This window comes from Bos grunniens, chromosome 8, assembly GCF_055505025.1.
Source record: "Bos grunniens cultivar Pamir isolate PY7600 chromosome 8, Bosgru_T2T1.0, whole genome shotgun sequence".
Taxonomy (NCBI): domain Eukaryota; kingdom Metazoa; phylum Chordata; class Mammalia; order Artiodactyla; family Bovidae; genus Bos; species Bos grunniens.
Genome location: NC_141172.1, coordinates 80083929 through 80156017, shown reverse-complemented (window position 1 = coordinate 80156017; position 72089 = coordinate 80083929). Strand labels below are relative to the sequence as shown.

The following is a 72089-nucleotide window of genomic DNA, read 5'->3' as shown; positions in this document are numbered from 1 at the left end:
TAAGTCTGTTCTTTTTTTTTTTTTTTTTTAAGTTTTTAATTTTTTTTAAATTTTATTTTATTTTTAAACTTTACATAATTGTATTAGTTTTGCCAAATATCAAAATGAATCTGCCACAGGTATACATGTGTTTGCCATCCTGAACCCTCCTCCCTCCTCCCTCCCCATACCATCCCTCTGGGTCGTCCCAGTGCACTAGCCCCAAGCATCCAGTATCGTGCATCGAACCTGGACTGGCAAATGTCTATGAATCTGTTTCTATTTTGTAGATAGGTTCATTTGTGCTACATTTTGATTTCACATACAAGTGATATCATATGGCATTTGTCTTTATGTTTCTAGCATTTCACTTGAAGTGAAGTCACTCAATTGTGTCCAACTCTTTGCAACCCCATGGACTGTAGCCTATCAGGCTCCTCAGTTCATGGAATTTTCCAGGCAGGAGTACTGGAGTGGGTTGCCATTTCCTTCTTCACGGGATCTTTCAGACCCAGGGATCGAACCCTGGTCTCCCACACTGCAGGCAGACGCTTTACCGTCTGAGCCACCAGGGAAGGAGGTGGTGGACATTTCACTTAGTATAATGATAATCACCTCTGGTTGCATTTTTGTTGCTGCAAATGGCATTGGAATGAAAGTGTTAGTCACTCAGTCATGTCCAACTCTTTGCGACCCATGGACTGTAGCCTGTCTGGCTCCTTAGTCCATGGAATTGTCCAGGCAAGAATACTGGACTGAGTTGCCATTCCCTTCTCCAGAGGATCTTCCCGACCCAGGAATCAAGCCTGCATCTCCTGCACTGCAGGTAGATTCTTTACCATCTGAGCCACCTAGTAAAAGCTAATGGCATTATTTCATTCTTTTTTTTTTTATGACTGACTGATATTCCATTGTATATCTATATATATGCAATAAGAAGCTGTTGTATAATGGATAAAGGATATGCTACTGCTAAGTCACTTTAGTCGTGTCTGACTCTGTGCGACCCTATAGACGGCAGCCCACAAGGCTCCCCCGTCCCTGGGATTCTCCAGGCAAGAACACTGGAGTGGGTTGCCATTTCCTTCTCCAATGCATGAAAGTGAAAAGTGAAAGTCAAGTCGCTCGGTCGTATCTGACTCTTAGCGACCCCATGGACTGCAGCCTACCAGGCTTCTCCGTCCATAGGATTTTCCAGGCAAAAGTACTGCAGTGGGGTGCCATTGCCTTCTCTGGATAAAGGATATAGGTGCTTCTTTATCCATTTATCTGTTGATAGACATTTTGGTTGTTTGTTTCTATGATTTGGCTATTATAAATAGTGCTGCTTTGAACATTAGGGTGCATGTATCTTTTTGAACTATAATTTTGTCAAGGTAGATGCCTAGGAGTGGGATTGCTGGATCATATGGTGATTCTATTTTTAGTTTCTTTGAGGAATCTCCATACTGTTTTCCACAGTGGCTATATCAATTTTCATGCCCATCAACAGTGTAGAAAGGTTCCGTTTCCTCTACACCCTCTCCAGAATTTATTATTTGTAGACTTTTTGATGTTGGCCATTCTGACCAGCGTGAGGTGGTACCTCATTGTACTTTTGATTTGCATTTCTCCAATAATTAGTGATGATGAGCATCTTTTCATGTGCCTATTGGCCAGGATGCACCTTTCTAACTCTTGGGGTCTTTGACCCACATGGCAGAAGAAGGGGAAAAATAAAAATTGTGCTTTGAATGTGCTATTTGAGCTGGAGCTAAATTTGAGTAAAACTTTGTCTGTGAGTTTACAAACATACAATTAAGGCTCTTACAGTTATCTAAATCCACTTTCTTGCCTTATAATTTTATGGTTAGAAGCATTACAGTTGTTTTTAGATTTTCATTATAACTTCAGTGGCCACAGACTGAACCAAATAGTGTTTATTTGTGTAACAAATTATGCCCCTCAGCTAACTTTACTGTGTAATTTGCACTGGGTGTGCATTTCGCAAAAAAAAAAAAAAAAGTATACATTGGTCTGAGGCTCCCCTCCTCCTTTTCTCTCTTCTTCCCCAAAGCAGCACTGACAACAGAAGTTGGGAAATAAATTACACATCTGAGCATTTCACTATAGACGTGTGTGTACACACACAGGCTTGTGTGTACTACACACAGGCCTCCAGATACACAAACTCGTAGAAAGAAAATTATATAAAGATATCCAAACTCAAATTCTGTTAACATTGGTGCTGGGTAACCTTGGGGAAGTCAGCTTACTTCACTGAGTTTTTATTCACTTTTAGCTCCAGCCCCAAAGCACATTTGATAAATAACAGAGATTTTGTGTATAACCAGAATAATTCTCTGAGTTGCTATTGAGTTTGAAGAAGGAAGTTTCTGAAATTCCATTGCACATTGTGAGGTGCTTTCTAAATATATGATAGAGGCGACTAGAATGATAGAGAATGAGCACTTTCCATCACTGCAGGTTGAATTTGTTTCAAGGTAAATTTTTAAAAATTTGCACATATGAAATTTGGTTCTCAGAATGAACAGGATCAGCTTCTTTCCATTTGTCCATTTGAGGTAGTTTATATGTGCCAGGACTGCTGTCCACCTGCTGATCGCATATAGGGTCCAGACTAACAAAACTGGGGAGACTCGTGATGGAGGTATGTCCCTTTTTGCATTTTTTTCAGGTTATTCTTAGCAATCAATAAATGTCTTTGGAGACCTCATTGCCTGTGGGCATCTAGTGATTTTTGTTCACAGGTGATTTTATCCTTAGATGTTACTTTTCCTTTGGTTTTACTTGTGACAAATGGTGAAACTGGGTGAGTGTTAAAGCTGAACTTATTAAAAAGGAATAGAAAACCCATGATATATTTAAGGAATTTGAATCAATTAGGCACTTGGATGAGGGTCATGTTTCAGTTCAAAACAACACAGAAGGTCTAAATAAATTATTAGTTCCTTATAATAAGCTCAGTCTATTATGGATTCTTGTTGAGATAAAATAATCACAGACTTATAACTAAAGAATAATATAAATATGTTATATCAAAATACTCTTTATAGTTTATATAACACTTTCAGACAAATCATATGCTGAGAGATCTTCTCTCTGCTAGAGATCAGCTGATGACCTTGGCAATGACTTCTTAGTTCAGGGTCTTTAATTTCCCCTCTTGGAGGGTGGGAGGGTAGCCTGGGGTCACACTTTTAGCAAAGCTCCTTCTGGCTCAAAAGATCTCTGGTTCTGGCAACTTCAACTTTTATTCTCTCTGCTTTGTAGATAAGAAATGAGAGGACTCATGAGTCTCTTGTGATTGGATAGAAAGACTTATTTTAAAAGTTTAAGAGAAAAATATTAATTTCTTCCTTCTTTCATTCTACACACATTGCTTAGATTCTTACTATGTGTTAGACATCCCCCACCTTTTTTTCCCCTAAAGCTGAAGATACAGAAGTGACTAGGTTGGACATTGCCCAGACCTTCCAGTGAAGGAAGGATGCCTCCCTGACCTGGCTTTCCTGATAAAACTGGGAAGGTCCTGGGCAAACTGAGATCAGTGGGTCACACCAAGTGGAAGAAGCTGAGCATAAAGGAGTTAAAGAATAGGCAAAGGAGGTGATTTCAGAGAGTGACAAGTTTTATGTAGCATTTCCTCAGGATGATGCATTTGGGGGTGGGAGTGTTAGGCTTCAGTGTGGGTGGTCTTCAGGAGGTCTCAGAGGAGATCGCACTTACACTCAGTGAGGATGGATGAGAAGGATGCAGACATGTGGGAGCTGGGGCTCGTGTTCCAGGCAGTGGGGACAGCAAAAGCAGGGATCATGGGAGGGAAAAGATCTTAGCCTGATTGAGAAATAGAAAGACCAGGATGGAAAATTCTGGAGAAAGGAGGGGAAGGATAAAGGCTTTGTGTGTGTTGGTAAGGAACTCAGAAGATAATAATAATAATGATAATAATAATAGCTGATGTTATATTCTGGGCACTCAGTTGTTCCATTGCATCAATTTTCACAGTCACCCATTTTACAGATAAGGATACTGAGGCACAGGGATTTGAATAAGCAGAGCATCCCAAGTCACACAGCTTGCCATGTTGGAGCCAAGATCCAAACCCCAACAGATATGCAGCACTTTTACTTGGTACTACACTTAATGGAGGTAAGGTCATTGGGAAGGTGTGTCCCTCCTTCCAAACTCTCCATGTCCACTGGTACCCAAAATCACCAGAGAGTAAGGACAGTCTTGTCATTTCAACACCCCTTCCCCCAGACAGCTGCAGTTTTTATTTGGCCAGTAGCAGACTCAGGAGGGAGCCTATACAGCTTTTGTGGATTTGATCCAGCACTGAACAGGGGCAGTTATGAGACGGCTTAGAAATCATCTCTCTGTGTGTAATCAGGTCACTTCACTGAGAAAACATTTTTGTTTCTGCTTCCTTCCTTCCCTGGGTCTTATCCAGGGAACAGTGTCTGTGACCTTCTAAGTCACAAAGGCCAGAGATAATGGGGCACAGCAGGTCAACACAGTCAAAAGAGGAGGAGAGTCTGTGGTTAGGACACACACACACACACACACACGGAAACTGTTAGAATCACTAGCCAGGGAATTACACTGCAAATAAGCTTAGAAAAATATGCCTGCAAGATAGACAAAAACTCTCCTAGTCTGTAACTCTGTCTTACAAAGTTCTCTCTTCTGCTCAGAGCAGGGAGAAGGAAGAACCCAATCTGCTCTGAGCAAGCGCAAAGCATCACGGAACACCTTCCTCTCCTTGGGTCCTTGGCTCACATTCAGCTTGGCCTCTGCGGTTTGGATTTACTCTGATGGCCTCACCAGATGTGCAGACAGCATCAAGAGATGGGGTTTCACACTTTCTTTCCAGACTGCTTAAGTATGAGAGAGACCTTTTCCAACAGAGGAAAAATCATGCCTTCTAATTAGTTAGAACCAGAGATGAAGAATAAAAGCTACTTGGAAAATTCAAAGCATTAGGGAGTTTTTCATTTTAATTAATTTGTAATGTTTAATGGGGCGTCCCCGGTGGCACTAGTGGTAAAGAACCTGCCCGCCAATGCACAAGACTTAAGAGACGAGAGTTCGATCTCCGGGTTGGGAAGATCCCCTGGAGAAGGAAATGGCAACCCACGCCAGTTTTCTTGCCTGGAGAATCCCATGGACAGAAGAACTTTGAGAGTTATCGTCCATGGGATTGCATATCATTTCTCATATGACTTCACACACAGAGAGATTTAACAAATTATTCAGGCCCCTAAACAATGGCCCTGAAAAATATTTTTCAGCATCATCTTTTTTTTTTCTTTGTCGCAGTACACACAATGGCAGCTTCAGATCTGGGAAACAGGCAAAATATGCAGAATGTCATATTTTGTTTTAAAACTTTCTCTACTATTGTTTGGTTTTGACGTTCAAATCTTTTTTCTTCTTGAATTCCTAACTTCTGTCTGGCTTAATGTCTGTTCTTTGACATTTACAATCCTGTTTAATTATAGCATGGCTCATGTGTCCTGAAGTGTTATGTTAATGACTAAAATGCTGTTGGTTAGTTCCCAAAGATAGATTTTGAGAAGAAAGGGAAGAGAGGATTTGGGGTTCAGGTGGGAAAGCTACACTTCTTTCCTTGGCCTTTTCACTGCCACAGGTGTACATCTCCCCAAGTTACTGTGGACAAGGATGCCTCCCTCACCCAGCAATGCAGAGGTTACAGGAGGCTGAGCAAGCTCTCTCCTTCTGCTAACATCTTCGCTTCCTTCCTGTCCCTCCTGGACACTCCTGTTAGTGTCCCAGTCCATGCTGAGGTGCTGGTCCTTGCCATTCTGAGGAGTACCAACTCGGGGAGCTGATCTGTGTTCTGGTTCCCTCTTTGATCAGCTATGTGACCTTGGTCAAGTTACATAACCTCTCTGGGCTTCAGTAGTCTTATAAAAAAAGGATATAATGACAGCCTCATAGAGTTGTTAGAATTAGCTCAAATATTATATGTAATGCACGTTCTATCCCTGGGTCAGGAAAATCCCCTGGAGGAGGGCATGGCAATCCACTCCAGTATTTTTGCCTGGGGAATTCCGTGGACAGAGGAGCCTGGTGGGCTATAGTCCATGGCGTCATAGAGCTGGACATGACTGAGGCAACTTAGCACAACACATGTATGCTAAAGGCAAGCATTTGATGTTTTTGATTATTGTTATCATTTTAAATCTAGAGCTTTGGGTCAAAATCATATATCAAGGAAACCAAGGCACCAGGGCATGTGACTGGGACTTACTGGGTATGGGATGTTGCTGGTTGTGCCAGTGGGGATGAGTGTGAGCTGGCTCCACTGGGCACTCCCCTCCTTCACTCTGTGTTGGCATGTGTCAGCTGTGCTCCCAATAAAACAGTATTAGGCTTTTTGGTCTCCTGTCAAAGAACACATCTATTTCTGGTGTATGTTCAGCCTGAGGCAAGTCTTGAAACTAGTCTGAAACATCCCTGGTACAAGGTCACTGGACTCCGAAGTGAAAGAAAGGGACTCTAGTCCCTCTCACTGGGTCCCCTTGGGTGAGGCATTTCAGAACTCAGGATCCTTGGATATAAAGTTTACATCCTCCATGATATCTCACATGGTTTCAGAAAGTGAAAGTGAAAGTCGCTTAGTTGTGTCCGACTCTGCGAACCCATGGACTATACACTCCATGGAATTCTCCAGCCCAGAATACTGGAGTGAGTAGCCTTTCCCTTCTCCAAGGGATCTTCCCAACCCAGGGATCAAACCCAGGTCTCCTACATTGCAGGTGGATTCTTTACCAGCTGAGCCACAAGAGAAGCCCAAGAATACTGGAGTGGGTAGCCTGTCCATTCTCCAGTGAATCTTCCCGACTCAGGAACTGAACTGGGGTCTCCTGCCTTGCAGGCGGATTTTTTACCAACTGAGCTATCAGGGAAGCCCCACATGGTTTCAGAGGGGAAATTAAATAAGATAATGTGTGTATGAAACACTTTGCCTAGTCTAATAGTAACAGTTATAATAATGATAGTTTCTTTTTCTTCCCATCACCTACTGCTCTTTTTTTTAGGTTAATATCCTTTATTTTTTGTTTCTTGACTTTATTTTAGCATTTTGTTGTTCTTGTTTGTTTATTTAACCCAGATGCTTTGATCAAATGTCAGTCATCCCACCAAATTATCTGTGTACCTTGAGCAAATAACTTTCCTTCATCCTTAAATTTTGTACTGTGGGATAAGGATAAACAGTTATGTCTTTTATTAAGATAATTGTGATGATTAACTGAATAAATTTATTATCAACATCCTATGTTGTGATATATTTGTTACAAATTAGTGAGTCAATATTGATATATCCTCACTAGTTAAAATCCATACTTTATTCAGATTTCCTTTTAGTTTTTTTTCCAAAGGGCCAATGCCCAGCATTCTGATGTCCATTTGCTACCTTCTCAGAATGAGGTCACAAACAGTCAGACATGACTGACCAACTAAGCATAGCACAGAATCTTCTCTTAAATGCTTTGCTTAAACTTATTAAATATTCAATTTTCCCTTCCTTAGACTCCATATCTAATTTATGCATACAAACTGCACACACACACACACACACACATACACTCATTGGATTTGTCCCATAATCTTTAGGCAAGAGCTCCTTATAGTTATCCTAAAGACTAAGTAGCCTAACAAAGTTTTCAGAGCAGTTGTTGGGTTAGTGTAACATAAAACTGCTTTTGGTAGAATAGCAGACCTGGGGTCAGCCAACTTTTTCTGTAAAAGACCAGTTGGCAAATATTTTCAGCTTTATGGACCGTCAATGTTTGTTACAATAGCAACTCTATCGTCAACGGTCGGGAAAAGATACAGAAATAAGCAGGTGTGGCTGTGTTCCAGTAAAACTTCATGGGCAAAAACATTTGATGGGCTTGATTTGGTCTGTGAGTATAGTTCATTTGACCTCTGCAACAGACAAAAGAACGACAGTAATCGTGGCAAACCCAGATGTTGTGGCAAGTTATTAGGAAAGAGCTTGGAGCAGATGAGGGCTTGGGCCGCCTTCCCTTCCACCCTTTCCTGCCTGAATGTCCCGACCTGAGATGTGAGTAGTGAGAGATGGGTAAAGGCTTGCACTCTGGAGCCCCAGAGCCAGCTGAGCCGTTGACTGGCCTGGGGGTGTTTGGAGGATGGAAATTTACAAGTCGGCTGAGCTAAGTCTCTCTGCCAAGGTCTGATTCAGGGTTCAGGGATTAAGCCTCTGGCGTGGGGATTAAATTGGAATTTCACATGCACAGAACCTAGCAGCACCAGAGGCTGGGCTGAGTCTGGTACAGCATGTGCTGTTGGCTCCGAGAAGGTCCTCAACCCTATTGTAGACATAAAAGTAAAGGAAGAAATGAGAGGTCCCAGTTTTCTGCTTTCAGCCTTGAGTTTTTAAAAAATTGTTCTACTGAATCTGAAGTGAGAACATACTTTGGAAACAGCCAAGGAGCATGAAGGAATTTATTCCGGAAGCCAAGAGTGACTAAACTGCTGAGTGTTAAGTTCTCAGTAGGGATGCAGAGAAGCGTGGGCACGAAACTCACATTTCATCCCGGCAGCTTTGTTCTCCTGGCTCCATCGTGCTGCTTCCTGTGGGTATGGAAAATGACTCCCCCCCCACCCCAAGGAGCTCAACGTGCTTGTGTCGGCTGACAGGGTCTATTTCAAAAGGCATGGTTTGTTACCCACGGTCATTTTGGTACCTCCTGTTGTTGTCAGTTATCCGGTAAACAGTGCCCTTGGGACAGCCTGTGAATGCAGAGGCTGAGGAAGGTGCCTCAGAGCCAGCGCACCCTTTTGTTTTTCATATGGGGAACTTGAGACCCAGAAAGGGAGTGAATGCTCAGAGTCACACAGATAATATGAATCCAGTCCTCTGGGATCCTGGCCCAGTGGTCCACTCCCAAGGGAGAACTGCACTGCCGTTCTGTGATGACAGGGTTACGGGGTCACAGGCACCATCAGTCCATTGCAAGCTGTATTCCAGAACCAAAGACTGTCCTTGACAGTAAAGAAGTTTTTGCCTCATTCTGTGGCCCTAACCTCATGAAATCACATAAAACAACTTTTGTTTACTCTCATGAAGCTTATTCCTGTGCATTCCTGTATCAGTCCAGACAGACTGAGTCATGTCGTGATAAAAAGTGACATCCCCAATTAAGTGACTTACGAAACCAAAATTGTTTTCCTCACTCAGGCTACCTGCTTGTTGTAAATTGCTTTGTTTCTGCTCCCTCTCATCTTTTTTCCAAGGACTGAGGCCAACCAAGCTGTGTCTAATTTTAGGGTTGGGAAACTGTGGGTTGTGGGCCAAATGCAGCCTGATCTCTGTAAATAAAATTTTATTGAAACCTAGACATGGTCACAACCTTATTTATGTGCTACAGCAATAGATTTGAGTAGTTGTAAAGGGAGACTATAAAGCCCACAAGGCCCCAAATCCTCACTTTCTAGCCCTTGACAGAAGAAGTCGGCTGGGCCCTGGCCTCTCTGAAACATCAGTTGTTTGTCCGCTCTGACAGAAGAAAAGACAGAGCGAACTATAGGCTGGCCCTTGAAACTTCTTCCCAGAACTGACACGTGGTTATTTCTGCTCACATTTCCTGTGCTCAAGCAAGACATATGACCACTCTTGAGTTTAACCAGGAAGGATAGAAAATCGATCTATTCCAATCTGATTTGTATTTTATTTGCACACAAGTGGCCTCTCTTTAACTTAACTGGGAGAAGGATTTATGTGAAGGTAACCACACAATAGAGGGGAAGGCTGATGAGCAGGGCCCACGAGGGTAAGAGGAAGCAAGGCCACGATCCCACTCCACGCAGGGCCCCTGTGAGCTGTGCCCCTGGCATCTCCACACTCCTGGACCCTGTGCCACCACCCACTTCCCTGAAACCACTGCCAGTGACTTTCATTGGGCCTTAGCCCGAGTGTTACTCCCTCTGGATTCAAAGGGCTGGATAGGTGCCACTAACTGACCACATGTAAGCCATGTGGCCATGTCCTCGCTGTTGAGAGGGCTGGGAAAGTGGATATTAAGGTTTTTTCCATCTTTGGAAGGGGCAGGGGTCCTTATTACAGAGACTTTCAAAGGGAGGAATTTCATCAACATAGGAAATGGTGCTAGGATATGATTGCTATCCATGCACTCTGATATTCCAGAGCAGGTAGCTGGAGGCTGTATGGAGAGTCTGACAAAGTCTGACACTGCTTTGGGTTCACCTTCTTAATTGACATTTTTGTAGCCTCATCTTTCAGGATGTCTTCAGCAGGCAGCCGAGAAGGATCAGAGAGAGGTGGGGCACCTGCTTCTCTCCTGGTTGTTCAGAAGCCAGAAGGACCTTCCTTACCTGGACTTTTTCTAGTCTCTTCCTCATCACCCATCTTTCCATCCCCACAAAAATCTTGCATTATTTTGGAAAAAATAAGTTAGTAATCCTGTCTTGGCCAGCAGCAGAGAGAGGAGGGAAATGCATATGGAAACCAAATTAGTACATTCTATGTTATTGTTTCTATTGGGTGTTTCTACTGGTTTGGATCATTGGGATTGGATTATGTCTAAGTACCTTCAACCTCAGGGGTGCAGGGCAAGGGTGGTTTGACTAGCTGGAGTAGAGCTGGTATGGAGAAAGAATCCACCTTCAGGAGATGGGGGAGAGGGGTAAATTAGAAGAATGGGATTAACAGATATAAACCACTATACATAAAATAGATAAGCAGTCAGGATTTATTGTATAGCACAGGGAGCTATATTCAATATTCTGTAACAAACCTATAATGGAAAGTAATCTGAAAAAAAAAATATAACTGAATCACTTTGCTGTACACCTGAAACTAACACAATATTGTAAGACAACTATACTTAAAAAACAAACAGACAAACCTGCTTTTGGGTGGAAGCCAGGGAGCTCAATCCAATCAGTGCTCAATTTTGCAAAGGGTCTTGGATTTGAACCCTTGACTTCATATCTAAATGAAATCATATATAGTTTAAAGGATTGAATGAGAATGACTTAAAACTTTGGATCTCATTCTCAGACTTAGCTTTCTACAAACTTTTATAATGAATCTCCTGTATTGTGAGTACTACAATTATATCCCAAATATATTGCATCATAGTTTTTGCATTAAACATGTTAACATGTTTGATTCAAATATTTAACCTTAAATTCAATTTTGGCATTCCTTCATTTTCTTTTAAAATGAACCTGGAGCCTCGGGGTATGGATGTGGCCTGGAAAATTGTTGACTTTTAATGCTTCCCTATCTGAGGTGACTGAAATGGGCAGATCTAGATTCTCTAAAAAGATAATGAAACCCCTAAGTGGGGAAAACTGGTGTGAAAATCCAGAATAACTTAGAATTTGGAGACACTGATAAGGACTTAGAGCAGTCAAAACTGAACATACATCCTGAATGATTACCTTGGAGTTGATTAAGGATAGAGCTTCCTTCAAGTGTGAAATACATGTGGGATGACTCATCACCGCCCTCCTTTGGAAACACCTAATAGAAATTGTCTATAAAGTAAGTTCAAGTCTTTATTGGTGATGTCAAATATGTTTTTAAAAATGACAAAAAAAGTATGTCTGGAGTTGGGATCTTTTCCAGATCTGTAGTTTTTGCTCAAGCGTTGGTTGGGGCCAGAGGCAGGGCCATATTCCAAGGATCAACAAGGATGTGGTAACCTTCCCCTGGCTCTGTATTGTGCAATGAACCAGATGACAGTAAGGATTAAGCTCAGGCCAATTAGCTCAGTTTTCCAGGGGATGCAGGACAGCAAACAGTTAATCAAGTCAAGTATCCAAACTCGATGGAAGAGGAGTGCTTAGGAGCAGGTTGGAGAGAGAGGCAGGGCAGATTTTTCTTTCCTTATTAACATCTGATACCACCTTCCCATTCTGGAACCCATCCTTCTTGGAAGCTTGATTCACCACCGGGCCTTGCCCCATCTTCCACTGGACAGTAAACTGGGTTTCAGAGTTAGCGATCCAGTTTCTTACAGGGACCAGGACCCTGACATCATGGCTAGATTCCTTGAATCCTCGACCCTACCCTCATATCTTCAGCACCAGGCTTCCTGGGCCTGAGAGATTTTTTTCCTAGAACCTTCAGCTGCCAGGGCCAAGCTGACTTCTTTTACATCTGTCATCTTCTCCAGCTTCACCTGCAAAATCAGCTCTCCTATGTGTGCGTGTGTTGGGGGGGGGGCGGAGGGGGTGGTGGGGAGGGGAGGAGGGGGCAGGTACAAAATTAAACTCAGATCTCTGTTCCTGTAACTAGGTATCTGTACTGAGCTGCAGAGGAGCTGAACCAAGGTAGGGGACTAGGGACTGCTTTTATCATCAAATATCTCCCCTGGGTCTGCCTCAGGGATCCCCAGTGTGGTGGCTGTGCCAGAAAGCTCTCTCAACTTACCTGGAGATGGCATGGGGCAAGGTGGAGCTCAGCCAGGCCTTTCGTCACAGAAGATGACACTGTTCTTCTCCATTTTCATGTCTGCTGTGCTTGCTGCTGGGAGTGGTTTCAGCCTCTGGAGTCAAATTTGCCTTTTATAAGAATGCTTTTAAACAATGCTCAGCTCCCCACTGCCAACCATCTTAATCCCTATTCCATGTATTATACATGATTAAAGATTTCCCCCTTTATTTCCACTATAAATGCGATTATTTTTATTGATAACAAATGTGAGATTTTGGTTTCTCATCTGCTTCACAAAAAATAGAACATTACTAGTCAAATTTAAATCGGCAATTTTATTTAAGTGTGTGTGTGAGTGTATGTACTCATCGATTAGTCATGTTCAACTCTTTGTCACCTCATGGGCTGTAGCCCACCAGGCTCCGCTGCCCATGGAATTCTCCAGGCAAGAATACTGGAATGGGTTGCCATTCCCTTCTGCAGGGGATCTTCCCCATTCAGGGATCAAACCCAGATCTCCTGCATTGCAGGCAGATTCTTTACTGTCTGAGCCAGCAGATGACCCATATTTAATAAATAGAATAATAGGATTTCAACATAGTATTTCAACTACAGTATTTCAGTAGCTTAAGGACCATCTGGTCTAAGGCCTGATTTTACAAATGGGGGGACTGAGGCATGGAGAGGAAAACAACTTTTTCAGAATCATCCCAAAGTGCAAAGTATCCTTTACTGAATACTGTTTCCTCCTTTTTGGTCAAGCACTTTTTTTTTTTTTTTTCCATGCAGGCTATGCTTCCCTTGGTGATTGGTCAGTTCCCTTTTGTGGGCTGCTTTTGGCTAAGAGATTATCTAACAGTAGCCGATGTAATGGACATGATCTTGAGCAAACTCCGGGAGATGGTGAGGGACTGGAAAGCCTGGTGTGCTGCAGCCCATGAGGTCGAGAAGAGTTGGACATGTCTTGGTGACTGAACAAAAACAACAGTATTTTTTAAAGGCTAAATAAGCAAGTCCAGATTGTGCAAGTTGAAGTGTGAGCTAGAGAGCAGATCAGGATGTAGGCTTCAGAAGGCTGAGTGAAACTTCTGCCTCTTTGCTTCTGCACCTTCAAGTGAGAAGATCCAGGGCCAGGATGAGGGAATGGTGAGAGACCCAAGGGAGGTGATGGAGTAAGAGCCACCTTGGGTGTGCTGGCCAGGAGGACGACAGAGCTGTGGGGAGCCCAAGCAGGGATCGGGCCAGGGAACTACCCGGGATGCAGTTTAAACAAACAGTGCTTTTCCAATTGGCACTGACCAATTCATAGTTGTGGATGTTTGGGGGCAGCTCAAGAAAATGTTTTCACAGCCCTTGGGGACTGTGTAATGAGAATCACGTGTAAACTGAACGTTGAAGGAGCCGCACCTGGGACACATTTGAGCCATGGTGTACCCTCGTTTGGGAAACTGTGCTCGTACCTGGCTTGTTCTATGAAAAGATGCCTGTCAGAACCAACATGAATGCACAACAAAGCAACAACAGCACACACCACGGAGTCAGAGATTCAGGCAGAGTTTTCTGAGTTTTCTGAACAAAAAGGACTCATCAACATTGAAGCTCAGAAGGAGAGCCAGTGAGGGAAAATGCCAGAGTCTGAAGGAAAAGGCTGTTTCACTTCTGCCTCTTGTGCATCTCCCGCAGGGACTATCGAGTTACCTTCCTAATGAGAAGCAGGCACTTTAAAAATGACTTCATACCAAATGAAAAATGAGTCTAAGCTGAGTATGCCTTGTTGGGGAGTGAGTGTGGACTTGGAGGGGATATTTGTGGCTCCTCTCATCTCTTGGGCCCATGTTTACCAGGAGAGTCGAGATAAGGGAAAAAATACAGCTGATTTGAACAAAAATGCCAAGTCAAGGAGTGTCTCCAGACTCTGCCTTCATCGTATATGTTGGGTTTATTATTATTATTATTTTTTTGCTACTAGAATGCAAAAAAGCAAAAACATGCCTACTTGATCTCGATTCAAGAAGTTCAGAGTTCTAGATTTTATTTTGTAGCAAATGGGGAGCCTCTAAAGGCTTCCCCGACAGTAAAGAATCCACCTGCAATGAAGGAAACCTGGGTTCGATCCCTGGGTTGGGAAGATTCCCTAGAGGAGGGCATGGCAACCCAGTGCAGTATTCTTGCCTGGAGAATCCCCGCAGACAAGAGGAGACTGGGGTCACAAAGAGTCAGACATGACTGAACAACTAAACAGCACACACACAAAGGCTCCCAGACAAATGGTGTCCTTGGCTTGTCAGAAGGAGCCCATTAAGCACAGTGTCTGCTTCTTCTTGCATGGTTTCCCATTCTTGTACCTAAACTCACTTATCAAATCCAGTTCACTAAATGCCTGAGAGTTTTTCATACCATGGTTCCTTTGCCAATGTTACTCTTTCTTCTTGAGATGGCTGCACTCTGCCTCATTAGTGGGCTTATGCCTGCTCAAAAGTCACTTTTTTGTCCTGAGTCTTTTCCTCCATTTCTTAGCCTGGGGCAGGCACCCTAGTCATGGTCACATACTTAGCTCTGTAATGGCATTAATCCCATTGTATTATAGTCTTGGGGAGCATTGTCTGCTTTGATCATGGACTCCAAGTTCCTTGGGTGAAGGAAATGTGCTCATTCATCTTTAAATTTCCAGCACCTAGTAACTAGTAAAGCATCTGATTTAATGCATGTTCAATAAATAGCATTGGTGGAGTAAATCAGAGTCTCAAGCTCATGAGGTTATAAAGTTGAGGTTGAGGTTATAAACATTATCCAAAGTTGACTGGCCAACTTTGGATAAAGACATTGAAAAAGTGGCTCATAAATGAACCAGTAAAAGTAATGGAATTTAAGGAAGAGAATTCTTGGTTCTTTTTATATGATATTTGGTGTCTCTGAAGTTGCTGGAAACAAAAGACTTGTCAAACTAAAGAAATAAATTCCCCTTTAGCTTTGTCTCTACCATCCTATCCATTCATAGCTCATTCAAGCCTCACACATTCAAGAATTTTCATTACCTTCTAGGGTCTGAGTTACTGTTCTTCATAGAACTCCAAGGGACATCACATAAAAGGAGAGCTGTAGATGATGAAACTTCATGGTGGACTTTTCTGCTGTTGTTCAATATGATTTTGTGTTCTATCCCTGGAGGCTTAAAATTGAATTGTGAGTATTACCAAGTAAATGAAAATGATAGTTATCAAATGACAAAGCACTCTTGGGCTGATGGTTGATAGCCCATTTGCCATTTTACAGCTCTATTTCCTGCATTAATGCAAGGGAACAAGCAACATGAAACTTTAGGCACTGTGACAAGATCTGTGGGTAATCTAGGACTTTCTTGGTTATGAATAGAAAAAAGAACCTTAATAGGCTTAAGAAGAGACAAAGCAATTTATTTACTCAAGGAGCTGAAAAATCCAGAGGAAATCTGGCTTCAAACGTGATTCAGGAGCTCAGGAGAAATCATCAGGACAATATTTCCTGGGATTGAGGTCGGTCTTTCCCTGTATTTGCTTCATTTTCGGGTGCCATCTTGTGACCACTATAGCCTCAAGGTCACTCTCCCCAGTCCATATTCAGTGTAAAAGAAGAGACTGTTTTCCTTTTGGAGTCACCTGCTCTAGTCCTGCGATTCATTCTGATTGGACCAACTTGAGCCAGGTGCTGCCTCTTCACCCATCCCTGCGGTTCAGGCTGACACTTGTTGCATTTTGGAAACTAAGGGTGGGGTAGGGTCCCACCCAAGTCACACTTCCAGAGAAGGGAGAAGGTGTCAGATCACCTGAACAAGAGAAGGTGGATATTGGTGGCCAAAAATCAACCAGTTTCCATTCCATGGAAGTACAGCTAGACTATGCCCAGAGCCTATGGAGGCACAGATGCCATGTGCTGAACACGTCCTGTTATACGGGGAAGAATAAATCCTTGACTGGATTAAAGGGAGAGGGTACTTCCCACACACATGTGAGATACCTTCTTTTTGAGCATCCTGTATAACTCCTGACTATAGTCATACAAAGAGGATGTGTTCTAATGACTGCTTCTTTGTAAATTTCTTGGTTGGAAGCCAAGCAAGGAAACAGGAGAAAGGCTAAGCCAGGGGCTCTGCAGCCCTAGGTGAGAGTAGGAGGCCTTCTGATTTGGAATGAGCTGGGTTGAAAGGACAGACAGGTCTCGCTTTCTCAGTGGCCTCTGCAGTTGCATCCAAGAGAAGCATCTGTGGGAGGGTCATTCACTCATTCATTCATTCATCAATATTTCCTGAGCACCCCTCAAGTACGAGAAATACATTAAGAGTACCCAGTTCATAGCATATTTCCCATAAATGTTTATTAAATAAATAAAACCTGGGGAAATGGCCTTTCATTTTCCAATTAGACATGTAAGGTCAAAGATGAAGATACATCACTGATGTACATATCAGTGTCAATGAACTTCTGTCCTGGTGGAAGTTCCAGTTGATAGATCCTTTCTGATTAGAATGGTGAGATAAGAGTGGTCAATAAAAAGAATATTGTTCACAGTTAGCACTGGAGTTTCTTAGGTGCTTCCCATGCTAATTTCACTTGCATTCATTAAGCATTTAATCTTCTACAACAACTCTACGATGCTTACCATTCAATATCCTCTTTTTACAGAAGAGGGGATAAAGGCAAAGAGAAGTTCACCCACCTGCCCTCATCATGCAGATAACATTAAGGGAGATACAGTTTTCCAAGAGATCTGTCTGCTTTCAGAGCGCAGTACTAGAGGGGCTGGCTATGCCAGGAGGGAGCCTGGAACAGAAGGACAGATATTTCAAATGTATTAACGTTGCCTATCAGAAAATTTGTTTACATACAGTGAAATCAGGCAGCTCTCAGTGAGGGCTTTTGTGATCTCTGTCTCTGTCTTTTTTTTGTTACGTATCCACCCTGAACACACAAGGGTATCACTATGTTTTAAACTCTTGTGACTTTCAAGGGAGTTGGAGCCAGGTGGACACCAAGCAGAAGAGACTTGAGGCTGGAAGGCCAGGAGGAGATAATAAGTGAAAAGTGAGAATCCCCTTGCTTCTCCTCTTGTCAGTCTGTGTTTCCTCTGCTCTCTGGTGGAGACTGGAAATCCGGGGCAGATATTTATTTTTAAACCTTGCACTCAGTGGAGTGAGATGGTGAGTGGGACCTCTTGAGTTTGATCATGTGCTTCACTAATGTGGGCAAGGGACTAAAGAATCAAGCTGAGACTTTGGAGAACAGCCCTTATCAAAATGTTTCGACATCTGTGTATCTGAACAGAAAGCTTTGTGATGGCAATTTCTTCTTTCTGCTATTTCTGTGCTGTGACACTAAAGAGGTATCTGCCAGAATGACGTTAAGAGAAAATTCACACTGAATGTAGTGTGAGAACTCTGGCTCTTTCGCTGTTTATTTAAAATAAAATCTGTAAGAGAGTTCTGGTCTGGAGGCAAGTTTTGTTTGTGGTTCTCACAGTTATACTGTTGTCAATATAGCCCCAGATCCGCTGGAGGCTTGACCTCACCTAATTGTTTTTGAAAATGACAAGCTTCTGCCACAAGCACTTGGTCATCCCTGGGAAGTAGGCTGAGGAGTTGCCATGTGCTGTTAGATTGGCTTTTCCTGGAACTGTTAGGTTTTTATGTGAACCAAAAGAAATCTGTAGCTTTTCACTGCTGGGTGGTGAAATGGGTAGAAATGACCCTAAAGGTTCCCGGTGCTGGGCTGATGATTGAGCCAGACCTAGAATCAGGGCCTCCTCTCAGGAGGGAGGCTGGGGCTTGGCCCTTCCGCCAAGCTCCATCCTTTTGAGAGAAGGGCATTTTGCTGGATGGAGGTCCTGGCCCATTGCCGTGATCCTCACACAGCTCCAACCAAAGGATCCCCTCTGTACAACCTGAACACTCGATGGATGTTGTCTTACCTGGACTCCTAACCACTCATAGGCACCCTGATGTTAGAGGGCATGCAGCTGGTCTTCATCACAGACCTTATTAGAACTGGATAAGAACCCTCACAGGGACAAGTGACCACGGCTCAACACCTGAGCCTTCTGTTGCTCTTGAAGTTCTTATTTATTTATTTACCTTAACTAAAATCTTATTAAGAGAAGCATTGATGTGCTATATAAAGGGAAATAGCTCTGGATTCTAATTGCCTGTGTGTGAACCCAAGCTCAGCTCCCTACCAGCTGTTTGACCCTGGGCAAGTTACTGAGTCTCTCTCTGCCACTACTTTAAAGAAGTGTACAAAATGAGATAAACACCACATATAAGTACCTGGATCTGTACTATGTGCATATTTAATTTACATTATTATTATAGACATTAAATAGAATATACTATACATATGAATACTGGTGTTTGAATCTTTTTCTAACATGAACTGGGCTATTTCTTTGACTGTATATATTTATCTAGATTTTTAAAAAATGAATAAGTGCTCGGCCTTTGAAGCTTTGTTATAATTAAAATTTATTCATTCATTGATTCACACAATGCATGTGCTCTGTGGCAGGCACAACACTAAGCCTTGAGAATCTGGGAAGGAGCAAGGTATTAATAATGTTTCTGGCACTTTGACTTCACAGTGCAAAGGGGCAGGTATCTAGCAAGCACTCAGATAATTCCTATAGAGGAGCGCAAGGAATCATGACAGAGGTGAGGTCTTCAGACCCATGCAGCCTAGGGGTCTGGACAAGCTCTGGGGGCTGGCTTTTCACTATATTCTCTTGTGGGTGAGATTGGAGAAGTATAGTATTTATCCACTGACCAGTCAGCAGTGGCCATGTCTGGGACTGGCTAGCTTTGAAGGAGTTTGGGAGGGAGTTTAAATCAGAGAAAGTTTCCTTCCAAGGATGAGAATTCATGAATGCACCATCAGTCCATATTAACTGAGCTTTTACCAGAGCAAAGCAGTATGCTGGGATGTGCAATTGGCAGTGTGGGATCTGGAGGTGTAAGTATTAGTCACTCAATTGTGTCCAACTCTTTGAGATCCCATGGACTGTAGCCCACCAGGCTCCTCTGTCCATGAAATCCTGCAGGCAAGAATACTGGAGTGGATTGCCATTTCAGTCTCCGGGGCTCCTATAGGGGAAATTAGACTTGGACTCCTCAGGTCCAAGGGAGGCCCCCTGCTTCACTTTCCCCCTCCTGCCATGCATGTTCATTATCATCAGAGTGTTCCTCTCCTTTGTAAAGTGCTTCTACTGCCAGATTGTTTAATTGTGAGCCATTCAGGTATCATTGCTCTTCTGATCTTAGCATATCTAATATGCACCCCAAAGATCTTTCCTTGGGGATAGATGAAATATTTCCCATTCTTACAAGCTTTATAACACCAAAACAAAAAAGATGCAGAAATTTTTCAATAAAAATGACATAAACAGGTTCCAGCATTGATGCATACAGACGATCCAATTCCCTGATAGGGTAAATACACTTACCCTATTAAACAAATGAACTAATTCCAACTAGGCTATCCTCCCACACAAGAACTAGCTACCAAATGAACCAGTTACAATTGGACCCATTCTCAATCAGGTAAATAAATTTACCCTCAGTTCAGTTCAGTTCAGTCACTCAGTTGTGTCTGACTTTTGCGATCCCATGAATTGAAGCACGCCAGGCCTCCCTGTCCATCACCAACTCTTGGAATTTACCCAAACTCATGTCCATTGAGTCGGTGATGCCATCCAGCCATCTCATCCTCTGTCGTCCCCTTCTCCTCCTGCCCCCAATCTCTCCCAGCATCAGAGTCTTTTCCAATGAGTCAACTCTTCGCATGAGGTGGCCAAAGTATTGGAGTTCAGCATCAGCATCAATCCTTCCAATGAACACCCAGGACTGATCTTTAGGATGAACTGGTTGGATCTCCTTGCAGTCCAAGGGACTCTCAAGAGTCTTCTCCAACACCGCTGTTCAAAAGCATCAATTCTTCAGCACTCAGCTTTCTTCACAGTCCAACTCTCATATCCATACATGACCACTGGAAAAACCATAGCCTTGACTAGACGGACCTTTGTTGGCAAAGTAATGTCTCTGCTTTTGAATATGCTATCTAGGTTGGTCATAACTTTCCTTCCAAGGAGTAAGCATCTTTTAAGTTCATGGCTACAATCACCATCTGCAGTGATTTTAGAGCCCAGAAAAATAAAGTCAGCCACTATTTCCACTGTTTCCCCATCTATTTCCACTGTTTCCCCATCTATTTCCCATGAAGTGATGGGACCAGATGCCATGATCTTCGTTTTCTGAATGTTGAACTTTAAGCCAACTTTTTCACTCTCCACTTCCACTTTCATCAAGAGGCTTTTTAGTTCTTCTTCACTTTCTGCCATAAGGGTGGTGTCATCTGCATATCTGAGGTTATTGATATTTCTCCTGGCAATCTTGATTCCAGCTTGTGCTTCTTCCAGCCCAGTGTTTCTCATGATGTACTCTGCATATAAGTTAAATGAACAGGGTGACAATATACAGCCTTGACGTACTCCTTTTCCTATTTGGAACCAGTCTGTTGTTCCATGTCCAGTTCTAACTGTTGCTTCCTGACCTGCATATAGGTTTCTCAAGAGGCAGGTCAGGTGGTCTGGTATTCCCATCTCTTTCAGAATTTTCCACAGTTTATTGTGAGCCACACAGTCAAAGGCTTTGGCATAGTCAATAAAACAGAAATAGATGTTTTTCTGGAACTCTCTTGATTTTTCAATGATCCAGCGGATGTTGGCAATTTGATCTCTGGTTCCTCTGCCTTTTCTAAAACCAGCTTGAACATCAGGAACTTCACGGTTCACGTATTGCTGAAGCCTGGCTTGGAGAATTTTGAGCATTGCTTTGCTAGCTTGTGAGACGAGTGCAATTGTGCGGTCGTTTGTGCATTCTTTGGCTTTGCCTTTCTTAGGGATTGGAATGAAAACTGACCTTTTCCAGTCCTGTGGTCACTGCTGGGTTTTCCAAATTTGATGGCATATTGAGTGCAGCAATTTAATTGCATCATCTTTCAGGATTCCACTAGCTTTGTTCGTAGTGATGCTTTCTAAGGCCCACTTGACTTCACATTCCAGGATGTTTGGCCCTAGGTGAGTGATCACACCATCGTGATTATCTGGGTCATGAAGATCTTTTTTGTACAGTTCTTCTGTGTATTCTTGCTGCCTCTTCTTAATATCTTCTGCTTCTGTCAGGTCCATACCATTTCTGTTTTTTATCGAGCCCATCTTTGCATGAAATATTCCCTTGGTATCTCTAATTTTCTTGAAGAGATCTCTAGTCTTTCCCATTCTGTTGTTTTCCTCTATTTCTTTGCGTTGATCACTGAGGAAGGCTTTCTTAACTCTCCCTGCTATTCCATGGAACTCTGCATTCAGATGCTTATATCTTTCCTTTTCTCCGTTGCTTTTTGCTTCTCTTCTTTTCACAGCTATTTGTAAGGCCTCCTCAACAGCCATTTTGCTTTTTTGCATTTCTTTTTCTTCGGGATGGTCTTGATCCCTGCTTCCTGTAGTGTCATGAACCTCCTTCCATAGTTCTTCAGGCACTCTGTCTATCAGATTTAATTCCTTGAATCTATTTGTCACTTTGACTGTATAATTGTAAGGAATTTGATTTAGCTCATACCTGAATGGTCTAGTGGTTTTCCCTACTTTCTTCAATTTAAGTCTGAATTTGACAATAAGGAGTTCATGATCTGAGCCACAGTCAGCTCCTGGTCTTGTTTTTGCTGACTGTATAGAGCTTCTCCATCTTTGGCTGCAAAGAATATAATCAATCTGATTTCGGTGTTGACCATCTGGTGATGTCCATGTGGAGAGTCTTCTCTCATGTTGTTGGAAGAGGGGGTTTGCTATGACCAGTGAGTTCTCTTGGCAAAACTCTATTAGCCTTTGCCCTGCTTCATTCTGTATTCCAAGGCCAAATTTGCTTGTTACTCTACCATGGTAAGAGAAACTCAAGTAAATTTACCCTACAAATGAGCTAATTCCAACTAGGGTGGTCTTGCTCCACGAGAACTAGTTCCCAATGAACCAGTTCAGGGTACAGTCCAACAACATCTCTCGTCTACAAATGGGTACCCAACCAAATTGACTTGTCCCATAGAGGAAGAACTCAGACTGAGGGGGAAAAAATGCTCCCGATGTGCACACTGGTGCGATTTACCCTCCAAAACTGAGCCTGCTGATTTTGCCACAAAAGGGCACATGAAACAAGTAAACCAGCTGAACAGGGTGTCAAATTGGTCAGACTTACCTGACAAACGAAATTGAGTCCATCGACTCTCGAAGTTTGCCAGTTCTTTGTCTCCACTGTCAAGTGTGGGAGCAGCTGGTGCCACTTCAGGGAATCTGAAAGGAAAATCTTGAAATACAATCTTGGGATCTGGAGGTAGAAAGTAAGAAAGTAAAGGGAACACCTGCTCTCAAGGAACTTGCAATCTTCTGTTCAGAAGGCACAAAGTACATACAAAGGAGGAGACAATGGAAACTTTCCCTGAACCTTATACCTGTCCCTTTCATTAGGAAAGCCTCATTATAGGATTTAACAGCCTAGGAACATGCGTTCCCTCTGAGGCATCTAGACATGCCAGCTCCTCCTGCTGGGATGTGAAATACCTTCTTGAAAAGGATGCTGCTGCTGCTAAGTCGCTTCAGTCGTGTCTGACTCTGTGCGACCCCATAGACGGCAGCCCACCAGGCTCCCCCATCCCTGGGATTCTCCAGGTAAGAACACTGAAGTGGGTTGCCATTTCCTTCTCCAATGCAGGAAAGTGAAAAGTGAAAGTGAAGTCACTCAGTTGTCTCCAACTCTTAGCGACCCCATGGACTGCAGCCTACCAGGCTCCTCCATCCATGGGATTTTCCAGGCAAGAGTACTGGAGTGGGGTGCCATCGCCTTCTCTGTGAAAAGGATGAACGACCTTAAATTTTCTCCATGGCCATGCCCACTCAGGCAGCTTTGATGGTCCTCTCCCACCTCCCAAGGCTTTTCTTTTTTGACTCTGGCCTGGTTGAATGAACTGTGGCCTGGCTGTGTGCCCATAGTAGGTTGTATAGACCTAACACCTCTATCAGAGCATTTTCTACGCAATCTGGGAGTGGTTTCTGGGTCTCTGATAGTTTGCACTATGGATTTGGTTGTGTCTTATGATTCAATTATCTAATGCTGCTTCACAAACCACTCCAGGACTTAATGGCCTAAAATGGCAATCTGGTCACTATTTTAAGGTTAGGAATTTGGATGAGGGTGGTGGATATGGCTCACCTTTGGTGGCTCAGCTGGAGCTGGAATATCCCCACAATCACCCCACTTCACAGCCTCACCATGTCTAGGGCCTTGGCCTTTGCTGTTAACTGGGCATCTCATTCTCCTCCCTTGGCTTCTCTCTGTCCAGCTGCCTGTCAGCATTCAGTAGTCTAGCTGGAGCCTTGTCACATGATAGCTGGCTTCCAGGAGGGCACAAATGGAAAGTTCAAGGTCTCTTAAGGCCTTGCCTGGAAGTCATACAGTGACACTTGAGCTAAACTAAGACACAAGAGTGCCCTGATTCAAGGGGAGCAGTATTTTTGTGATGGCAGAAATGGCAAAGCCAAGCTGCAGAAAAGCATGGGGATGGTGGGATTGATGTGGCCACCTCTGGTAACATTTATTCTCAGCACTAACACATGCCTGGAACATAGTAATTGCTTACTAATAAGATCTGGCATTTAATGAGCTTCATTTATTCTGAGTAGTTACATGTGTCGTCTTGTTTAATCCTTCATGACTCTTTCAGCTGTTACTATCCCCATTTTGCTGAGCAAATTGAGGGTTGGAGACTTAGATAAATTGCTCCAGATTATTAAGTTAGTAAAATGTGGAACTAGAAATCAGAATCAGCAGCCTGGCTTTAGAAGATAAGCATCGGACGCTCTGCTAAAAGACTGAATGATGAGAGTTTTTGTGTTTTACTCTCCCCCGGGATTTGTGTGATTTGTCACCATCACAGCATGTAGCTTCTTTGATCATTATCATGTTCAGAGTTGGAGGAGGTAGCTGGCACCTGATGGGTGGAATCCCTTTGAAATCAGAAGGGACATGAGCAGGCCACCTGGACTGGGCTCTAGCTTTGAACCTAGTTCCGACTTCTGTTCCTCTCTTCCGGAGGGAAACACTTTTGGCACCCTATACCCTGCAACAATTGATTTCTTTTTTTTTTTATTCCTTTGTTTCTCATGTGTTCCCCATCCTGAACCCTCCTCCCTCCTCCCTCCCCATACCATCCCTCTGGGTCGTCCCAGTGCACCAGCCCCAAGCATCCAGCATCGTGCATTGAACCTGGACTGGCATCTCGTTTCATACATGACATTTCACATGTTTCAATGCCATTCTCCCAAATCTTCCCACCCTCTCCCTCTCCCACAGAGTCCATAAGCCTGTTCTATACATCAGTGTCTCTTTTGCTATCTCGTATACAGGGTTATCGTTACCATCTTTCTAAATTCCATATATATGCGTTAGTATACTGTATTGGTGTTTTTCCTTCTGGCTTACTTCACTCTGTATAATAGGCTCCAGTTTCATCCACCTCATTAGAACTGATTCAAATGTATTCTTTTTAATGGCTGAGTAATACTCCATTGTGTATTGATTTCTGAAAGCAAAGCTTCCCTGTGATGTGATGTCACTTGGTGGTAGGATATTCACATTTTTTCATAAAATTTGTGTATATCCACTTTGGAAGTTATGAGATCATGTCCCTCTTTTTTGAAATTAATATTTCATATTAAGAAATGGTAATAAGATTGCTGATGATGTGTGCTGTTGCTGCTGCTGTTTAGTCGCTAAGTTGTATTTGACTTTTTGCGACCCTGTGGACTGTAGCCCACCAGGTTCCTCGGTCCATGGGACTCCCCAGGCAAGAATACTGGAGTGGGTTGTCATTTCCTTCTCCAGGGGATCTTCTTAACCCAGGGATCGAACTTGCCTTGCCTACATTGGCAGGTGGATTCTTTAGCACTGAACTACCTGGGAAGCCTTGAGTGAAGATTCAGTTCAGCTCAGTCGCTCAGTCATGTCCGACTCTTTGTGACCCCATAGACTGCAGCACACCAGGCCTCCCTGTGCATCAGCAACTCCCAGAGTTTACTTAAACTCATGTCCATTGAGTCAGTGATGTCATCCAGCCATCTCATCCTCTGATGTCACCTTCTCCTCCTGCCCCCAATCCCTCCCAGCATCAGAGTCTTTTCCAGTGAGTCAGCTCTTCGCATGAGGTAGCCAAAGTATTGGAGTTTCAGCTTCAGCATCAGTCCTTCCAATGAATATTCAGGACTGATTTCATTTAGGATTGACTGGTTGGATCTCCTTGCAGTCCAAGTGACTCCCAAGAGTCTTCTCCAACACCATAGTTCAAAAGCATCAATTCTTTGGGGCTCAGCTTTCTTTATAGTCCAAATGAAGATACTTGGTAACAAAAATTAAGAGCAGGGGCAGCTCCTACTACTTATTTTAGGATGTTGAGAATTTCACATTTTCTTTCTTGGAAATGTTTCTTACCCTTGCTATTGTATCAACAAAGTGGATTAGGGATTAGGGATTTTTGTGATAATTTGATAGCATTCCTAGTAGAAAATACTTCCTTCAAAGAAGGTTGGGCATACGGTAATGCACAATAGTGTGAGGGAGTGTTATTACTATCAATCCCTGTGGGATTCCTGTTCTCAATAATAATTGGCTTTCTTGTAACTATTTCCCCTTAACTTGCCCTGGCCAGCTGGTATTCTCAGACCAGCTCCATGAGACAGAGATGTGGAGGCAGAGAAACACTAGTGACTAGCTGAAAGCCCTATAGATTCCTGAAACAAAATCAAGTTGTCAGAAGAAAAGGTCTTTTGTCCTCCATTCCTCAATCCTGAAAAATTATCTCTTGGTTCTCAAGAGTCCTGGCTAAAAGATTTGAATTGCAGCCAAATGCCACTCTTAAATGAGATAAGAGAACAAGAATACCTTATCAGAAAGAATTTTAAGATTCTGAACATAGCGTCTAATGGAGGAGGTTCTGGGAAGCTGACCATGAGTGAGCACTTCTGATGCCCTCCTGTCTACTCAAGATCACCTAATGGCTGTCTCAGGCGCACAGCTCCTGGACTTGCAAGTGAGCAAGACAGGAAAGCTGTGATCCTCGGGCTCTGCCAGGGGTCAGAGGAGGCTGAGCAAGTACAGGACTTTGCAGCCTGGGTAGGATCCTGGATGTCTGAGTGAGGGTGTAGAATTCCATGGCCCCCAGAGGTCTGAGTTGTGCCTCCCTTGCATGTAATCCTATGAGGACCTCTGGGCTTCTGGAACTGCGGGAATGCAGTCCAGCACAGATGCCTCATGTGCTGCCTTCTTGTCTTCCCATGAGGCTGGGTAAAGGCAGCTCTCTCTCTGCTGAACATACTCTGGGGAATAGAGGCTTTTTTTTTTTTTTTTCTGGTGCCTCACACAAGCTGGCCACCTCATCAGCGGGAATCTGCACCTGCCTGAGGTCACAACTGCTCAAGGTTTCCCATTAATCTGACGTGAGTCCAGAGACTGTCATACAGAATGAAGTAGGTTAGAAGAGAAAAACAAATATTGTATATTAATGCATATATGTGGAATTAGAAAAATGGTACAAATGAACCTCTGTGCCTAGCAGAAATAGAGACACAAATGTAGAGAACAAATGTCTGGACATCAAGTGGGGAAAAGGGAGGTGAGATGAATTGGGAGATTGGGATTGACATATATACACTGCTTTGTATGAAATAGATAACTGATGAGAACCTGCTATGAGTACAGGGAAGGCTACTCAGTGCTTTGTGGTGACCTAAATGGAAAGGAAATCGAAGAGATAAGGGATATATATGTATGTATAGATGATTCGGTTTGCTGTACAGCAAAAACTAACACAATATTGTAAATCATCTATGTTGTTGCTTAGTTGCTAAGTCGTTTCTGACTCTTTTGGAACCTCATAGAGTGTAGCCCACCAGGCTCCTTTGTCTCTGGGATTTCCCAGGCAAGAATACCAGAGTGGGTTGCCATTTCCTTTTTCAGGAGATCTTCCTGACTCAGAGATGGAACCCTCGTGTCCTGCATTGCAGATGGATTCTTTATGGCTGAGCCCCTGGGGAAGCTCAAAGTACTCCAATAAGATTTGTTTTAAAAAATAAAGAAAATCTATAAGGGACACCAGAGAGGGGGCAATAAACTGAACTCTGAGAATAGGCAGCTGAAGGAGGCAAATCAATCACGATTTGGACAGAAAAAAAAAATACAAAACCAGACGTTTTGGAATGATAAATCAAAGTTTTTTATATAAAAATTCAGTAGCTCCATGAAAGAAGGGCATTGTTGTTAAGAATAAAAAATACTGGCCCAGAAGATCAAATGGAAGAAAGACTTCAAAACAAAGAGCAAAGCCAAAAACTCATCTTAATAAAGGAGAGGTGGTTGATAAATTAGTAATAAAAGTGTAACTGATCATTAGTGTAGAGAAAATAATGCTTTATTAGGCCCGAGTTGATGGGGTGCTGGGTGAGAGGTAGGTGGCTCAGCTGACTTCCCAAGAATGCTGAAGATATTGTTGTCCTGGCTGTAGCTCAGATGTCACAGATAAAGAATGTGTCCATCACTCCACACCAGAAAAGCCAGGAGACAGGTATGCAAAGGCATTAATTCTTTCTCATGTTTGATCTTGCTGTTCTTTTTATTGGCATGGCAGCCCATGCCCGCTGACAGACATGAACAAAATGGTTTGGCTTGATGCCAGAAAGAGGGATCCATTGGCTAGGTATTAAAGAACCTTTTAAGTAAGAGAAGTTGAAAACTAGAAAGTATCATCTGAGGTACTGGTTGAGGTGCCATCCTTTTCAACGTTCAAAGGAAGACTTGCAAACAGTATTAAGAGTAGTCATTGGCTTCAGAATGCCAGCTGACACAGAGATGAGCAACCCTGCTTGGAAAATAAACTCTTGTGATCTGCCTTTGGCAGTTTTCTGAATATTTTAGTGGGATCACTGCAAAGTTTATTGGCTTATTATTAGATGCTTGATTTGGGCATGGATTTTTAAGAATTTAACCTTTAAAGTAGTTGTTATCACAGGTGGCACTCTGTGGGGATTCTGTGTGATCTGTGCATGCACATGGTTATAGCAGAGGAGACTACTAGCTGTCCACCAACACTGTTTTCTTCCCACCTTTATCCCAGATGCACTAGAGCTCCATCACCCTTGTATTTAGGTGTGAATGAAAACTCTCCATGCAGTGGGAGCAGAATACATGTGCCATGTCTAAGCTTGGCTCATAAAATCTTTTCATTTCTGCCCTTTTGAGCCCTTTCCCATGCTAATGACTCTAAGGCCTTAAAGGAAGGCAGAGCTGTGAGACAGAAGAAGCTTGTGTCTTGAACCCCAGGTAAAGGAGAATGGCTTATTTACCACGATCACCTGCATTGCCTCTATATCTGCAAAAATAAACTTTTGTCACATCAAGTAATTGAAATGGTAGTGCTTGTTTGTTACAGCAGGTAATATACTAAGTCATGGGCTGTGGAACCGGCCATTGTATGTGCTCAATGGAAATGTGGCCTTGAAATATTTGAAAGGATTATCTAAAGAACTGTATCAATTATTTATTGTCTAAAAGTATGCTGTGCTTTCCCCCCAACTCCTGTCCTCTCCCAAGACTTCATAGAATCAAAAAACAGTTGAAAAAAAGGCTTGGGCATACTTCATTTAACCAGAGGTGTTTGGTTACCAGCCACATACTGGGGCCTCTGCTGAACTGTGGGTCACTGATGCAGTGCCTGTTCTCTGGTTGCTTGCCGTTAGCCTCCAACTCAACATTTTCCTGATACATAAATCCAAGTAAGCATCAGCATTGAATACCTTCCATGACAGAGGACTCTGTTCTTTCAGTAGTCACACATTTGATTGAATATAACTAAAATAATTAAGGATGTCTTCCTAATATTGAATAGTAATCTGTCTGTAATTAATATCTGCTAACTGGATCCAGCTCTAAAAGCCATCTAAAAGCTGGCGACACTTTTTTCCCCTAGGAGAATTCCTCTTCTTCAGCTTAAATGTACTGAGATCTACCTCTCATTCCTAATCTGACTTGGCTTGGAAGGCCTCCATCTACTGGAGGAACATCACAGGATGGCCTTGCCTATTGTATTAGTGTAACCAATCATTTTAGGGCATTAGTGCCCCAGAATGCCAGGTGACAGTCTCCACCGAGGTGTTTCCTGTGTTCTCGCCCTCACCTCTCAATCCTGGGTCACTACTGGCATCATCTAGATGCTTTATTTATTTATTTTTAAATGTTCCCTGTTCCTTTAGTTTTGTCTTTTCAAGTTAGTCACTCCTTTTTCTCTGATAAACTAAATTTATCAAAAGTCCTGATTTCATGGTCTAAAGCCAATGAATAATTTATCCATGTGTTGATTTCAACAGGCAACTTCCATGCATGTGACTTTCAGCAGCCTTTTCTTCTCTACAACTTTAAGTCTGAATTCTACTGTCTGGTTTTCCAGTGTCCCTAGAATACCATGAGGAAGGGCGTGGTCCTGAAGGGCTAGTCAAGTCAGAGAAGGAGCTTGGACTTTGTTCCACTGGCCTGTGCTTCCTACAGAGGAAGAGTCCTGGTCTCTCTTTCTGGGAAAGAGAAGTCTGGAAAGCAGGGTTTCAGGGAGTGAACATCCACACAGGGTCTGCAGCATGCAGCTTCTCAGAGCGTCAGATTGTACTTGGAAATATAGAAAAGTAACGTCCCTTTAAAATCTTAATGTATTGATTGCTTAATACAATATTCTGTAATATTTCACACAATTAAATATATAATTATTCACAGTTATATAGTCATTCTTTTATGTTTTTGGACGTTTGAAAGCTGTGGTACAGTGTTTTTTAAACTCTGGGTCATGATCCATGTGTGGATTATAAAGTCAATTAGGTTTTGACTAGATTTTAGAAAACAAACAAAAGAGTAGAATAGAATAGAATAAAGGAAATGAAACAGAACAGAGTAGAGAAGCTCAGGTAACCAGAAGTCCAGAGGCATGTGGGGTTCAGAGTTATTTGACTAGGTGGCTTAGCAAAGTTGTCAGAGATCTGGGTTCTATCAATCATTCAGTATCAATGCCATCCTAAGGCTAGTTCCCTCTGGTTTTCTTAACATGCTACATACCCGCTTATTCTGTCCAATTAGAGAGAAATCTTGGCCTTTTGATTTTAAGAATAAGGAGACTATTTGGGGACTTTATTTACTAGAATTTTGTTTCAATCAGTTTTACTACCCTTGAGCTGGGATAAATGCCCTTGATAGGAGATGGAAGGGTTGGATACTGGGGAATCACACTTACTGTCTGATACAATCAGCCTGACTGTGATATGCAGTATGGATGGAAGGAAGCAAGGCTGGAGCATAGGAAACCACTTAAAATGTCACAAATGTTTCCCTACCAGGCTTGTTCCTTCTCCACACCATGTGTCTACATCCTTTCTTTTTTATTTTACTTTTTAAGACTTGGCTTACGATCTACTTTCTCAGTAAAATCTTGTCATACAATTTCAGCTTCAGTTCAGTTCAGTTCAGTCACTCAGTCGTGTCCGACTCTTTGTGACCCCATGAATCAAAGCACGCCAGGCCTCCCTGTCCATCACCAACTCCCGGAGTTCACTCAGACTCAGGTCCATAGAGTCCGTGATGCCATCCAGCCATCTCATCCTCTGTCACCCCCTTTTCCTCCTGCCCCCAATCCCTCCCAGCATCAGAGTCTTTTCCAATGAGTCAACTCTTCACATGAGGTGGCCAAAGTACTGGAGTTTCAGCTTTAGCATCATTCCTTCCAAAGAACACCCAGGATTGATCTCCTTTAGAATGGACTGGTTGGATCAACTTGCAGTCCAAGGGACTCTCAAGAGTCTTCTCCACCACAGTTCAAAAGCATCAATTCTTTGGCACTCAGCTTTCTTCACAGTCCAACTCTCACATCCATACGTGACCACTGGAAAAACCATAGCCTTGACTAGATGGACCTTTGTTGGCAAAGTAATGTCTTTGCTTTTGAATATGCTATCTAGGTTGGTCATAACTTTCCTTCCAAGGAGTAAGTGTCTTTTAATTTCATGGCTGCAATTTTCACCATCTGCAGTGATTTTGGAGCCCAGAAAAATAAAGTCTGACACTGTTTCCACTGTTTCCCCATCTATTTGCCATGAAGTGATGGGACCAGATGCCATGATCTTCGTTTTCTGAATGTTGAGCTTTAAGCCAACTTTTTCACTCTCCTCTTTCACTTTCATCAAGAGGCTTTTGAGTTCCTCTTCCCTTTCTGCCATAAGGGTGGTGTCATCTGCATATCTGAGGTTACTGATATTTCTCCCGGCAATCTTGATTTCAGCTTGTGTTTCTTCCACTCCAGCATTTCTCATGATGTACTCTGCATATAAGTTAAATAAGCAGGGTGACAATATACAGCCTTGACGTACTCCTTTTCCTATTCGGAACCAGTCTGTTGTTTCTTCTTTTCTGGAATTGTGCTATTAGTTATCTGAGTCATGCCATTTGAGCATATTTTGGTCCTGGCCTTTTAAAATTTACATGATGGCAGAAATTATGCCAAATACTTCCCTGTACCTCTCACAGGCCTGGCCCAGGCTTTCTTAATGTTCTGATTGATTCTGGTGAATTGTCTTTTGAAACTGGCAGAATATTAGAAACTTTACATACTTGAAATGTTCTTGAAGACTGGGGAGGACTATGGAAAACTTAGCTCCTTCAGGGAGTTCATGAGATAGACATCATTGTGAGTAAGTTCTTCCTGGAGTTTTAACAACATAGTCTCCTCTCCTCCCACAATTGTGTGTGTGTGTGTGTGTGTGTGTGTGTGTGTGTGTGTGTGTGTGTGTGTGTATTTGCTTGCTTGCTACTGTTGCTACTTTCCCTCTTGTTGTAAAAGAAGATTATTTCATCTAATCCATTTGACATGGATAATGGATGAAGAACAATGTGGTATTCATTTGGGATGCACAATTATGGATACTACCAATTAAGAATTTGGAAGGAATTGTAGGAACCATGCATATACTGAACTTTTTTTCTATGAGATAGTAGGTCTGTGCAATAGTCTTTAGTGGGACCTGAAATCTCAATATGAATACTCTACTTAAAGTAATACTTAACACTGAATCTACCAGGAAAAATTTCTACTAAGATGCATTTTGGATTTTCTAGTCATTCAAGTTGAGTTAGAATGGATGTACAAGGATATATAGCAGATGACACTGGGTCATCTACTTCAATCTGTTGGAATTCTACCTGAGTAAAGAAACATGGTATTCCAGGATTTAATTGTTTCCCCCTTGAAGACTTATAATTTGGGGATCTTATCTTTGTGCTCATGTGTGAACTAAGGTCCCACATTCCCTCCATCCCACCCCAAATCCTTTATAAACTTTGCATTGATAAAAATACACTTAAATGAGTTTCAAAAAGAAGTTCTGTAGGAAGGAAAAAAAAAACTCAAAACCTTAATTGCTTATCATTTATAAGGGAAGGTCTATTAACCCAGGGTCAGGTTTGAGGCTATTTTATTTCTTAACCACTTAAAGGGGAAACACTTTAATGAAAAAAAAAAAAAAAAGGTGCTAGATGTAGGCAGACAGTTGACTTAATTGGTATTTTTTTTTTTTTTGTAAAGACATTATATATATATAATACATAGATCAGCCCTGGGATTTCTTTGGAAGGAATGATGCTAAAGCTGAAACTCCAGTACTTTGGCCACCTCATGTGAAGAGTTGACTCATTGGAAAAGACTCTGATGCTGGGAGGGATTGGGGGCAGGAGGAGAAGGGGATGACAGAGGATGAGATGGCTGGATGGCATCACTGACTCGATGGAGGTGAGTCTGAGTGAACTCCGGGAGTTGGTGATGGACAGGGAGGCCTGGCGTGCTTTGATTCATGGGGTCGCAAAGAGTCGGACACGACTAAGCAACTGATCTGATCTGATCTGATATATAATATAAATATAATATATACACATTATTATATATATATATTTTTTTCTCTCAAAGTCAAAGATTAAAGGGTTTTGCTAACTGATTAGTTAATGAAGAGAACAAATGAAATGGTGCATAAAATTTTTTTTTTACATTTTGTGTTCCATAGTTCTCTGACAGTTTTCTTTTTTTGAGACAGGGAGAGTGATTGATTGATGAGTTGATTCAGTGAGCCATGTGACATAAACTCAATGCCATTTCTGTCAACCAGAAAGATGAAGAAGACAGGGAACATCTTAAAAAATAACAATTGCTAACATTTAATGAACACACAGTCTGTGCTAAGCACCTACTTGCACAGTTGATGCTCACCAGAACTCTTAAGCGCTGTCCACGTCAGGGTATTTGGAATATTCCACAACAAATATGTGCCTTAATTTACTTAATCATTGCCACTAATGGTAAACATTTCAGTATTTTCCAAATTTCATTATTACACACTAGACTGTCATAAACATCCTTGTTCAATTCTACAGGAATTATTCTAGTATAGATATTGATAAAGGGAATTGCTTCATCACAGGACATGCAGTTTTAAATACTTCAATACATATGGAAAAATCACATTCTTCATCACATCACTGTCTAAATTTTCCTCAATTATGTTTAACATTTTCAAACTTAAAATTTTTTTTTCATCCAAATAAGTGCATAAATTGCTACCTCATCATTATTCCTAGAAATATGGTGACTTAGAATTTTGGAGAAACTCCTCTCAAAGCAATAAACTTTAAATACTGGATAAAATATCACAAACAAATAAAACGAAAACCTCTTTTAATGCATGGCTGAGTGGAAAGAAAATCAAAGAATTCTTCAGAGACCAGAAAAAAAAAAAAGAAAATGTGAACCCACGGGGTAAGTGAGGTTGTGTGTTCTTGGGTTGTATTTACCGGTTGTATGTAGTCTCTTTGTTGTTCAGTTGCTCAGTTGTTTCTGCCTCTGTGACCCCATGGACTGCAGCACTCCAGGCCTCCCTCTAGCAAGGGTTTTAATAAGCCACATGTGCAGGGAAAAGGCAAAAACAAAACAAAACAAAACAGAGACAGTGACCCTCTATCAGTCAGAAGCCACTAAAGGACTACCTCCTTTTGTGATAACTAGAAAAAAAAAAATCCAACCTGGCAGAGGGAGATGATAGGCTAACTTCCCACTTTGGCTTTGACTGTAGGTGGAGCAGGTAAAAAAAAGAGATGTTCACAGTTAAAATGACTAAGATTCTAAAGATGTTAAAAGAATACAACAAAGAACACTAGATGCCTAAGTAATTTAGATGGAATGGGCCAAGTCTTCAAAAATCACCAACTGCCAAAACTTACTCAAGATAAAATAGATGATTGAATTCATAGTTAAAACCTCCCCCCAAAAGAGAAATCTTCAAAACCAGATGGTTTCACTGGTGATTTCTTCCAAACATTAAAGGAGTAACACCAAATTTATAATTTCTTCCAGAAAATAAAAGAAAAAGACTTTATTCTAATCCATTTTTTTTTTTTCTGGATTTACTAGCTTTACTGTCATACCAAAAGTAGACAAAGATAGTACAGAGAAAGAACACTATAGACTAATGTCCTTCAGGAACATAATATTAGAAAACTGAATTTAGCAATTTATGAAGAAAATAAGCTACCACAGCCAAGTGAGGCTTATTCCAGGAATGTAAGGTTGGTTCAATACTTAAAAATCAATGTAATTCATCATGTTAACATTGAAAAAGAGAAAAACCATAAGGTCATATAAATTAACATGGAAAAAGCATTCAACAAATTTCAGCATATATTTATGATTAAAAACTATCAGTATACTAAGAACAGAAAAAGAGGTAGGAGATGCAATAAGGAATGCTGTAAAGAAAGCAAGAAAAATGTTAAAAATATGGATGCTGCTGCTGCTGCTGCTAAGTCGCTTCAGTCATGTCCAACTCTGTTCGACCCCATAGACAGCAGCCCACCAGGCTCCGCCATCCCCAGGATTCTCCAGGCATGAACACTGGAGTGGGTTGCCATTTCCTTCTCCAATGCATGAAGGTGAAAAGTGAAAGTCAAGTCACTCAGTTGTGTCTGACTCTTCGTGACCCCATGGACTGCAGCCTACCAGGCTCTGTCGTCCATGGGATTTTCCAGGCAAGAGTACTGGAGTGGGGTGCCATTGCCTTCTCTGAAAAATATGGATAAATACAAATAATTTATTGACTAAAACAATGTCTAAATTGTGGAATTAATAATTCAAGATGGCATTTAAATATACAGTGACAATTTGATGTAAAGCAGGGGAGAGGAGTTATTATAATGAAAACATACCAAGTTTCTTATATTGTTCAAATATTGACAAATATAGATTTTTAAAAATCTGTCTATTTATTTATTTGGCTGTGCTGACTGTTACTTGCAGCATGCAGGATCTTTAGTAGCAGGATCTAGGTCACTGACCAGAGATTGAACCCAGGCCCCCTGCATTTGGAACTTGGAGAATTAGCCACTGGATCACCAGGGATGTCCCTAGATTTTTATAGTTTAATTATGCATTTTAATATTTCTGAGTAGTCACTGAAAGAATAGCAACTGAGTATATACTTCCTATACTAGTGCAGGAAAACAAGGATGCAAGGAGAAAAACAATTTTTAAAAAGTATCTCAAAGAAAGTGAGACAGGTAACAATAATAGATAACAAAACAACGATAATCATAAGATTACTTTTATAAAAAGGACAAACAAAAAAATAAGATTAAGAAATGTGTCTTGGTCAGTGGGCCAGGTTGTGCTGTGGTTAGAAACCATCCAGATATCTCACTGAGACAATGTCACAACAAAGTAGTAGAAATGATGAAGCAACTGTTTGTATGCACTCTTCTGGAAGCCATTTTCAAATCCAACTAAGATCCAATGGGCATAATATGATACTTTGGTTATAGCCACAGAGATGAGTTATAGGCATGTCCCAGGCCCCACACTGACCCCACAGGTATGGCTGACCCAGCGCTGAGATGCTGCCAAAATCAACAGTCTCTTTAATATACTCAACCAAGGACTGAGGAGAACTTGAGCAGAAGTTCTGTTTGAGTCTAGTTGCATCCAGAAAAATCTTTCCTTGTATGTACCAAATGTTGATCTGGCCTAGAATGTTGCCCACCCACTTCCTTTCACCCCTCAAGCCACTAGTGAGGTTGTGTGGGTAATTTCCATGACAGTTATGACACGAACCAAGTTCTATACCTGCTAACATCCTAGCACACAGGTGTGCACACATTTACTCATAAATGCTCACATTCCTTCTGTGAACAAGGCTTCCCCGCAGCTTTGGAAGACATTGCTCCTCCAGAAGAGCTGTCTCAAGCCACTTTCCAGGAGCAGTTAAGGGTCTTGTTTGTGTTTACAATCTTGACTACAGTCTACAAACTCGCTGGATATCTGTGAGCTTCCTTGAGGCTAGAAGGGTTCATTGTGAGAAACTGCAGGCTAGGGTGCCCACAGGAGGATGAGCACACTGCAAACATGGAAGTGGGGCACTTCTTGTGGTGACTGTTGTTTTAACATGTTCTTTGTTAGTGTCGCTCCTTTTCATTCACTGTTATTTTTCACTTCTCTCCATCCATTGTCAGCAGGGTACTGCAAGTTCAGTTCAGTTCAGTTCAGTTGCTCAGCCATGTGTGACTCTTTGCGACCCCATGAACTGCAGCACGCCAGGCCTCTCTGTCCTTCACCAGCTCCCGGAGTCCACCCAAATTCATATCCATCAAGTCAGTGATGCCATCCAACCACCTCATCCTCTGTCGTCCCCTTCTCCTGCCCTCAATCTTTCCCAGCATGAGGGGCTTTTCAAATGAGTCAGCTCTTTGCATCAGGTGGTCAAAGTATTGGAGTTTCAGCTGCAACATCAGTCCTTCCATTGAACACCTAGGACTGATCTCCTTTAGGATGGACTGATTGGATCTCCTTGCAGTCCAAGGGACTCTCAAGAGTCTTCTCCAACACCACAGTTCAAAAGCATTAATTCTTCAGCTCTCACCTTTCTTTATAGTCCAACTCTCATATCCATACATGACCACTGGAAAAACCATAGCCTTGACTAGACAGACCTTTATTGACAAAGTAATGTCTCTGCTTTTGAATATGCTGTCTAGGTTGGTCATAACTTTCCTTCCAAGGAGTAAGTGTCTTTTAATTTCATGGCTGCAGTTACCATCTGCAGTGATTTTGGAGCCCAGAAAAATAAAGTCAGCCACTGTTTCCACTGTTTTCCCATCTATTTCCCATGAAGTGATGGGACCGGATGCCATGATCTTAGTTTCCTGAATGTTGAGTTTTAAGCCAACTTTTTCACTTTACTCTTTGACTTTCATCAAGAGGCTCTTTAGTTCTTCTTCACTTTCTGCCATACTGCAGAAAGGTATGCAAGAGTACTGCAAGGGATCCTGTCTATTAACTGCCTCTGATTAGAATTGGCTCAGCCAAGCTCTCAGTGTTGTGATTCCAAGTAAATGCAATCATTTATGGGAGACCAATGGCTTGTAAATGGAGGGCCAGGAAAAATACAGAACACTCTTAGCAATGTTGATTCATTTCTTTTGTGCAGCTCTATTAAGACACTGGCACTTCTGCTTTTCCCTGAATGTCCTATGAAACATATCACAGAAATGTGGTCATGATTTCTTTTTGCTGCAACTTTCCACTTAGCTCTTTCTGGGTCCAATGCTCAGTCAATCCAGCAACAAAACACCCCAAGCCTCTACCTTGTCTTCCAAAGAAGTTGCTCTGCATACAAGGAGACTACAAGGTCATTGTCAGTTCAACTGCAAGAGAAAAATAGAATTAGCTAGTGTTTTGCTTTGTTTTTGAAGCAATTCATATTTCTTTATGCATTTTAAAATTTGCAAAGAATTCTAACATAGATAATTTCACTTGTTTCTCTCAAAAACTTGATGAAGAGTATTCAAGAAATTGTTAATATTTATACTTTTATAAATAAAAGTATAAATAAAAGGGAAATTATACTTTTTAAGATAATTGCTCCTATATAAATCATTTTATTTTCCCAATGAACACACATTATTTTAGAAAGAGAAAAGATTGAAGAAATATATATAGAGAAAGAATGACAAAAATGGGGAAAATATAAGCATTGGTGAATATGGCTAATGGCATTTGGAACTCCTTGTACTAATCTTGTAACTTTTCTGTAAGTTTTAAATTATATCAGTAAAAGGAGTTACAGTGAATGGCATAAAAAGATTAGAGACATGTAATTCTTGGGTAATATTTAAAATGGATAATTTCAATAATTTTGCTTGGAATTTCCCTAGGAATCTCAACAATGCTTAGATTACAGGCTTTGCTTTAAAATCATAGATTTGAAATATAATAAACTATAGGCTGGGAGAGAAGTTATTGTAATTTGGAGCATGACATGACCATGTAGTAAGTTCATAGCTTTCGCTGAAACATAAACCAAACTAAGCAGTTTCTTCGAATTTTCTTTGTATACAGGTGTGCAGTTATAGGATGACTCTGCTTTTTTTCTGAAAATAGTATATTCCATACATTAGAAGGTGAAAATTATCATGTTAGATATCCATTCTTTTTTTTAACATGCCATGAAATTCATCTGTTTTAAGTGTATAATTCAACCACTTTACTAAATTTATAGAGTTGTTCAACCATCACCACAATCCAGTTTTAAAATGTTTCCATCACGACAGAGGGATCCCTTGGGCCCATTTATAGTAAATCCCTGTTCCCACCCTTAGAGCCAGGTGAAAACACTTTCTATCTTTATAGATTTACCTGTTATAGACATTTTATATACGTGGTCTCTCCCGTCTGGCTTCTTTCACTTAGCAGAATACTTTTAAGGTCCATCACCCCCGTTTCTTTTCTGGGAATTTTCCCTTGGCATAAGAGGTTACTTAGCAAATACCTTACATTTACTCTGATGAGTAAAAAAAGTCAGCCACTAATACATATGAACAGGTCTCTCACAGCTGAGTTTGCATCGACAAGAAATCAGCCTGAGACATTTTCCTTGTCTAGGAGCTATGCTTTTATGGTTAAAAAAAAAAAAAAGACAAAACAAAACATTGGTTAACTCTACAGCATCTACTAGAATCTGGGCGGCTGCTGTTGCCTAATGTCTGTGTGATGCAGCAGAGACCATAAGATATACAATGGCGGAGACTCAGGTATGACACAGAAGATGCAACACTAACAGGGAAATTAGACTTCAGAAGAATTACAAGCTCTCTTTCAAATGTGAGTGTTTGTGGGCACAAATACATTAGTATTTTTCTTCCCACAAGCAATAGAATGGTGTAATAAAGGTCTCTGTGATTAAAAAAAATTCTGCAGCATCTGGGACCTGACTCACATATCTAAAGGCTGCTGAGTAGTTTCATTACATGAAAAGCACTGTGATCCCCTCAAAGACATAGTTTTTGTGGTCATGTCATCTAGTACCAAATGTGAACTATAAGAAAATGGTAGGACACAACTTGATCTTAAGAGAATATTTGTCTCAGGAAATATTATATTTAGTAAAATGTATGATGCAGAAATGTATAAAGCATTTGTTATCATTTTATAGTGGGGCTTCCCAGGTGGCTCAGTGGCAAAGACTGCCTGCCAATGCAGGAGACTCCAGAGACATGGGTTTGATTCCTGGGTCAGGAAGATCCCCTGGAGGAGGAAATGGCAGGCCACTCCTATATTCTTACCTGGAAAATTCCATAGACAGAGGAGCCCAGTCCATGGGGTTGCAAAGAGTCAAACATGACTGAGCAACTGAGCACATACACACACACATACACACATCATTTTATAGTAACTTCAAACATCCAGATTTACCAGAAAATGAAACAACTCATTAGATTAAAAAGTCCAATGGGTAAATTTTTCTTATCATTTTAAACAGTTGGAAAATGAATTTGCAATCTGTATACTCTTCTCCTTAAAAACTCAAATGAAAATATCTTCCAATTATATGTTTGTATTTTATATGTATTTAATACTTTTCAGGAAATCCTTATTAAGCTGAGAGCTGTGGTGGGACAAGAGTCTTCTTGTCAAGCATTTGTCGAAACAGCACCTGCGGACTTAAGGTGAGGTGGGTGCTCTGGTTCTCTAGAGGGGACCCTGTGATTTCTTGGTCTTGATTCAACATACTTTTTCAGAATTCTCTTTTCTTTTCAAATGTCTCTGACTCAGTAATAAATGTCATGTTTTCTATGAAAATTATGAGATTTTCAAGTCAGTTACTTAATATAAAGTCTGTTTTGTGTTCATTTTATCTGCATTTCTTTTTCTAACTGAATTGCCTAGACTGTCACAGCATCATCTGGTAGTCAGTTTGGAGCCAGGCCTCTGATACTGTCATTAGTCAAGTTGGTTGGTGTGATTTTTTTTAAAACATGGATTTGAAAGTACGTGTCCTGTACAGACAATTTTGTCACTTGAAAGCTCCAGGGTTTCAGATTTCTGAATAAAAGCTCTTTTATTAAATCTTATTTTTGTTTATTTGCTTTTCTGGGATACCCTAATTTAAAATGGAATGAGTTCTCAAATATTTCTACAGTGTTTTTCTCAATGATCAGAAAATTGAATGATTTCAGGGATGGGCATATGCTACTCAGTGTCTCGTAAGGTTAGATTTCTAGGTTGAAGTTCAGAAACTACAATAAATAAGTATTGAAGTTGTGAGCCAATGACAAGAACAAAGGCGTGTATGCTGTTGCTGCTGCTGCTAAGTCACTTCAGTCGTGTCTGACTCTGTGCGACCCCATAGACGGCAGCCCACCAGGCTCCCCTGTCCCTGGGATTCTCCAGGCAAGAACACTGGAGTGGGTTGCCATTTCCTTCTCCAATGCATGAAAGGGAAGGGTGAAAGTGAAGTCGCTCAGTCGTGTCCGACTCTTAGTGACCCCATGGACTGCAGCCCACCAGGCTCCTCCATCCATGGGATTTTCCAGGCAAGAGTACTGGAGTGGGGTGCCATTGCCTTCTCCGAAAGGCATGTATGATCAGCCCAATTTTAAACTTAATCACTGGGACATGACCGTCTTCATTGGCTGTCTAGGTAATAAAATCCACACAGATGCAGACGAGGAGCAAATAGGGCACCAACGGTGGTTGTCTGCTCCAACAGAGAAGAAGACATCATGTTGGATTGTTCTATCATCACTGTGAAAACTGGACTTGCTTCCACCAAAAAGTGTTCATCAAGATAACACAAATATGACTGAACTTGAAATTAATTGCTGCAGGGGAATGAGTGATCTAAGGGAGGCCTTGAGGGGGCAAACTATGCCATTCCCTAAAGACATCATTGGCAGGAAGAAACGGTATTCTAAAAGGTCTGAAATGGAGACTAGAAATTTGAGACCTCAGAACTTCTAACACGGAATCTGAACTCTCCCATTCAAATGGAGTGTCTGCACATGGGTTGGGCTCCATTTTCTTCTGAGACTTACCACCCAACTTGGAATGAGGCCCTAATAAAGTGGGGCATAGCTCCTGGCCCCAGTCTGGCGATGTGGCTTAGAATCTTCCTTCCATCAGGAAGTTGTGTGAATTTAAGTTTTAGAGTGGCCCTCACTCCCACCTCCCTCTGACAGCCATGCTTCACATGTGACAATCGTGGAGGATTATGCAGACGTGATGCACCCACATCGTCATCAGCCATCACCAGCAGCATCACCATCGTCATTGTCAGGGTCATTGTTACTTCCAGGTGATAAGAAACAGCATGTAAACAATCACTGTGAAAGGACAAGTGCTTTGGAAGCATCCTGAGCAGATAATATGTGAAAACAGCTGTTTTCACATGTGCTCTCATATACACATTCCTCATCCATTCACTTGGTGAAATACCCAGACAGACAAATTCATAGCAGTTCTAGCCCATGTCCTCTTTGAACAGGATGCAGCTTTTCCACTGGAATGTGATTGTTATGGCCAGCTGAAATATCAGCCATTCTGAAGATTCAATGATGAAATGATTTCCTCAATTTCTCTGGGGTTGATAACATTGCAGCTCATTCTGAATTGGAGGATTATTAGCATTTGCTGCAAATCAGTATGTGCATTAAAGGAGAGGAATTATGATATTTCATTTTAGGAAACAGCACAGCTTTCTCGGTAACTCAGCTGGTAAAGAATCCGCCTGCACTATGGGAGACCTGGGTTCCATCCCTGGGTTGGGAAGATCCCCTGGAGAAGGGAACGGCTACCCACTCCAGTATTCTGGCCTGGAGAATTCCAGGGACTCTATGGGGTCACATAGAGTCAGGCACAACTGAGCAACTTTCACATTCACAGTTTTCTTCAACTTGACAGAAAACTCTACTTGAAAGAAAAATAAGTTTTCTGCCATTTTCATTAAGTATAAAATGAAGAAATGTAGGCAAGTAGCATTTTAGTCAGAGAAGGCAATGGCACCCCACTCTAGTACTCTTGCCTGGAAAATCCCATGGAAGGAGGAGCCTGGTGGGCTGCAGTTGATGGGGTCGCTAAGAGTCGGACATGACTGAGTGACTTCACTTTCACTTTTCACTTTCATGCATTGGAGAAGGAAATGGCAACCCACTCCAGTGTTCTTGCCTAGAGAATCCCAGGGATGGCGGAGCCTGGTGGGCTGCCATATATAGGGTCACACAGAGTCAGACACGACTGAAGTGACTTAGCAGCAGCAGCAGCATTTTAGTAGCAGTCTGTTTAACTAATAACCTCATCTTCAACAATCTTCTCTTTCATATGATGAGAATTATACTAGGAGATAATAGTGTTGATATAGTAATAATGAATAATAATAGCCAACACTTATTGGATATTTACTATGGTCTAGGTCTTGCTTTCATGTGTCAACTTTAATTAGTTGGCAGTGACTGCTTGAAGCATGGTGTTGAGATGGATTCCAAGACGATGTCTGGATTCAGTGACAGAGTGTTATAATTGACTAGTAATGTCTGCTTCGGGCATAAGCAGGAAGAATGATGGCATATATAAACATATTCACGTCCCCTGGTTAAGTATTATTAAATAAAGGTAAAATGTAACAAAGCACACTGGGAGAGAAATGGAGAAGTGTGAAGTTAAGAGCATATATTCAGGAAGAGCATTAATATGGATGGAGGTAGAATTTGACCTTAACTTTGACAGAGGGTCAGATTTTGTTGAGTAAAGTTGAGAGAAGATAGAAGAGCATTTTAAGCAGAAAGAACAGTCTGAACAAGTCATTGAGGCAAGAAGATGTAGGGGGTGTTAATGGACAACCAGTAGTTGGGCCCATCTGTTGTTTATAAGGAATAGTGGGAAGTTAGTTGGGCAATACTTTGGAAGAAAAATAGAGAGGGCTTCAATATTGACTGAAATGATTAGGAATTGTGAGATCTTTCAGTTATTTTATTAGATAGCCAGATATGATGTGTATCTTAGGATTTATCTGAAAACAGCACATGAAGTGGATCCAAGGGAGAGGGATTGGAGATGCTAATACAATTGCAGTAGTCTGTTTGAGATGTAAGGGTCTGACTAGGGTGTAGAAAACAGCTGTGACATAGATGAACAGCTGGAGGTAGATGAACAGCTTTGGTAACCAACTGGGCACCTGGCTGAGGACAGAGAAGCTTGTGTGTCATACATTTCTGTGAAGTTTGTTGAATAGAAATAAGGATATTAGAAGGTTTTATAATGATAAACTTTCTTTTGTTCATCTTGATCTTCAGATGTCAAAAGAAAATCCACATACACATCTCTAACAGGTAGTTGGAAATTATATTTTGTAATCAGGAGACATATAAAGCCAAAATGATGGTTTAGCGAGAGGTCTGCCTAGAGATGATACTGAAAACTGAGAATTCCGGGACTTGACAAGGATAGGGCACAGACACAAGAAGGATGAAGATAGATCATGGCACCGGATTCATTTAGGGAGCAGAAGAATAGAGCTGAGTCATCAAAGGTGACAGGAAGAAGTTGAAGAGAATGCCCAACCCCAGAACCACTGGACAGAATCCTCAGTTTAGTCAGTCAGTCTTGTCCGACTCTTTGCAACCACATGGATTGCAGCACACCAGGTTTCCCTGTCCATCACCAGCTCCTGAAGCTTGCTCAGACTCATGTCCATCAAGTCAGTGATGCCATCCAAACATCTCATCCTCTGTCATCCCCTTCCCCTCCTGCCTTAGAACACAATCCTACCTTGGATTTTTCTTGGACTTTTGGATTTTTCTACTCTATTGATTCATGCTCATAAGTTGTGTTTATATACATTATGGAACATCTCTGAAAATTTCCTTAGTTTTGTGCTATTTTTTAATATGAACAAGTAAAATTTAAGTTGTCCTTGAGCCATCGTTTTCTCCTACATCTCCAACATTGAAACATACAGTGTTGTGTGAAAATGCACTGTTATCACGCCAAGCCCTGTGTTGAATATGCAGCCTCCCTTCTCTTCTCTGCTCTCAACTTCCTCCAGATGTGGGTCCTCCTTTCTTGCCATGTTATTCCCATTGATCAGTGGGTCACAAAATGGGGTCCATCACTGGGGTCTTTCTCTTCGGGAGTCAGGTATAACTTTCATATGTAAAGTTAGCATCTGAAAATCTTGATATAAATAAAACTTTTGAAAATACTTGTGTTAACTTTACTTCCTATGCTTCCTATTTTTCCTTTTATCTTTTTTTTCTCCCTCTTTTCTCTTTCAAGATAGGACATTCCCTAAATTCCCAAGCATTTCATATGTATTGCTTCTTACTTGTTGTATATAGTACTTCCCATATTTCTATACTAGCATGTATTACAACAGTTTGTTAGAAGCAGGTAAATACACACACTTACTAACATACAATTAAACAGAAATACCTAGAGTGTAATTTCATTTTAAATGATAGAAGATATTAGTAACTAGGGCCACTCAGATTTCTAAACCCTGGAATCAAGTTCTTTGGAAAAATATTACTAGAAAAGATGATAAGACTGGTAAAGAGTTGGCCCTGTAAAGCATAACAAAAAGAAGGGAAAAGGTGAATATTTGACAAAAATATCCATTTCCCCTTTACTTTATCATGCTTCATGATTTATTTATTATGCTTAGCTCAAACAATAGCTTTCATTGAGACAAACCATGATTTTTATTTTAGAACAATATTTCTAATCCTTTCTTTCACTATTGCCCCCTAAATAGCTTTTTTAGACATTTTCCCCCTAATCACCCCCAATGAAATAATACCACAGATAGACTATATCTATTTATGTATTGTAACTATATATATTCTTTATATATTTTGAGTAAGAATTTCTTACCCCTCTGAGGAAGTGGTTTTTGCCCCTTGGAAATGATATGGACCTCTTGAGAATGCATGTTTTATAGGAGCACCATATAAGCTGCTGAAAGATGGGAGGCTATAGATATCAATGCGGCCCGTACTTAATGGACAGTAACATCAGAATAAAATGAGAGCGTACAGGCATGGCTTCCTGCAGAGTCCCCTTTGTATGTTCTCACTAAAGTAAATAAAAATAGTATAAGTCACAAAATCTGAAGCAAGTCAGCCAAAGAAAATATCAAGGAAAAAAAAAATCTAGAAAACATAGTTGATATTTGAAGATGAGTCCCTGAAAATTCGTAAAGTCCTATTTTGAAAGAGATAAGAGAGAAAGGAAAAGTTAAAGGAAAAGTAGGGAGGGTAGAAAATAATATTAACACTAATTTTGTAATAAACTGAATTTTGAAATAAATATTGTGAAGTATATCACCATAATATTTTTTGGTGGGCTTGTAGTATCTATTACACAAGTGTTTACAATATCACTTTCTATATATCATTAAAATTTTTATTTTATTTGTATGTGTGTGTGTTTGAGAATTCTCTTGTAGGGGGAAACACTGTAGGGGGAAACTCCTGGAGGCATGTTGGAGGAAAATGCAATTCAGCTAAGGAGGAGTCAGGGATTTAGTTTCCAGATTTAGGGTCAAAGTAGGAGCTAAGTGAGGTCATTTTGAGATCTGAGTACAAAGGTCAGAACTAGGTCAGTAGCCAGAGTAGCCTAAGACTGTATCTCAGAGTTTCTGGGGACAGCAACCAGTCTTCTCTGGGGCCAGCTGACCCCAATCATCAAGAGAAGAGAAAGAAGCAAGATGCAGTGATAAGGTCTAATGAGAATCATGGTGTTTTATATTTCGAAGAATCCATGGAGATCATCTGGAAAACAACAAAAGCCTTATTATTCTGAGAGAGTAGTAGAGGTCCGCTGGGGCCCAGGGAAGTATCAAAGGTGCCAACTCTGCTTGGAGATCATTGGGGTTAACAGCCAAATGCCCTGGGCTTCATTTCTGCACATCCTTCTTCCAAATAATAATTTTCCAGAGTTCTGGTTTTCCTTTTCAAACTCCATTTCTTCATTTTTCATAGCATTATATGCTGAAATTCTCACAGGCAAAGACCCGCAATGTCTTAATGATATTTAACATTAAGTTGCATTAAGGAAGCATCAAGGAAGACGACAAAGTTTCTAGAATGTTCTTGGAAAGTGACAATAAAAATCTGTATGACTTTGTCTAAAAATTTGTGTGATTATAGCTTTCTGAGGTCACCTAGGTTTCGATTCTTAGGTTGGGAAGATCCCCTGGAGAAGGGAATGGCTACCCACCCTAGTATTCTGGCCTGGAGAACTCCATGAACTGTATAGTCCATGGGGTTGGCAAAGAGTCAGACATGACTGAAAGACTTATACACTCTTTAGGATGAAATTCTTTAATTTTTTTTCTGGTGATTTTTGCATACTTACTATTTTTTTCTTTCTCCAATTTTCACTGACTTTACTTGTCATATATTTCAGATTTATGAAACTTTGAGAGTAAGCAAAACCTAATAAGGAATTATTAGCACTTCCCTTTTGTGGGACAGGAGTGTTAATAGTAAAATTATTTTATTTTGAAAGCTATACTTTGAAATATGACTAATATTTTTTGGTAAAGTATTTGCAAATAGTCATGATTCTTTTTATTTCAAATGTATCTGTTCTTTTTCTCCTTGGAGAAATCTTCGTGCACAGTAATTTTTAGGAGTATATACATATTTCCACACACATTTCAGAATGAGGAATGTACTAGAACCACTAGCTGAATGTTCAACAGCACTTTTTGTGCTTATGATGTGGGATGGAAAGAAATAGAAATTAAACCTCTCTCCTTTCCACAAGCCACATGCAGACTGACTCCAAGTGAAAGGTTTTCACACAGGCCAGTTTTGGTAATGTGAATTCACCCACTTTCCAACAAACCCTGAGAGGTATTTTAGTTTCAGCATCTGGTAGCTGAGGCCATCCCCTAAGCACAAGTGTGCCGCTGTGCCAATCGTGGGGCTGCTTTATTTGATGAGGACCACAGCTCTCTGGCAGATAGGTCCTGTTTTCGTTTCCCAAACAAACCTCCTTGGAGGTGAAGGAAGGTTTTCTGACTGTGGTCAGGAAAGTCTCAATTATGAATGATTCCCTAACCAAGTGTTGAAACACTGCACTTTGTAATTAAAATGCAAAACACACACAAACTGGAAACCATAGGAGTTTTTTTCAGGAATTTTCCTTGAAAGCTTGGTTTCTTACTTCCTTCAAGTGTCATCCCTCTAAATCTACCTTTATTCCTCCATAACGAAATATTATCTTCTCACCTATTTTATTGGTATTCTTTAAGTGGATATGATTTATCTAATTAGTAAAATAGATTTTAGTCACTTGTTTTTCTTCTCATGAATCTCAAACCCTGTCCTCATTTAACTTTGCTGCTTTGCAAAGTAAAAGAAGTGGGATTGTTGGCTCCAATCTGTGCTACTAGGAAAATGAAGGAAAAGTCAACTCAAAGGAAAGCAACTTTTTCTTTTAATCAAGTAACATTTTGTTCAGTGTATTATAACACTCTTTTATTAGGTGCATACAAATTTAGACCACTTCCTTGGTAAATTGAATCATTATCATTATGGGGTGACCCTTTTTCTTCTTTTTTTTAAAACTATTTTTAATTCGAGGGTAATTGCTTTACAATGCTGTGTCAGTTTTCTGCCATACAACAGTGTGAATCAGTTATAAGTATACATATGTCCTCACCCTCTTGAACCTCCCTTCCTACCCCCAACTCCTTTCCACCCCTCTAGGTTGTCACAGAACACTGGGTTGAGCGCCCTGTGTTACAAACAACTTCCCACTAGCTATCTGTTTTACATGTGTAATGTATACGTTTCAATGTTACTCTCTCAATTCCTTTTTATTCTTAATAGTGCTTTTTGTTTAAAGTACGTTATCTTATAATAACATACCTGCAACAACTTTCTTTTACTTGGTAGTATTTGCGTACTATATTTTGTTCCTTTTTTTTTTTTTTCAGCCTTACAAGTCTTTCTTTTTTGCTTTGTATATAGCTGAATTGGAGGGAGGTGGGACAGGGGACTAATGTGGGTCAAGATCAGTAGAGAGGGGACTGATACAAGGGAAAGGAAGAACAAAGATGTACTTTAAAAAAGGGCTTACAGATGACTAACTATGCAAATGAATCTATGCAAAAGTATTATCCAAGAATACTTGAAGAAGGAAGATAAAGGAAAGCTTTCAATTGCCAAAGATCCTGTAGACAGAGTCAAAAAGCTGTCATCAAACCAAGAGAAAATAGTTTCAACATATTTAACAGGAAAAGGAAAACTAGCAGAATATATGAAGAATATCTATGAATTGATAAAAAATAACAACTCACCAGAAAAAAAAGATACAAAGGATATGAATAAGCAATTCATAGAAGAAATAGAAATTACCAGTAAATTATTTTTAAATGCACAACCACACTAGTAATCAAAAAACTCAAATTAAAATTCTTTTTTCACCTTTTAGACTAGAAAATATATTTTTTAAAATTTTATTTAATTAAATGATTTTTTGGCTGTGCTGGGTCTTCATTGCTTTTTTGCAGGCTTTCTCTAGTTGTGGGGAGCCGTGGCTATTCTTTGTTGCAGTGTGAAGATTTCTCACTCCTCTTGTTGCAGTGCACAGGTTTGAGGTACGCGGGCTTCATTACTTGTGGCATGCGGGCTCGGTAGTTGTGTCTCATGAGTTTATTTGCTCCAAAGCATGTAGAATCTTCATGGACTGAGGATTGAACCCATGTCCCCTGCATTGGCAGACAGATTCTTATCCACACCACCATCAGGGAAGGCCAGAAAATATTATACTTTAAATTAGATAATATTATATATTGATGGGCTTCCCTGGTAGCTCAGAGGTTAAAGCGTTTGCCTGGAATGCGGGAGACCTGGGTTTGATCCCTGGGTCAGGAAGATCCCCTGGAGAAGGAAATGGCAACCCACTCCAGTACTCTTGCCTGGAGAATCCCATGGAGGGAGGAGCCTGGTAGGCTACAGTCCATGGGGTTGCAAAGAGTCGGACACGACTGAGCGACTTCACTCACTCACTCATATATTGATGAAGTCATGAAACATAGGCAACTCTCCCTTTAAGGGAAATCTCTGGTCAGGAGTCAACGTTGCACTGCCTTTTTATAAGGCACTTTGCCAAACCATTAAAACTGCACTTATCAATGGAGCCAACAATCCCACTTCTTGGTACTGACCCAAGAGAAATAGCCACATGTGTGCAAGGATGCAGGTACAGGACTGTTCCCTGTAGTATTTTATGGAACAATTTTTTTTTAAAGAAAAGCAACCATGAATTTCCACCAATAGGGTAATAATTTCATAATGCATTCTATGGAATATTATGCAGCAATTTTTTAAACACAAGAAATCTGTTTTTGCACTTACAGAAATACTAAAAGACTTATTGCCAATTAAAAACATTCAGAGAAGTAAAGACTCATTCTATTTACATAAAAAATACAGACTTCACACAGAAGTATTTATTTGTTCAATTTCATGTGTAAATAGCAAAAGGGTTAAGTGGTTACACACTCAGTTCATGACAGGCATTAAATATAGTAATAGAACAGAGACTAGAGATAATATTTTAGAGTGAGTCTACTTACATTGCTATTATTTTAATTTTTTGCCATCAAAAATTAATTCATATTTTACTATGTAATCAAAACATTTTAAGAAAGAGATGACTATGTATTTGACTAATGGTTGAATATTTAGTATGATTTGATTTTTCACTGTTTGGATAGATTGGGTCATATTTTTCAGTGCAATCATGAAATTCTCTGAACTTAAAATGTTGGCTAACATATAACAAAATCTATTGGTTAACCCCTGTGCTGAGAAAACTTAAAGTGAGCTTCAGCTTTCAGGGAGAAACTTTATGTCTACAGTGAAATGAAAAACCGAGAGCTAGGAGTAAATCTCTCTTCTTTACCAAGAAGAACGTTGATGCCCCTTTTGTTTGAAATCATGAGGGATTCTCAGTAGACACAACGGCCAGGCAGAAGGTGGATGGAACCATCTGGAATGGATCTTGCTGTTTATTTCATGAGGTTTATCTTACCCTCCCAGTATAAAAGGATCTCTTGCTTTTGAACATCCTGTGTACTTGTCTGGTTATAGCAAGCCCTGGAGGCATAGAATAAACAGTGCTATGCTCAGTCGCTGCAGGCATGTCCGACTCTGTGCGACTCCATGGACTGTTGCCCGCCAGGTTCTTCTGTCCATGGGGTTCTCCAGGCAAGCATACTGGAGTGGGTTGCCATATCCCCTTCCAGGGGATCTTCCCGACCTAGGGATCAAACCTGCATCTCTTGCATCTCCTGTATTAGCAGGAGGTTCTTTACCACTAGCGCCACCTGGGAAACCCTCAATATGTGCTTAGTCACTCAGTCATGCATGTCCGACTCTTTGCGACATCATGAACTGTAGCCCACCAGGTTCCTCTGTCCATGGGGATTCTCCAGGCAAGAATATTGGAGAGGGTTGCCATTCCCTCCTCCAGGGGATCTTCTGAACCCAGGGATTGAACCCAGGTCTCCCACATTGCAGGTGGATTCTTTACCTTCTGAGCCACCAGGGAAGCCCCAATAAACAGTGTGATCCTACAAAAAGTGTCAATATCTTTAGGATTACAAAGATGGAAGGGCCTCAGACTGTATGATGATTGAATATTGCTTAAAATGTATGAGGCTTTAAAAAATTAAATTCTGAGATCTGAGCTGTCATGGACTGTAGTCATTACAAAGGGAAAAACTGAGGACCAGAAGGGTTAAGTGACTTATCAAGGTCACTCAGTGACCTTGGCAGTGACTCTTATTCAAGCAGATTCAAATAGCTTGTAAATCACCCATGCAACCTTTCAGGACCAAGGCAGTCCTCAGCTGCTGCTCATTGGAAGGACTGGTCTATGCTACTTGCTTATCTCATGATAATTCTGAACAATGATGAATCCTCGAGGGATTTTTTTTTATTTTAAAGCTCAGAGTCCCCAGCTAAGACTGTTTACTTATGGAAATCTCTAGAGGTTATTTATGTTTACTTTTCTCAGGCTGTCATGACCTTGTATTATTTAAAATCTATTTCAAGTGAGATTTTTAAGCCGTTATCCCTATGAGCAAAGAATTATCCAAGTACAGCGATGCCAAAGTTACACACGTGTAAACTTGTAAATTGTGGAAATATAGAACAAAAGTATTCTATTTGAATGCTTATTAATAAAAATCAGTAACCATCTTGTGTTGGGTGTCCTGTTCCCACAATTCTGAAATATCTACTTAACAGCAAAAATGAAATGAGAAGAACATATTCATCTCTTTTTTTTTTTTTACACTTATTGGATTGCTGGATTGACATGGATCACAATGTTATCTTAGTTTGTCTAAAATACACAAAATCTTTTTTTAACTGACACAGGATCTCCTCTTCCCTTCCCCTCTACCATTTCCTTTGTTCCCCTCCCTGCTTGTGTACACACACACACAGTGTTATCTTCAAAAAGCATAACCAAAATAGGACCTGGAAACTCAGAACACAATATCTCTCTGTTGAAACTGTACATACCAAGGCAGCATGTTCTTACATTTTCCCCAAATTTCCCCCCACTTTTCCAGCATTGTCCAGGGGACTACAAAGGTTGGGGAGCCAGGCTAGAAGCCCCATTTACGATGCTCTGACTCCATTACAGGCTCAGCAGAGGACACATCTGGAACCCATTTCCTGCTGGGGTGGACCATGAATGCCCGGCCGTAGTCAACACCGAGCAGTGTGTCTCCTGTCTGGCTGTCAGCTGTCTTCCTGGCCAGAGCCTGAGAACATGGCTGCTAGTGAAAGTGTTTATGTGTTTATGTGACCACAGGTATGTGCCCTTGGTGACAGAGCCCTTACTCCATCTAGCATGTCCTGGGAGGCAAGTGGGAGGTGGATAAAGCCAGAGGGAGGGAGTGTGCTCGAGGTTTCGATGTCACCGTCAGGAGAGGAAGGACAGTTGTGGGCGTGGAATAGGATTGTGGCATTTCTTGTGGATTTGGGCTGGATAAAACATTTTGGGAATGACACTTGGTTAAGCTCAGTTATGGTTTTGTCTAGTATTAGGGGCAAGGGAGAAGGCAATGGCACCCCATTCCAGTACTCTTGCCTGGAAACTCCCATGGACGGAGGAGCCTGGTAGGCTGCAGTCCATGGGGTCGCAAGGAGTCGGACACGACTGAAGCGTCAGCAGCAGCAGCAGCAGCAGCAGCAGAGGCAAGGGAAAGCGGGGAGCCGGCCTGTCTCCCAGGGACAAGTCTCCAGTTCCCTGAACTGCGAAGGCAGAGCCCTGAACCCTGATTGTGGTCATGTGCAGATGGTCTCCTCCTTGCCTGCCAGAGAACTCTGAGTCTTGACACATGCAATGAGCTTTGGGAGATATCTTCCCACAGATCAGGATGGTATCTGTGCTTGGGGAAGCCCACTTGGTAAGAACATTCTTTCCCCTTCCTGAAAGTTCCAGGGAGAGAAAGAGCCATGGGAAATAAACTGATGGGTATTTTTAGATGTTACAGGATTCCCTGCACTGTGCTAGACAGTATGAAGAACACCAAAGTGATGAAAGTCACAGGGTTTGAGTTTTGTTGTCATTTATTTATTTGCCTTTTATCTTGAGCTGCTTCTAGCTCAGAAGAGAGGTAAGATCTCCTCATAACTTTCCTGAGGTGTGCATGTCCTTTGGAGGTTTCCCCTCAAGTTGTTAAGGCCTTTCTCCTCCTGATTTTGTATGTTCTTCATTTCCAAGTTCTTCATTTCCCGGTTGTATGGTCACTCCCAACTCAGGATCTCTAAGTCACTAAACCATGTGTCATTTGATGCCTGTGAATGTCTTGCTCTTTCCCACATATGACTTGAGCAGAAATGTTCCCCATGAAGCCAGCATCCTCTTTTTCATGTTTACACTTTCCAGTTGCCCACCTGATAGCTCAAGTTAAAAATCTCAGAGGCTTTTTTGATGGTCCTGTCCTTTTCAATCTAAAATGTAATACACAGTCACTGCCTTTCAAGTTTTGCTTTCAGCATATCTCCTGAATTCATTGCCTCTCTTCCACTTCCAAAGCTTTAGCTGATGTCCCCACCTTGGAAGACAGAATTAAGTGCTTAGTTACTGCACATGTATAAACAATCATCAGGGTTATGACAACTATCTGTGCATCTACCCTAGAGGTGTCCTAGGGGTGGCTCAGATATTGAGAGTGATGTTGATGTTGGGGACCTATTTTCCAATAAAGTGAAGTCTTATGGTGAAGTTCTGAACCAAACAAACTATGTCTGTGCATGCTCATTTGCTTCAGTCATGTCTGACGCTTTGCAACTCTGTGCACTGTAGCCTGCCAGGCTCCTCTGTCCATGGGATGCTCCAGGGAAGAGTAATACTGGAATGGGTAGCCTTTCCCTTCTCTAGGGGATCTTCACAACTCAGGGACTGAACCCAAGTTTCCTGCAGCTCTTGCACTGCAGGCAGATTCTTTACCACTAAACCACTGGGGAAGCCTCAAACAAAGTATCAGATCAGATCAGATCGGTGGCTCAGTCGTGTCCGACTCTTTGCGACCCCATGAATTGCAGCACGCCTAGTCTCCCCTTAATTTACAGGTGCAAAGTCTGCATCCCTAGAAAATTTAGTGTATATTAAAATCACATCAAAAAGTCCTTTTGTTTTTGTATATAAATGTGTAGCAGGACATTTAAAATGGTGCAGAACATTAGACAATTCTTCACAGTGGGGGAGACAACATGTAGCCCCTAATCACTGCAACAGCTGACAATGCTGCCCACAGATTTCTAAAATGTACCTTGGCTGTTGGTAGCATTTCCATTGGAATCACTGCACAGCCTTAATTTATTTATATTATTTTTTACTTAAACAGGCAATAGTCAACTACCTCTCCTTATTAAAAGTGAAGATGTTACAGGTGAAAGTAATTCTCCTTTATTTCCACCTCTATGCTGGCCGACCTTATTCTCATCCCCAAAGTAACTATGTTTAATTGCTTAGTATGTATCATTCCAGAACTGTTACTGTATATTAACCTACTATTTACGATCCCCTAGATTATCTGTGGTACTTGTTATGAGTTGAATGGTGTCCCCTCAAAATCCACACATTGAAGTCTTATCCCCCAGTACCTCAGCATGTGACCTTACTTGGGAATAGAGCAGTTAAAGATATAGCTAGTTAGGTTAAGGTGAGGTCATGCAGGAGTAAGGTGGGCCTCTAATTCAATACAAAGGGTATTCTCATATAAAGGGGACATTTGGATACAGGGACAATGCACAGAGAGAATGCCATGTGAAGATAAAGGCAGAGATGGAGAGATGATTTACAGGCTGAGAAGTGCCAAAGATTGCTAGCTAACTGGCAGACCCCAGGAGAGAGGCATGGAGCAGACTCTCCACCGCTCCCACCTTGCCAGCCTCAGAAGGAACCAACGCTGCCGACACCTCTATGTCATGCCTCCAACCTCCAGAGTTAGTTGCTCAGTCGTGTCTGACTCTTTGCGACCTCATGGACTACAGCCTGCCAGGCTCCTCTGTCCATGGAATTCTGCAGGCAAGAATATGGAGTGGGTAGCCGTTCCCTTCTCCAGGGGATCTTCCCCACCCAGGGATCAAACTGGCATCTCCTGCATTGCAGGCAGAGTCTTTACCACCTGAGCCACCAGGGAAGCCTCCAGAACCATGAGATGATACATTTGTATCATTTTAGCCACTCAGTTTGTGGTACTTCTTTACGGCAGCTCTTGCAAATTAATGCAGTCCCCTTCGGTATTTCAGGCTTCCCTGATAGCTCAGTAGGTAAAGAATCTTCCTGCAATGCAGGAGACCCCAGTTAAATTCCTGGGTTGGAAAGATCCACTGGAGAAGGGATAGGCTACCCACTCCAGTATTTTTGGGCTTCCCTTGTAGCTCAGCTGGTAAAGAATCCGCCACCAATGTGGGAGACCAGGGTTTGATCCCTGGGTTGGGAAGATCCTCTGGAGAAGGGAAAGGCTACCCACTCCAGTATCCTGGCCTTGATAACCCCATGGACTATACGTATATGTATGTATATGACATATACGTATAGTCCATGGGTCCAACTCGCAAAGAGTTGGACACAACTGAGTGGCTTTCACTTTCATTTTTTGGTATTTTAAGTAATAGACAAGAAACTCTCAGAATTAAGATGGGCTGGGGAGGGATGAGGCCTGGAGATGCTGCAGGTTGGATGACCGGGTAAGTTCCCCCTTTGGAGATGTTGGTCTGGCTGGCCTTGGACAGACTAGCATGCTGCAGAGTACAAACTTGTGTACAAGTGTGCCTTTCCTGTGAGCCTTATCTCCCAACAAAAAAACTCATCTGTTAATTAGACTTGCAGTCAATTTGTTTCTATTGAAAAAGAAAACTGGTAATTAGCTTTGAGGCTCTTTTCAAGCAGTTTGTTGTAGAAATGAAAAATACTGAGTAACTCAAATTTTACCCTGGAGCATGACTGAATTTTAACTGGTTGCATTTTATAGCCTGTGTGACAGGGAAAAATGTGATCTCCATCTCATTCTGGATCGTTCTCTACACTTTGCCTACGTATGCATGATGAAGAGTTCTAAAACACAGTTTGAGATGTAGCACTTGACATACCACCGATGTAAATGAAATGAATAGTTCAAAATCACGAGCATGGAAAGAAAAAGCAGACCTTTGAATATCCAGTTTCATAAAGTAATGCATTTAGAAATAATTTGCAAACTGGAAAGGCAGTTAAAAGGGTCATTTTACTCCACTGTGCCACGTGTCACAATCTTTAAGCTTTAATGAGAATTACTCATTGAATCTAGGATTTAGCCAGACATTTGGCTTGAGCAAACAGTGAGGAAAACACTGCTAAAATAATTATATTCAGTTTAGGGTCTTTAATACTGTCAATGATGCCAGATTATTCTGAAAGTAGAGTTTGTGGAATCTGAGTATTTTGCACTATTTCACCTTGAAATGTCTATGGGAATGTGTCTGTATGCTTAAAAAATTTTATATTCTAAATTAAAATTTCTGAATATCAAAGAAATATCGCTTCTACAGTTTAAGCTAATAGATGCCTATATTATTTTGCTTTTCATTCAAAGGAAAGTATATTTGTGTAAAAGCAATACAAAGATTTATATTTTATTGTAGAATTGTACAATTATCTGATATACTTTTTATAATAGAAGTGGGAAATTGTTTATCGTTCTATCAACATAGCACTGTGAAATTGAAACAATGTTCTATCAACATAGAGCTGTGAAATTGAAACAATGTTTTAACTGAAGTGTAGTTAATTTATAATGTGTTAGTTTAAGTGTACAGCAAAGTGATTCAGTTACATACATAAATTCTTTTTCAGATTCTTTTCCATTATAGGTTATTACAAGATATTGAATATACTTCCCAGTAGATCCTTGCTGTTTACCCATTTTATATATAGTGTGTATCTATTAATCCCATACTCCAAATTTATCTCTCCCTCCCATCCCCTTTGGTAATCATAAGTTTGTTTTCTATGTCTATGGGTTTACTTCTGTTTTATAAATGAGTTCTGAAATTGATGAATTTTACATTGACTTTCTAGACTGTTTTAACATATAAACATTTCTTTTTAAAAACTGCTTACTAGTTTTCAGTGTGTTTTTACAATGCAGCTAGAATATTATGAAAGTACTGAGTGCTTCCTTTAAAGCCTTTTTTGTCACACTTATTTGCCATTTACGAGATTGTTTGGAATAAAAAAGCAATCTTGCCAATTCAGCAAGCTAACCACCTAGTGCTCTAAAGGAGCATTAAATATTTTATCCAGTGTACTTGTCTGAAGGGAATGGCTAGTTCTGTCATCATGTGACACCACTGAAGTTCTCTGAGAGGCGGACAGGAACTAACAAACCCCACTCCAATTGTAGCAGTTTTCTGTGTGCAGAATCTGTCACGGAGAGCATGCTGTGCACCGTGCATAATCACAGTTACCTCTGATCAAAGCCCTTGAATGTTTTCTGGGTAGCGTGTTCAACGGCTCAAGATGAGCTCACCACTTCGTCTCCTTTGTCCAGACATCCCAGCTTCCCCTGACTTTTTCTGGCCCTCTGCCTGCAATGTTCTTCTGCCTTTCTATTCCTTTCCTTCTCATCCTTCCTTCCTTCAGCAACCTCTCTGTCTCAGCAAAAGCTTCCTAGGTCTCCAGCTCTGCAGGGCAGACCTCCCACTCTCACTATTACCTCTCCTTTGCACATCACAGTTGTAATGTCACATTGATTTATGTGCTGTGCTGGACTTCATCGCTCTGTCATGTCCGACTCTTTGTGACCCCCATAGACTGTAGCCCACTAGGGTCCTCTGGGTCCATAGGGATTCTCCAGGCAAGAATACTGGAGTGGGTTGCCATACCCTCCTCCAGGGGATCTTCCCCACCCAGGGATCAAACCCAGGTCTCCCTCATTGCAGGCAGATTCCTTACTGTCTGAGCCACCAGCCAGCCACCCTAATGATTTATGTCATTGATGGGAGCATGTGGCTAATGTCCAACTCTACCTGGGGTCTGTAAACTTCATAAGCACAAGGGCTTTGATTTTATTTCCCTAATATCTAGTGGAGTGCCTGTCCTGTAGTGGCAATTACTAAATATACTTAATAAATATTGATGAAAAAAATGGGTGAAGCATTGTTAAGTCACTTCAGTTGTGTCCAACTCTGTGCAACCCCATAGACACAGCCCACCAGGCTCCTGCGTCCCTGGGATTCTCCAGGCAAGAACACTGGAGTGGGTTGCCATTTCTTTCTCCAATGCATGAAAGTGAAAAGTGAAAGGGAAGTCGCTCAGTCGTGTTACTTCACTGTTAATGTAGTATTTTTGGTTTGAAAATATTATGTTAAGAGATTTACTATTATGTATAAAAAAGAATGTTCTGCCAAATACCCACTGTGCCCCCTCAAAACCAGCTGTGTGCTCAGTCGATTGACTACAAACCACAGTCCACTCACTATCCTCAAGGGCAGAATGCAGGGGACACTTTTAATTGTCTGGAGAAGCCCCTTATTTCAATGCATGTGAATAAGGCCTCATAGAAAAGGGGATTCAGATGTTGGTTTGTGTATTCTTCTTTAATTCAAAACCATGAATTGGAGCACGTGTGTGCGTTGCGACATGGCAGAAGCAGATGTTTTCTCTGTCCTTGTGGAGCTGGCAGTCTCCAGCACTGTTCTAAATGTGGTGCTAGACCTCAGAATCACCAGAGTGGTTATTAAAATGTAGTCTCTCAGCTTCCACTATAGACAGATTAAAATAAAATACTTCAGAATGGGGCCAGAGAAGTATAAAACTGGAAGAAATTCCCTCTGTCACTCTCCCTGATGTTGGAGTTCAAGGAGGTCCAGGAGGGGCATTTAGGAGTGCAATGTCCATGACTTCTGCTTCTCCTGGGTAGGTTGGAACCCTGTTGCCCAAAATCCTGGTGAGGTTTCATTTAGTTATAAGATAAGGCAGCGTGCTGGCTGATAATTGCTTGGTGGATCTATTGGTTTCTGACAATCGTCTGTATAAGGATTCCTTTAGATGATAGACCAAGTGACAGCCATGCAAGGAGATCATAATGGCCCAGAGGACAGACATTCCTTGATTCCCATTAACATTATTAACTGGAAAAATATTAATAGAAGATCAGACTAGAAGGCTTCTAAAGTCCTTTCTTCCCCAAATAACTGAGAACATTGAATAAAGGTAATAAAACACCCTCACCCAAAGGTGCTGCTATATGACAGGACATGCTAGGGACATTTCTGTAACCACTGTCTCTCCTGCTGACAGCACAAACATAGCAGGTATGGCAACTTGAACTTCATATCTGCCATGGTCCCATCAAGAAAGAAAAGTTCACTCTGGTGATTCAAGTAAAGAGACTTAATCTAGGCTCTACTTGCAGAGAAGGAAGGTGAAGGGCACCAAGAAGAGATGCTGAGAAACTTAGAGACCCATAACAGCAGGAGGCTGTTACCACCTCCCTTAGGACTGGACGGTTCTGGGAGGAAACAGCCGCACTATTGGAGCATGGGAGCCTCTGAGAGCTGGAGGAAACACACAGCTCCTCACCCGGAACAGCAGTCATGGAGAGACAGATGGTGCCAGAGATGGCGCAGCACACAGAGAGGAAATGGGGGAGAAATACTCTGCCCCCCTCTTCTTTCACCCTCCATTCTCCTGACTGCCCTCAGCTGGCTGAAACCAGGCAGAAGCCTGCCGAGCTGGGGGTTGGGACAGCCACCGACAGGGGAGCCCAGTTACTGAGCCACAGAAGAGAAAGGCTGAGAATAGGTTGGGGGAAGGACTGGGGAGTGGAAAATAACAGCACATATCCTTGCTTAGGTGTTTATATGGAGAATATTTCCTTTTTGAAAGACCTTTCTTAGACGTTCATAGTCTAAGCACAGAATGAAATTAGAATAGATTCATTCACTGGAGAGCACTATCTTTGATCCATTTCCCAAGACCTAAAAATAATCCATAATTAGAGAAGCACAGGGCAAGTCAAAACAAGTGTAAACATCAATAGTGTCTTTATTCTTTTAAAAAATCTGTCATTTCAAAATGCATTTAAGGCAGACATATATTATTGCTGAATCTCTTTAATTTTCTCTTGAGAATCCTTATCTTTTGCTATGTTTCTTCCTACTGACCATGTATTGACTCAAGAACATTTTCCATATAGTCAGGCAGGAAATGGGGGACAATTAAAAAAGCACAAGTAGCACATAATCTTTTTTCAGGATATTCTGATAATCTGTGGCGCTCACCTCCAGTGCTGATTTGAGTACACAGAAAGTTGTTAGGTGTACACTTTCTTAGCGTTTTAAAATTAACTCTTCAGAGTGAAAAGAACTATTCTATCTAAATAGTCTAGGGAGGCTTTTCTTATCGCCTATTGATAGTAGATCTATGAAGCATAATTGTTCTTTCATTTGGCAGTTTCTAGCTAATTCTAAATTTCTCAGAATGATATGGGAATTTGATACCAAATAACTCAGGGATGGAGAGGTTGTCACTTTTTTAGTTTTGCTTCTGTACTTGGTAAGCTGAGAAGCACTAAAGGCTATTATAGGGAGGGATGGGTACAAACAGAACATGGTCTGAAGATTCTTTTGATGGTAGGCATTGATGAACCAAGAGAAGGGTTCATTGTCAGTGTTCCTTTTGGGTCAGGGGTTAGGTGACTGGTGAGCTTAATGCCCAGGGCCCTTGTACAAGGAGTTTTAAGCATCCCTTTGCAGACCAGTATTTTGGGGTGACTACTTAGGGCCTGTTGACTATACTGTCAGGGCGTTTGAGGGCCAGCCAAGTAAATAAACTGGTCACTATATTAGACCAACACCAAGCTTCCAATCTTGCTGGGCTGTGAATTTCAGTGCAGGCTTTGAGCACTAGGACATGATTTCCTGGTCATGTTCTAACACGTGAATAATCAGGGCTGATCTCCTAAGGGGAGATATCTTTTGCCAGCTGCTGAGTCCATATCAACACAAGTGTGCTTCTATTCAATCAAAGCTACTGACATTTTCTCTTTAGAGGTAAGTTAGTATTAAACCTAACTTTATCTCCAGGCTATTAAGTTCCATACATTAATAGTTAAGGAGGTCACTAAATTTTGACACAGAAAATTGAATAACGAGGACATGATGAATTCTTAACCTCATTGCCTCTGTGGTATGCATATGGCTTAGGATGCAAAGGCTTTCCAAGGTTTTCCTTTCTCCCATTTGATGATTTTTATGCATCTTCATGAACTCCTTATTGCCAAATTCAGACTTAAATTGAAGAAAGTAGGGAAAACCACTAGACCATTCAGGTATGAGCTAAATCAAATCCCTTATGATTATACAGTGGAAGTGAGAAATAGATTTAAGGGCCTAGATCTGATAGATAGAATGCCTGATGAACTACGGAATGAGGTTCGTGACATTGTACAGGACACAGGGATCAAGACCATCCCCATGGAAAAGAAATGCAAAAAAGCAAAATGGCTGTCTGGGGAGGCCTTACAAATAGCTGTGAAAAGAAGAGAAGTGAAAAGCAAAGGAGAAAAGGTAAGATATAAACATCTGAATGCAGAGTTCCAAAGAATAGCAAGAAGAGATAAGAAAGCCTTCTTCAGCGATCAATGCAAAGAAATAGAGGAAAACAACAGAATGGGAAAGACTAGGGATCTCTTCAAGAAAATCAGAGATACCAAAGGAACATTTCATGCAAAGATGGGCTCGATAAAGGACAGACATGGTATGGACCTAACAGAAGCAGAAGATATTAAGAAGAGATGGCAAGAATACACAGAAGAACTGTACAAAAAAGATCTTCATGACCCAGATAATCACGGTGGTATGATCACTGACCTAGAGCCAGACATCCTGGAATGTGAAGTCAAGTGGGCCTTAGAAAGCATCACTACGAACAAAGCTAGTGGAGGTTATGGAATTCCAGTTGAGCTATTCCAAATCCTGAAAGATGATGCTGTGAAAGTGCTGCACTCAATATGCCAGCAAGTTTGGAAAACTCAGCAGTGGCCACAGGACTGGAAAAGGTCAGTTTTCATTCCAATCCCAAAGAAAGGCAATGCCAAAGAATGCTCAAACTACCGCACAATTGCACTCATCTCACACACTAGTAAAGTAATGCTCAAAATTCTCCAAGCCAGGCTTCAGCAATACGTGAACCGTGAACTTCCTGATGTTCAAGCTGGTTTTAGAAAAGGCAGAGGAACCAGAGATCAAATTGCCAACATCTGCTGGATCATGGAAAAAGCAAGAGAGTTCCAGAAAAACATCTATTTCTGCTTTATTGACGATGCCAAAGCCTTTGACTGTGTGGATCACAGTAAACTGTGGAAAATTCTGAAAGAGATGGGAATACCAGACCACCTGATCTGCCTCTTGAGAAATTTGTATGCAGGTCAGGAAGCAACAGTTAGAACTGGACATGGAACAATAGACTGGTTCCAAATAGGAAAAGGTGTTCGTCAAGGCTGTATATTGTCACCCTGTTTATTTAACTTCTGTGCAGAGTACATCATGAGAAACGCTGGACTGGAAGAAACACAAGCTGGAATCAAGATTGCCGGGAGATATCTCAATAACCTCAGATATGCAGATGACACCACCCTTATGGCAGAAAGTGAAGAGGAACTCAAAAGCCTCTTGATGAAAGTGAAAGTGGAGAATGAAAAAGTTGGCTTCAAGCTCAACATTCAGAAAACGAAGATCATGGCATCCGGTCCCATCACTTCATAGGAAATAGACGGGGAAACAGTGGAAACAGTGTCAGACTTTATTTTACTGGGCTCCAAAATCACTGCAGATGGTGACTGTAGCCATGAAATTAAAAGACGCTTACTCCTTGGAAGGAAAGTTATGACCAACCTAGATAGCATATTCAAAAGCAGAGACATTATTTTGCCAACAAAGGTTCGTCTAGTCAAGGCTATGTTTTTTCCTGTGGTCATGTATGGATGTGAGAGTTGGACTGTGAAGAAGGCTGAGCGCCGAAGAACTGATGCTTTTGAACTGTGGTGTTGGAGAAGACTCTTGAGAGTCCCTTGGACTGCAAGGAGACCCAACCAGTCCATTCTGAAGGAGATCAGCCCTGGGATTTCTTTGGAAGGAATGATGCTAAAGCTGAAACTCCAGTACTTTGGCCACCTCATGCGAAGAGTTGACTCATTGGAAAAGACTCTGATGCTGGGAGGGATTGGGGGCAAGAAGAGAAGGGGACGACAGAGGATGAGATGGCTGGATGGCATCACTGACTCGATGGATGTGAGTTTGAGTGAACTCTGGGAGTTGGTGATGGACAGGGAGGCCTGGCGTGCTGCGATTCATGGGGTCGCAAAGAGTCAGACACGACTGAGCGACTGATCTGATCTGATCTGATCTGATGCATCTTCATAGAATTTTCATAGTTCTGATAAAGTATAGCAGGAAAAGCACAAAGTTCAGGATGAGAAGACACAGATTTCCAGTTGCTGATGCTGACCTGTGGCAAGTCACCTCACCTCCACAAGTCTTACTTTCTTCACCCATAGAAGAGACTTGCTGTGATAGGCTGGGGGCTGTATCTGATGAAGGCACTGTTAAGCGAGAAGGCAGTCCTCGGCAGAACTGAAGCTTCCTCAGTTCTGGTGAGGTGGTCAGAATCAAGTAGTAGGTGTCTGCTGAATTTTCCCAGCTCTGAAACCTTCCCAGACTCATAGTCCTTAAAGGTTGTTGTTGTTGTTCAGCTGCTCAGTCCGACTCTTTGCGACCCCATGGACTGCAGCATGCCAGGTTTCCCTGTCCTTCACTATCTCCCGAAGTTTGTTCAAACCTATGTCCATTGAGTTGGTGATGCCACCCAACCATCTCATCCTCTGTCGTCCCCTTCTCCTCCTGCCCTCAATCTTTCCCAGTGTCAGGGTGTTTTCCAATGAATTGGCTCTCTGCATAAGGTGGCCAAATTATTGGAGCTTCAGCGTCAGCATCAGTCCTTCCAATGAATATTCAGGGTTGATTTCCTTTAGGGTTGACTGGTTTGATCTCCTTGGCATCCAAGGGACTCTCGAAAGTCTTCTCCAACACCACAGTTCAAAAACATCAATTCTTTGACACTCAGCCTTCTTTATGGTCCAATTCTCACATCCATACATGGATGGAAATGGAAATATGGAAAAGCCATTTTGTCCTTAAAGGTACAAAATCTAAATGCCTCAGTGTAATACCCAAGGACCTTCCTCCTCCAGTCACACCAGACTCTCTTTCATGGCTAGACCGGTAGCAGTAGCTTCTTCAGCCACTTGCCTGCCTCACTGTCTCCCCATCACCCCTCAAAAGAGCTCAGGTTTTTCCAACTGTCCAGAAGGCATTTCTCTCTGCCAGTCCGAATGCTACCCAATCCTTTTACAGCAGCTCACTAGCCGCTAGTTTCTTGAGGCATAATGCTACAGGAAAGGAGAGGGAAGGGCTGACATTATGAGCACCAGTGAATGATGTATTTATCATCATTTTGTTCACTTTCTCCTCCCCCACCCCCTGCAGTAGGTGCCATCCTCTCATTGTACTTATGAGAAAGCTGAGGTTCTTGGCCAAGGTCACACTCTACTGAAATGCTAGTTTCAGATTCAAATCCAGGTCTGAGCAGCACTTCACACTGCTTCCTTTGCCTGTAGGAAGGGCAAGCTCTTCTCTAAGAATGCTGTAAATAAATCAGCATTTATTTACTGATACAGCTGGAGAGGGCTTCAAATCCTGTTCCACATCAAATGGTTATCAGAGGACATTAGTTCCTTCTTAAATATTTGACATGAACATGCCTGAACATGATATCCAGGCAGTTATCTCTTTTTTTGAAATAAGGTAAAGGATCTGTGATTATTTTTATAAAACTATATAATGGAGGAATGGTTAATTTTGTTCTTATTGAACTTACTAACAAGACTTTAGGGTTTATTTCAAATGATCTGGCAACCACAGTTCAGAGAAATAAATTCCACACAATCTTATTACCAATGTAATTTCTTGGAATGGAATTGGCAATGCCTGATTTTAGAAACACATCCATTTGAGGGCCTCAGTTGGTGCCGGCAGCTAGCACTTCTTCATGTGGAGTGAAACTGGCTCCATGGAAGCACGTGGGTTGCAGCTGCATCTCCCCCTGAGGTTTTGAAGGAGGGCCAGCCAGCCCTACAGGCTGTGTGTTGGAAATGAGGCATTTCATGTCTTCTTCTGGATGAACTAAACTTGCACCAAGCCATGCCCATGCCAGGCAAAAGTTACCAAACCCTGACACTCTGTCAGACAAGCTCCCAGAAATCTGCAGCCATGATGGTTGAGGGTTTTTTCCTTTTAAGCTGCCTGAGGTGCTGATGACTCAGGTTAGCACATTTCATCTTTTACCAAATCTGCAGCCAAAATGTTTTCCACCTTTATGACTCACCTTTTTCTCAGGCCTGTTAAATTTGTAGGAGTTTAGTAAAAACATGCAGGGAAGACTGGGGCAGTCTCCATTTTCTTCCTGATGGGCACGGGTGGATATCCACTGGCAACATGGAGCTCCCTGTGTCTCCCAAGTTCAGGTCTGACTTGGATCCCAGGCCACCAAAGGGTTCCAATGGAAGGTGTACTCCAACTTTTAGAAAGCTGCCTTTCCAGTTTCAAAGTTGTAGAGTTTCTCTGGTTACTATGAAACAAGGGTCGACTTGATAAAAAGAATCAGGGAATATTTTTAATTGTGGGGGATTGATACATCTAAGTCTTAAAAGGGTCTTTCCATGAGCACTCTACTCTAGTTCAGCTGTGCCTCCTTAATTTGACTTCTATCTACTTTCTACGTTTATTTTTCACTTCAGCTGACTGTCCTTTTCTTACACATGAAGTCTCATCACTGTACATTTTGTCCTTTGCATCTTTGCTTACCATCTCCTCATATCTGTGATTAGAACGTTCTCCCTTCAAGTCCTTTTAAACCTTACCCTTCTTTCTAGGTTCCAGTTAAATCCCATTTCTTTTGTGACATCTTTCTTAATAAAAATTGCTTCCTCCCCTGAGCTTCTGTAACAAGTAATCTCTCTTACTGCTCTTAACAGCCTCTCTTTGCCAGTGGTTCTGTAACTTCACTGCCATATATCTTAGTGCAGATTTCTTTTTATTAGCTGGTGATTCATGTCTTCCATCAGGTCTAGAAAATTCTCAGGCTTTGTTCTTTGGAAAACATCTTCTCCTCTCCTCCTTTTGTTTTTCTCTGGTATTTATTTTTCTGGAACTCATGATATATGTATTGGGTCTTTTTATGCTTTCAACTTTCTCTACCTCTCTTTCATGATCTCTTTCTGTTCTGCATTCCAGTGTCTTTAGATTTGTATTTCAACTTCAACATTGTCTAATCTGCTGTTTAACTTTCCCACTGCTTTTCTAAAAACAAATTTATTGAGATACATGAATAGTTTACAAAAATGAATATAATTTGCATATATAAATCCAACTATTGAAAAGTCACAGTTTACTGTGTCTGTTAGCAAACTTAGTTGTGCAAACATCATCATAATCAAGTTTGAGAACATTTTCTTATAAAATGGCTCATGACCATTTATAGTTGATCCTTATTCCCACCTCCAGTCAGGAAACGTCTGTCTCTATAGACTTGTTTTATATGGACATTTCATATAAATGGAATCACACATGATGTGCTTATTTGTGTTTGGTTTCTTTTAGTTAGTATAATGCTTTTGAGCTTCATTTATGTTGTAGCTTGCCTCAGTGGTTGATTCTTTTTCATTGCTGAATAGTATGCCATTGCATGGATGCAGCACATTTTATTTTTCCATTCATCTGTCGTCCACTGAGTTTTCAAGGTCAAAGACTACATTTCTTTCAAAAAGTTCTATTTGCTTCTATTTCAAGTTGTATTGGACAACTATATTCAATCTAATTGATTTTTTAAAATTTATTTCATTATTTCATTTTAATTATTTTAAACATATTTTCTAACATGGCTAGTTTCTAATACTTCCTCAACTGGAAAATCTTAAGGATTTGAATCAGGTGCTTTTTGATTATGTGATTCTTGTCTATTTTGCCTTGTTTCCTCTTATAATTGAATTTTGAGCTCATATTTTATGGGAATCTTGTGTGGTCTGGACTGAGGTTTCTTGGTTGGCACCCAGGGCAACTCTTTTCCAGGTTAATTTTTTGATTTAGAGTTTCCTGGACCGTGCCATAGTGTAAAAACGAGTACCAAATCTGTGAAAATGCAAGCCTGTGGTTAAAAATTGTCACGAAAGACTTTTTCCTCCCAAACTAAAAATAGGAGGATACAGAAATACTTTCTCATATTCTCCCTTTTCTGATTTTCTCACTGTTTTTTCCTTTCCTCTTTCTCCGAGACTTTGATTATTTGACTGAAAGCCAGTGTCTCAGTTGTAACTCCCTGACTCATGAAGACCCAAGTCCTAGAGTCTCGGCCTCGGAGACCTACAACTGGGACCTCATCTGTCCTCTGGGAGCCGAAGTACGACTCCCACTTACCACCATGTTTTCATCTTACTCTTCATTTTTGGCCCCTTATTTTAGAGGCCTGGCGTGCTGCGATTCATGGGGTCGCAAAGAGTCAGACACGACTGAGCGACTGATCTGATCTGATCTGATCTGATATTCACATATACAATTTTAAAAGCATGTTTGTTCTATTTTACTTTTCTAGGTGCTCTATAGTATGAGTTTTGTAGGATATTCAGTGTTTTTGGGAACACAGCTAGACATAAGCAGCTGATTTTATCAGACATCAGTGTGTGCATATCTGTGCGTGTGTATATGTGCTTTTATATGTGAAATGTCAGTTGTTCTAAAAAGGTGAGCTAACTTATCACTAGATCCAGCATTAGTACCTGAGCAGAGTAATGTAGTTTTTTATAAAGGATATTTTAATTTTCAGGTAAGTTTTAAAGGTTACATTGGATACTTCTACAGAGTCAATGGCTTTTTTGAGCTTCTTGATCTGTAGTATACACTGCTGCTGCTGCTGCTGCTGCTGCTGCTGCTAAGTCGCTTCAGTCATGTCTGACTCTGTGCGACCCCATAGATGGCAGCCCACCAGGCTCTCCCGTCCCTGGGATTCTCCAGGCAAGAACACTGGAGTGGGTTGCCATTTCCTTCTCCAATGCATGAAAGTGAAAAGTGAAAGTGAAGTCGCTCAGTCGTGTCCGACTCTTAGCGACCCCATGGACTGCAGCCCACCAGGCTCCTCCGTCCATGGGATTTTCCAGGCGAGAGTACTGGAGTGGGGTGCCATTGCCTTCTCCATAGTATACGCTACTACACAGTAAATTTCTAGGAAATGATACCATAGTGACTGTTGGATTTTGTGGAATATTTTTCATCTTTAGTTTAACAGTTCAGTAAGAAAATGCTATGCATTAAAATTCACAAACACTTTTGTATCCTAAGTGTTTTGTGGCTGGAAGAAATATTCTTTTCTAAAGCTCTTAATGATATGGCACACTGGGGCCATAGCCTTGTCTAAACCAGGGAACAGAGTGGTTATATCCTGGAAATTCCTTTCATCTCAAAGCTTCTACTTTAGGAAGAACATGAAATTATCTGACCTTGGAAAGAACCAAGGAAACTGTTTATTCCCCTGGGTTGTTGTTAAGTTGCTAAGTCACATCAGTCGTGTCCGACTCTGTGCGACCCCAGAGACGGCAGCCCACCAGGCTCCCCCGTCCCTGGGATTCTCCAGGCAAGAACACTGGCCTGGGTTGTTAACTCCAAATAAAAACAGTCTTGCATGTTAAGTGAAATGTTAATGGTATCTTCTTAAAGCCTAATTTTAAAGCTTCAGATGTCTGTTTTTGAAGGTATCTATATTTTACTCCTCTGAATTTCTTAACAACTTCCTCTCCAGTCTATCCACTATTAGTTTTGTAAGGGTGCTGTAACAAAGTACTATGAACTTTGTTTTGCTGTTTGTTGTTTTAGTCAGTAAGTCATGTCTGACTCTTTGCAACCCCAGGGACTGTAGCCTAACAGGCTCCTCTCTCCATGGGATTCTCTAGGCAAGAATACTCGAGGGGTTGAATACAAATCGGTTGCCATTTCCTTCTCCAGGGGATCGAACCCACATGTTCTGCTTGGCAGGTGGATTCTTTACCACTGAGCAACTAGGGAAGGACAACAAACTTAGGAGGCTTAAGGCAATAGAAATTTGTTTTCTCATACTTCTGGAGCCTAGAAGTCTAAGATTGAGGTTTTGGCAGCACCGATTTTTACTAGAAGCTCTGCAGGAGAATCTGTTCCGTGCCTCTCCCTTAGCTTCTGGGGTTTGCCAGCCATCCTTGTCAATCCTTGGGTAGTAGACATGTCACTTCAGTCTCTGCCTTTGTTTTCACATGGCATTCTCCCCTGCACGTCTGTGTCTTCACATGGTCTTCTGACACAGACACTAGTCTTTGGATTAGGGCCCACTCTAATCCAGTACAACCTCATTTTAATTATAACTACAAAAATCCCTTTCCCAAGTAAGATGACATTCTAAGGAACCAGGTAAACATGATTTTTGGAGGGACAGTATTTAACCTGGTACAGTTCAGTATTGTGGACTGTGAGAAAGAACAAGTGTAGACCCTGGAAAGAGCTGGTCACCATACCAGGCACCTTATCAGCACTCTATGTATCACATCACCTTCTAGTGGAGGTGTAAGGAGCAGCTTCAAAGACCCAGGAATCCTTAAATGTGAGGTTTCAATATAGAGGCTCTCAGAGAGAAACATCTTCTTCATTGTGAAGAGCACTGGGAATCCACAGTAATCAGATATTGCAGGCTCCATCCATCTGGGCTGTCTGGTAAGGACAGAGCATGCTTACAAAGGGTGAAGAAGAACAGAACTTAACTGTAAAAGAAATACAGTTGGGGTTACCAGGAGGCTTTAATAAACAGAGAGACTTGTTAGTTTGCAAAGCTTATAGTCACCTTTCCTAAATCTTGAAGGTTTCCTACATTCTCTTGGGCAGTTATGAGTGTAAATGGAGCAAAACTGCCTTCAGTCACGACCCTCCACATCTTTCCCAGCTTCCTCAGATCACACAGTTGAGAGCTAGGGGGTGTCTATAAATGTTGTTTCCTTTAAAACACACACTCTTGTCAAAACGAATCAGAATTACTAGAAAGAAAGAGTAAAAATATCCAGATTCTGTTAAAACCCCATGAAAACTTAAACAGCATTAATTTCTTTGGTTGGATTGCTGGGAGCAGGAATGTTTTTCACCAAGAAGCATTCAATGCCAGATATCTATTCTCTTGTCTTGTATTTTTGTCCAGGCTATAAACCAACATCAGCTCTAGCTGCACAAACCTGTGGAATCAAATGAAGCTTCTTTGTGGAGCAGAGTGACTCAGATGAAAAAGGAGTTGCAGTGTGGAAGAGAATGCTTCCTGGAATTCATAACACTTCCTTACTTTTCTAACATTTTTAAAGAAAGTTATGCCTGAGTGCTCAGGGGGATTTTAAAGGAATTGTTGGCTGCATACAAAAACTAAAATATATGTATTAATTTTAATTCCATAATAGGTCCCTGTGGTTGCTGCCTATCTTAAAGGAAGGATTAGAAGAAGGCAAATGTTTCATTCTATTCACCAAACATTATAGTTAATACTTTTCTGACATGAAATCTTTGTTTACCTAATGTATTAGATGTAATAGATTTGTCAAACTAGTTCTTCCCACTAGAGCTCCTGATTTAAATCTCCTTTAAATAAACTTCAGTTGACTCAATATCCTCACCCACAATGATTTTAATTCTGCAAAAATAATGACTTGGCTTTCCACTCAAGCTTTACCTTTATATGTGGCTTTAAAAAAAGTGTTATCAAAGCCACTGGTATTGCTATTATACCAGTTAGGCAGGAAAGCCCACAGGAAAAAAAGACTATATGTTGATTGCATGGTTTCTATTTAAGATTTGGGTCACACAGTGAACTGAAGCTATATTCCTGAGTTTATTGGGTGGGCTTGTTTCCTTTTTTAAGCTCTGCAACTTCTCACTATCAGAGGGATAGGATAAGGGGTACCACATTACCTGAACTCATAATGGGGAGGGCTGAGGCTAATGGCTACTCTCTTCTTATTCCTAATAATCACTTCTTATTCTTAATCAGTTCCTAAGATTGAAGTCTAAGTATTTTTCAGTGAGCTATATGTTTTGCTACTTTTCTTAAAGTGAAAAAGATGTTTTATTTGTTTACAGTTGTTAAAGTAATCCCAAAATGTTAAAGAATTCCAATAATTATAGCAGAGAAAAAAACTTTAAAGTTAAAACATCCAAATTGGATCACTTTGAGAATGATAGTATTAATATTATATGGTATATAACCTCAGGGTTTTTTCTATGCAATATATACATGCCATACTTTATAATATGCCCATAGATGATAGTTACAAAAGTTGTATTTTACTATTTATAGAATACACATAGTCTTCTTTCTTCACTCTGTTAACTCATGCATATCTTTCAATATCTGAATATTGATCCTTATCATACTTTCAAATGGCCCCACAGAATTCTTTTAAAGGTATACTTTTAACCAGCTACCCCTTGGTAGATCTGTGATTTTTCAGTTAC

At 41.2% G+C, this 72089-nt stretch overlaps 1 long non-coding RNA gene across 1 annotated transcript; it reads left to right on the top strand.

The window, feature by feature from the left end:
- Positions 1 to 34265: 34265 nt before the first annotated feature.
- Positions 34266 to 71242, top strand: LOC147367538 (uncharacterized). Its single transcript, XR_015168840.1, has 5 exons — positions 34266 to 34383; positions 40534 to 40616; positions 49469 to 49555; positions 52618 to 52788; positions 70789 to 71242. It is a non-coding gene; the product is annotated as an uncharacterized LOC147367538 (long non-coding RNA).
- The last annotated feature ends 847 nt before the right edge of the window (positions 71243 to 72089 follow it).